The sequence below is a fragment of the Equus quagga genome, unplaced genomic scaffold (genome assembly GCF_021613505.1).
Source record: "Equus quagga isolate Etosha38 unplaced genomic scaffold, UCLA_HA_Equagga_1.0 252_RagTag, whole genome shotgun sequence".
NCBI lineage: Eukaryota > Metazoa > Chordata > Mammalia > Perissodactyla > Equidae > Equus > Equus quagga.
In genome coordinates, this window is record NW_025799860.1 from 827,505 (window position 1) to 899,593 (window position 72,089).

Sequence of the window (72,089 nt, forward strand, 5' to 3'; positions counted from 1 at the left end):
TCTCACTCTGCTCTCACTATCTGGTCTCCTGGGGTGTTAGTTTGATGAGGTCACACCTACAAAAGCTTTCACACCATTTGAGGGCTTCCATCTAGGCTGCAAGGGCCCTAGGGAGCCCTTGGTGATCCCATGAATGAGTGACCCCTCCCCCATTCCTTCTCTCTTTTTTTTTTTTTTTTTTTTTAGGAAGATTAGCCCTGAGCAAACTACTGCCAGTCCTCCTCTTTCTGCTTGAGGAAGCCTGGCCCTGAGCTAATATCCATGCCCATCTTCCTCTACTTTTTTTATATGTGGGATGCCTACCACAGCATGGCGTGCCAACGGTGCCATGTCCGCACCCAGGATCGGAACCGGTGAACCCCAGGCCACTGAGAAGCAGAATGTGCGAACTTAACCACTGTGCCACTGGGCCGGCCCCATGATCACAGTCTTTAGGGAAGAGAGTGAAGTTTTCTCTTACCCCATTCCACGTTGTCTGAGGGGGGCTCCAGCCTCTCTGCACCAGCTCGTGTGGCTGCATGTTTCTCCAACATTTTTTGTGTTGTGTTAGGATGTCCTTTGTTGCAGTATGGATGTCCCTATTCATTGTATCTTGGAGGAGAGAGAATCCTGGACAAGTTCACTCTGCCATGATGCTGACATCCTCTTGAAGCATTTTTAATGGAAATCTTTCTAAAATGTATCCCATCACAGAACTAAGGTCAGTGAAGAAAGCATATTGAACACAACTTAAACTTTTCTAAATGACTTCAGATGACCTAAAATATGTCTCATAGAAAAAAAGTTCCAAAGAATGCTACAGGAACCACGCAGAGAGGATGCTGTAATCAAGTAAGTCTGGGAGAAAAGAACTCACTCAGAGTTAAGCAGATGCCTTTACCACAGGACTGTTTGGAGTTGTTAACACACCAATGAGCAGTGTAGATCCCTAAAGACAAGAACTTCCTAAACCAATAATGTCTGTCAATTCTAAGATGAAGGTTTTTTTCCATTTCCCTGAAATCCAGATGCATTTTACAATAGATCTTATGAAATAGTAACTACAAAACTAAAAGTTTTCTCTGTACAGCCCACCTTTTCATGCCCCAAGTCCAAGTCCATACTAAACAAGCTCAATGGGAACTGAAAGGCCTACTATGTGCCTATTGAGGGCTTACTATGTGCCTGGCATCATGCTCGGTCAAAGTGGCTTCCACTAGACACAAAGGGGCTGATCTCTTCTCCCCACTGCAAGGAATTTGGAGTTTTTTCTGATGTATTTAGTGACAGGCCAGAGTAAGTGTCTAAGCTCCATGCCCTCTTAGTGTGGTGCACCACCACCTGCCTAGGTAATGAGCATCCCCTGTCCCAGAGGCGCCTTGGAGAACAGACACTTTGGCCTTCACTGACTGACAGGCTCATACCGACAACCCATCCACTAGGCTCCAGGCAGCCTCTCAGCTGGGCCCACACAGCTGGTGACTCAATACAGAAGGTTTGCAGTGGTCTTGACTTTTGCCACCTTGTCAACTGTCCCTTTTCCTCCCAGACACCTTTTGTCCTGCTTTACAATTCATTGTTTTTCATCAGCTGCAGGCTGAATCAGATAACCAAATCTCCTAGAAGAGAGTGTAAACTGTGAATCACAAGGTTCTGGGTAAAGGTCTAAGGTCATGATGAGGGTTTTAGACTTGCTTGGGCTTCACAGTGTGGCCAGTGGGAAGAGAACGGCTGGGCTGGTGGAGCAGGGGCCAGGAGAGCCAATCTCACTTTCGGATGGGACCCTAAGGGCGTGTCCACTAGCAGTCACCCAAAGGGATGTCATAATGTTGGTCTTAGTTCACGCAGATGTTCCTCTATGTGGATTTCCTACCCAAGGGCTGGGGCTCAGTGGTAAGACAACAGGGAATTCTTGAAGTCTTTCTAGGAGGAGCAGCAGGCTCCTGAGTGATCAGGACTCAGAGTCTACCCTTGGTTGGAGACCAAGGCGGAGAGTGAGTTGCCTCAGGCTGCCAGTGGAAACAAAGAACTGGACCCTACTGGGTGTCAGGGGCAAAACAAGAGAGACAGCGGCCACATCTTGTGATTTGGGCTAGCTCAGCTGCCACTTAGTGAGAATTACACAAGATTGAGGATCTCTTCCAATAGAAGGTGGCGATCCCAAAGGCCCACCCAGGCCAGGCAAGTCCCCTGGGAACCAGGCAGTGGATCAGATGACAGAAAATGCTGACAGACTGAGGGTAGTTCCCACCACTCACTTCCAGGGAATCCCAATTTGAAATTTTTTTTTTAAAGACTGGCACCTGAGCTAACATCTGTCGCTAATCTTCTTTTTTGTTTGTTTGTTTCTTCTTCTCCCCAAAGCCCCCAAGTACATAGTTGTATATTCTAGTTTTAGGTCCTTCTAGTTCTGCTATGTGGGACGCCTGCCTCAGCATGGCTTGATGAGCGGTGCTAGGTCCACTCCCAGGATCTGAACGGTTGAAACCCTGGGCCACTGAAGCAGAGCATGCAAACTTAACCACTTGGCCACAGGGCTGGCCCTGAATTTTTAAAACACACTCTGCAAGACAAACACAACCCCTCTGGGGGCCAGCACCCCCTGACAGAGGTAGATACCTAAACACTCTGCACCAGGCAGTCTAGGGTGACAAGAGGTCCGACAAGAGGCCTCAGCTGCACAGGAGACAGCCACAGCCCTCATATGAGTCCTCCTTTGCTCACTCCACAGCCTCGGCTCTGGTCCAAATGGCCAGCCTGAGCTGACTTCAGTGATGAGGGACATTCCTTCTTAAAGTTCTTCAGGGACCCGACTTCTCCTTTGCTTGAGGCCTGACCTGGGCCCAAGGACACCGCAGCTATCCACCTAAATAAGGGGGGTGATGACAGATGCACATCCCCCTGGCTTTCCTACCAGTCTCACGTGGTGAGTCAGGAGGCCAACCTGTGACTCTCTGATCTCGCTTGTATTTCTAGTTTCAAGTTTCTTTCAGGGAATCAACTTCCTGAGGGGATACTGGAGTTGAAGTGACAAGAAGGGAGATAAGATGAGATAGACGTTTGATCAAGTCATTTGACTCTCATCCGACTGGCAGCACTCCCTTCAAAGAAACTGTATTAAACTTCTCCCTTTTCTGCCCTTCTTCTTTCATTGAAAGAGACCATGTGGATGTGTGTCTTCATTCACTCCTCTTCTATTTGTGCAGCCAGGCAACCAGAGGTCCCTCTCCAGCATCCTCCACTTGCACTCTACAGAGACCCCGACTTGTGGGCCCTCTCCCCTGATCTTACTTCCTGTACGGCTGTTACACTCCCATCCGCCTCAGGATTAGGAGCCAACTCTTCAGTGAGAACACAGCCAGCCAGTATACAGGCATACTGGGCCAACATTCTTCTATTTAGTTAACAAACAGTTACACTACACTTACCATGTGCCTCAGAAATGATTGATCAAATTGAAATCTTACTGATTTTGTGCGTGTGTATGTGTGTGCGTGTGTGTGTGTGATGAGAAAGAGAGAGAACTCATATGTGGGTGCATCTAACTGTTCCTACATTATTACAAGCAGAACTTATATTGTGCACAGAGCTTCTCATCGGTAAGCAATGGTCAAATGCATCCCCATATCTCTCCTTGGGGTCTTGCCTCTTTAAAGAGAGGTCACTGTGGCTTGAGTAGGGGTTTGCTTAAGGCAGTAGACAGACCACGTGACACCTTGAGGACTCCCTAAGAAGATATGTATTAAAGGTGAATGGTATGCCAAGCAGTATGCTAAGTGTCTTCTCTACATTCTTCACTTAAACCCTGAACAGCCCAGCGATGGAAAGTTTTTTTATTGTACCCATTCTACAGCTGAGGAAACTGAGGCTTAAGGGAATTTAGTGACTTGTCCGATGTCTTATAAACATGGTCTTTCTGACTGCAGACCCCAAATTCTCAACACTTCCCATTAGATGGTGAAGGTGGTAAAGGACAGGGGCTTATGGGAAGTGAGGATAGAGGTGTATTTCCCTAATTGGTAAACACATTAAAAGCAAATATCAAATTGGCCACAATGAAAAAAAATTCTCGACTATTAATGAGAGTTTGGGGAAATAGTTACTCAAATACCTCTTGGGAGAGAGTAAATTGGTACACATTTTCTCGAGTGCAATCCAACTCAAAAGCCCTTAAAAAGTGACTGTGCTTTAATTCTATAATCTCATTTCTAGGCATTTTGCCTAAGAATATAATTGGACAATTATACAGACATATGTGCAAAGCTGTTTATTATAGAAGTTATTACACTAGCAAAAATCTGGGAAAATCAGCCAACAATAGGCAATTGGTTGAACAATGTAAGGCATAACAAAACACTTACACACCCGTGGAAAGCACTGCTGTAAACTGATATACTGATGGGGAACGGCACACATGACTGTTTTTTAGGTTGAAATATGCAGGTTGCAAACCAAAAATAACATATTTTTCCTTGAAAAAAGTCTGGAAAACAACCCACCTAAAATGTTAGCAATTGTTGTTTCTGATGAGTGAGATTTTACATAATATTTTTGCTCTTGATTAGCTGTATTTTTCCCTATAAAATAATAATTGTGCAAGTTTCTAAAAAATAAAATGTATTTTTTAAACAGAGCCCTAGAACACAGAAAGAGGAAGTCACTGGCGTGATCTTGAGGAGTAAGCAGCAGGGCCCATGTCCTGAGTCCTACCAGGAGATCCCACACCCACAGCAGCTAAGTGCCCCCAAGACCAGGCCTGGCTGGGAAGTCAAAATGGATGAGAAAGACAGAAAAAGGACAAATCAACCCAGAAACTATAGAATCCTTGATATTCCACTAACCATGAAACCAAATGTAGCAGAAATCATCTGAGAGGGAGCCTCTTCCCTCCTGCTCCTGTAAATTGATTCCAAAGCACTAACCGCCCCTGCAGCACAGCAGCCTGAGCCTGGGAGGCCCAGCCGACAGGGAAGGGGACCATCGACAATGTGCGGTCTCAAGTCAGAGAACCAGCACCCGCCACGGGCAGACCAGTGGAGGACAGTCTCCCTCCACCAGTCGGCCTGGGTTCTCAGGCGGCTTCGACACCCATGCACTGCCAACAGCCCGACCCCACCCCCTTGGGAGCCCCATGCTCTTGGCGGCAGAGACTGTTCACCACCCGAAACGCTGAGGGGATTAGATTCCAGGAATGCCAAGGTCCCCAGGGGCAGGCAGAGAAAGGGTTCATTTCCTATCTTGCTGGTGGAAATATGAATGATGACAGCCTTTTTGTAAAGGTATCTGGAAACATCTATCAAAATTAACTGTGTACATATCTCTCAGCCTAGCAGTTTTACTCCTGGAATCTATCCCACAGAAATAACGGCACCGATTCAGGAAAATGCCTCTCAGTGGTTTAGGTGCACTGTTTGAAGTATGTACTATAGACATATCCCTAATTTCCAGATGTTGCTGGTTCTAGGATATCTAATAAGATGACAATAAAAAATGACCAACTGTTGGGGAGAGGGGAGTAATTCCAAGGTGGAAGTCAGCAGGGCAGGAGGTGGACCCTTGCAGGAGCACAAGCACCACAGACTGTGGGTTCAACCAGCATGAGCCAATCTCAGTCTAGTGGTAGGAGGGCTGGTGTTTGAAAACTCACCCCAGATTTGTTTTATTCAGGTATGGTAAGACACACAGACACGGAAATGACTGTCATGAAGGACGGAGCTTTAACTCGCATAGTTCCCCAGAAACAGAAGGCACAGCACGCCACGCAGGGCCACATGGGGAAACACCAGAGTCAGCCAGGAGGCAGAGGGAGCAAGGAGAAAATGTGAACAAGAGCCTTTGTCGTGGTTTCTGTGGGAAGGAACTGATGAGGCAGGGTAAACCGGTGAGGTGAGGACTAGCTAGTTTGAGTACTTTGAGCATGCTCTGGGGCATAGGTGTTTCCCTAGTTGTCTGGTACCTGGCCCTAAGTGGTTAGGGCAGGAGGACAGTGCCCAGAGTGGGAGGGGGAGGGGTGTGGGCTCTGGATTGGTGGGTTTGCAGATGAAAGGTGTACTCCCAGGTGGGTTATTTACTGTCTCTAGGAACTGGCTAACCCTAGGAGGGGCAGTCTCCCCCGACCTCCCAGGGTCAGCAAGGTCCCAGATGTCAAATCATCTGAATAAAATGTCATGCTGAACACAGCTGGCCAGGCTCCAGGCATCCAGTGGTCAGATTTCCCAACCTGGGTCCAGAGAACTAGGTGAGCCAACCAATCAGATTGCAGAGAAAGAATCATAGCAAAGTCCCAGTCCTACAGGGACCCACGCTGCCAGAGGAGAGAAAACCAGAAGTGATGGCTGGCTAGCTTCTGAGACAACTTGTGAATGGGGAACTCAGAGCCACACAGAGGAGACTCAGACTGCCTGGGACCTTACCTTCTAGATTTGGGATTATGACCTAATTTCAAGGCTCAACCTGCCAGGCAGAGGCCTAGTGTGGCATGCTGCTATTTCTCTCAGGGATATATTTCTCTCTGGGTAATGTCCTGCAGACAGAAACTGGAGCCTGAGGAGTAACTGAGGCCCCCAGGCGAATAAAGAAGTCAATGAGGATACTCTTTCCTCCCCTTGTGCCAAGAAAAAATTCCAAGGACTTGGGCGGCCTTGGAGCCTCCGAGGTAGGTCAGGAAATGAAGCATGCTCTGAATGGTAAGTCTGACTTCTAACGATGCATGTGCATGTGAGAAAGGAATGGGTCATTGCTTCCACCCAAATGCCACTCACCTGCACTCCCCCCACCCCATCTAGGTGGACTGCACCTTTCTGGTGGGTGGCACCACCTCCCTCACTCCAATTACTTCCTAACAGTGGCAATTCATTTTGCTCTTATTTTAAAAGAGGAAAAGCCAGATTGGATAATATCCACTGTGCTAGTCTGAGAATTTAATAGAGAGGAGGAATTTGTCTTCATTTCAGCCAAAAGCTGTCTCCTACTTAAAAGCACTTGCAAGACTCGCATAGAGCAGATACTGATCTGCCGCTGCTTCATGACTGGCATTTGTGACAGTCGGAAAAGAATGGGAGCAGCCCCTTTGGGCCACCAATATCCTTATTTAGTGGGCACAAATATCCCTTAACTGTGAGGGCTGTGCACTTGCATGCTGTCTCCATCTGTCACCTATCCCAGCTGGCCAAATGGCCTCATTTAGCACAGAGGGTCCCTGGGGACAGTCCCTAGGTACAGTCTGAAGCAGCACCTGGAGCCCTTGGCCATGGGAAATCCCTTGATATCCCTGGGTTTTGCCTGCAAAGGCTGGATGTTCGAAGCTTGGCCTGCTCACCCACTCTCTCCTAAGGAGATGCCTGATAATTCCAGGTGGTCTTTGGCTGTCTGAAGTAATGTGTCTGTGCTGAGACCCTGCTGTTTTCTTGCCCTTTCCTGCCACCTCTCCCTCTAGGACACTCTGCCTGAGGAGCTGTCTTTCTCTATACGTCACTAATCCACACCTTGTGCCCTAAAATGACACAGATATGTAGCCCCTGCCTGTTATTATCAAATGAAATGTGCTGATACCCACGAGCCAGCCCATTTTCTCTCCTCAAATGGGACAATGAGACAGAAAACACAGTCTCTGATGATTAATAGTAATATACCCACCCCAGGAAGCAGCACTCAGCTCTGTGGTCCTTCCCATCCTATTGGACTATTGGCCCTTAGAACTAGCTTTAAAAAGAGTCTCATACTGTGCGTCTCTGAGACTCCAAAGAACATACAAATCCCCTAAGGATCTTGTTAAAAGGCAGATTCTGATGCAGTCGTTCTGGGATGAGGCCCAAAATAGTGTGCATCTAACAAGCTCCCTAGTGATGCTGATGCTGCTGGTCCATAGACCACACTTTGAGTAGCAAGGGCGTAGGGAACATACAGCTCTGAGCATCAAACACACATATATGCATATGGGCTTGCTAAGGCAAGCAGCAGCTTAAAAGGGAGCACTGTCAAAATGATCTGTTTGTCTATTTCTGAATTGGACTGCTTTAAAGATCTCTATGTGGCTTCAAGGTGTTATCATTTTGATAACATTTATAAACACATCTTCTAAAACAATCTTGCACCCATGCCAAAGTCAAAACTCATTTTATAGAGAGAAACAGAAACACCTGAAGGAGGAAGACTTAACTTCGGGCCACTGGGTAAATCCCCGGGGACTCAAGGCCCCAGGTGAAAGCGCTGTCTTATGGATGTGAAAATTGAATCTGAAAGGGATCCAGAAATAAGGGCAGGTAGTGACATCACCAGACAGCTCGGGGAAGCCCACCGTTGGGGCCGACACAGGCCCTGCCTGTGCTGCGTGAGGCTGGCTGCTCTCAACTAATGGCAGAGAGGGCTAATGCTGAGGAAGCCACCTGTATTTCTGCTGACAGCCATTCTAGAGGACATATCTTAATGTTTTACCAAAAAAAATTTTTTTGGAGTTGAGTGGGGTTTTTTTGATTCTCTTCTCTTTTTTCTCCAGTTTTGCCTCAAGAAGAGAAACACTTGAAGCTGATACGTGTTCGCTGTCCTGCAGATTTTGTAGGCTCTAGACATCCTTCTTTTCTTTGTATAGACTAAATATTTGTGTAATATATGATGACATCGCTGGGGAGATTTCAGCGAGGGGTGCGTATCCGTACAGAATGAAGCTGATGGTTTTGTTGTTCCTTTCCAACTATTCAGCAGCTGGGCTCTCCCTTTGCAGAAGCAGCCTCACCTTTAAGCGGTCAGCGGCCTTCCTAAACACCCCTCACGTCACATGTCATCTTCATTCTCCGAGGGCTGCACATCTTGGCCACTCAGAACCACCCTCGAGGTCCCTGAATAGATGGAGAAAACTTAGATGCTAGGGGTGCCGAGATCTCTCCTGAGATTCCTCCTCTCTGACAGGCCCCTGAGCAGTTTGTTGGGTTCCCTATAAGCCAGTTTCTCTCACTCTGGAACTGATTCTAAGCTATCTGGTGCCATCTCCTGGAAAACTCCACACATGGCAAAAAGGAACATTTCCCAGACGAGTCCTAGCAAAGAGGAGAGAATACTTCAAATCACGTGACGGTTGTTTCTGTAGGATCATATTGTCTGCGTTTCTACCTCTAATAACGGGCTTGATGTGCTAGATTTTAATATCCTTGAGCCTGGGCAAGGGCACAAATCTTTTTAAAAGAAACGTGATTTACTTGCAAAAAACTGATTCGTTTTGAGGGATCGTTAATGCCCTTGAAGCGTTTTTGGTGGATGTGAAACAAATGTTGAGGAATTGAACTGGTCCCTTATATTATAGTATTGAAATTAAGGCTACTGAATTTATCAAATTAGGTGCATGCCCTGATTTTATATACCTGTATCTATCAATAAACTGATACTTGGGGGGAAAAAAACCTATTCCTATTGGCGCTGCAAAGGTTAGCAGCATGTTATGAGGTTTGCATGGTGAGGTGGGAAGAATCCAAGATCAGGAGAGAGCTCAGTCTCAGGCCAGCCACCTCTGTGTCCCAGGGCGAGCTGCTCACCTGTTAAAACTTAGTGTCCTCAGCTGTACAAGGGCAACGACCAACGCCTTGGAGGGTCACTACCTGAATTAAATGTGTTAACAAGTGTAGAGTTCCTGGATGGAGCTGGCTCCAAAGATGGGATAAAATTTTATTTATTTGACTCTGTCATTCATGATTTTCTTAAACTTTGTCTAAAATCTGGTTATCATGATGTTTACACCACTTCGAAAATGATTAAGTTTTGTAACTATACATGTGGTTCTATTCCTTTTTTCTGTTCTAAAATTGCGTCTTTACAATATAAGGGACTTTCCCTCCACCCATATTCCAACCCCAGTCTATGATGACAGTAAAGATAGAAAATGACTCAATGGTCTCTAGAATGATCTATTCTGCATTTGTCCAGAGGGTGGGCATTAAAAAGCCCCTCCTGGACATTTTCCATTCTTACATGGCACTCTATGGATGTAAATGTCCTACTGGCCATTTGGAGATCATATGGTTCTAGAAAGAACCTTTGGTGGTCCTGGAGCCATCCAGTCAGATGCTCAGTGAGCTGTCAGTTTATGGGAGCTTGAGCCCTCAGATGAAGTGTGATAAGAATAGAAAGAAGCTAGAGGAATGTAATAGGTGAGAATGTTGGGGAGGTCTATTATAGGGGAGCTGACTCAGCTGCCCTGTCCCTTGCCCATTCTCTTTCACCTGCCAAAAGTACAAATGAGATGGCTGGAGGACAGCAGCCATTTTGTGGCCAAGAGACAAACATGCACTAAGGATGATATAGCCAAAAGATTGTAGAAGCCTGGGTCTCTGATGACATTATGGAGCTGACATTCCAATCCTGGACTGACTATATCCGGATTTCACATTATGTGAGAAAAGCAAAGCCCTTCACTGGAATAAACTACTGTTCTTTGGGTATCTGATATTTGCAGCTGAATGAAAGCCCTAAGTGATATAGGACAGTTATTATTGAATAACCAACTGCCTAGCCAGTCATGGTGGAAGGAAGAATTTTTTCTCATTTTCTTAATCAGTGCTATTGCAGATATTCAGTCAGAGTGGTTGGCACTAAACAGGCACTCCATTTTTGCTGACCAATCCTAAACGCACACAGAGGAATTCATGAGTTGTTTGGCTAACACCTAAAGTTTATTTCCTCATTGCAATTTCAACTTTGCAGTTCCTCAGTTTGAATCTTGACAACTGGGGGAGATAAAATATGTAGAAAGCTTAGCAGAATGCATGGTACAAAGCACTGAATCCTGTGAAGACATTCTGAAAACTGGAGCTCTAACCCAGTCTGTGCAGTAAAGGGACATTGTATAATAGTCCCAATGGAGATGCATTCCTGAAATCCTAACTTATTATATATGACTAAAAATTATGGGTTTACTTGATTCTTTAAACCATAATACAAATAATCAGGAGATTAATAACAATGTTATATATTATAAAATGCATAGTAATAAAAGAAAATGAGATTAAGAAAGTTACGTACTTATCTGACAACTGCACATCCCCAACATGGCAAATGCAGCTGCTTCGGGAGAAAGTGTTGGCTGTTGTTTAGTGATAGATAATTGTGGGGCTCAAGTTAGACTCTGCCAAAGCAGGGTCCCCGGGAAGAGTGTGAAGCTGTCCTTGGTGACTCTACACTCTAACACGTGGTTCTTTTCTCAAGAGTTGAAGAGCTCGGCAGCACATACTTCCAATGAAGGCCAGACTTATCCACAGTGAAGACAAGCTGGAAGGGTGGACACCAGGCTTGTGGGGTCCTCGGAGTGCTGGGGAATCCAAACACAGCTTGCTGGTCAACGCCCCTTCCCTGCCCTTTGACACTGTGTCAGGCACTGCAGTGTTTGAACCTGTCAAACCAGCCAGGTCTGGCCCCAGGTAGTTTTGATCAGGGTCCTTTCCTTTGTTCTTGGAGGTGATTGAAGAGGCCCTCCTATTTCTCCTGGATGAAGAGCTTATAGAATAGGATGCTTCAGAGCTGCGCTGGCAGTTGACATCGCTAGGTCTAGAGAACAACGTTGCCTGTCTTAGGATCCAGGTTGATCCTCCGCTTGCATTTCTTTGAGTCCCTTAAATTACATGTTTTTTTGTCAGTAGTTGTGGATTAAGACGATTTACTTGAATACAAAATAAATGGCAGAAAGAGCGCCTACAGAGGAATTAACAACCCTCTCGTATAATACACTCAGCTCAAGAGAAGGAGGTAGAGGGCTCATCACACAGAGGTTTGCATTACAGAGTGCAGACTCTCATTGCTTGAGAGTGTGCAGAACAGCTTCTGCTCTCCCTGTTCTTGAGTGAAAGTATACAAGAGCACTCAGAACCCCGGGGAGAATATATAATAGTAAACTACAAAGAGTTTTTTATACACATACACATACATACATCATTTTCTTAGGAAAATAAGTTCAGAGACAAAGAACATAATAAATTAGTACAGTGTAGATTCTATTAAATGGAATATGGATGCACTGACTCCAAAAATTTATTCATTCCTCTGTCTTCCTAACAAATAAACACTGCATTCTTTCCTTCAAAAACATTTGTTAAAGTTTCACTTTGTGCCAGGCCCAGTGTTAGAAACTAGAAATAAAAGATGAATAAAACACAAATGGTCCCCTCAGGGGGAGTGGCATAGCATGGTGCTTATGACTCTAGAGCCAGACTGCCTAGTTGTGAATACCAGCTCTGCCATACATGAAATCTGTGGTCACAGGCAATTACGTAAGCCCTTTGTGACTCAGTTTCCTCATCTGCAAAGTGGGCATAATAATAATACCTACTTCACAGTGTTGTTATGAAGATTAAATAAAGAGAGGGACATCATCAACATGGCGAAATAAAAGTTTTCTACTGTCTTCCCCCAAAGAACACTGATTTTGACAATCACCCACAGACACGAAGCCCTTTGTAGAAGCCTGGGATTCCAGCAGAGAAGTTCCAGCACACTGTTGGAGCCAAGGAAAAAAATTCAAGATTGAACACATTAAAGAGCATAAGCGGGACTGTTTCCATTTACCCGTGTCACCCCTCTCCGAAGACAGCACGGCTCAGTGCCAAGAGAGATCTTCTCCGCTTGTGATTCCTCCCATGGGGAAAAATGAGAGCAGCTTCATGGATTGGAAGAATTAACATTGAAAAAATGTGACGCTACCCAAAACCATTTGTAGATTCAATGCAATCTCTATCAAAATTCCAATGACATTTTTTGCAGAAATAGAAATAATTCTAAAATTTGTATGGAACCACAAAAGACTCAAACAGCCAAAGCAATCCTGAGGAAGTAGAACAAAGCTGGAGGCATCACACTTTCTGATTTTAAAGAGTACTATAAAGCTATAGTAATCAAAACAGTATGGTGCTGGCATAAAAATAGATACATAGACTCATGAATGGAACAGAATCAAGAGCCCAGAAGTAAACCCTCACATGTCTAGTCAACTAACGATCGACAGAGGAGCCAGGAATACTCAACGGGGAAAGAATAGTATCTTCAATAAATAGTGTTGGGAAAACTCTATATTAACATGCAAAAGAGTTAAATTGGAACCCTATGTTACACTACTCACAAAAATTTACTCAAAATGAATTGAAGACTTAAACGTCAGATCTGAAACCATAAAACTCCTAGAAGAAAACATAGGAAAACTCCTTGGCACTGGTCTTGGCAATGATTTTTTGGATATGACCTCAAAAGCAAAAGCAACAAAAGAAAAAATAAACAAGTGGGCCTACATCAAATTAAACAGCTTCTGAAAAACAAAGGAAATAATCAATAAAATGAAAAGGCTACCTACAGAATGGAAGAAAATATTTACAAACCATATATCTGATAAAGTGTTAATATCCAAAATATATAGTAAACGCATACAACTCAATAGCAAAAAACCATATAATCCAATTAAAAAATGGGCAAAGGAGCCAAAAGATATTTTTCCAAAGAAGATATACAGGTACATGAAAAGGTGCTTGACACATTAATCATCAGGGAAATACAAATCAAACCCACAATGAGATATTACCTCACACCTATTAGGATGGCTATTCTCAAAAAGACAAGAGAGAACAAGCACTGATGAGAATGTGGGGAAAAGGGGAACCCTTGTGCGCTGTTGGTGGGAATGTAAATATTCCATAGTGAAGCAGCCTCCATGGAAAACAGGATGGAGGTTTCTCAAAAAATTAAAAGTAGAACTACCATATCATCCAGAAATTCCACTTCTGGGTGTGTGTTTGAAGGAATTGAAGTCACTGTTTCAAAGAGATATCCACATCCCCATACTCACTGCAGCATTATTCACAATAGCCAAGACATGAAAACAACTTAAGTGTCTGACAACAGATAAATGGGTAAGGAAGACATGGTATAGATATACAACGGAATAGTATTTAGCCATGAGAAAGAAGGAAACAGTGCTATTTGCAACAACATGGATGGACCTCAAGGGCATTATGATAAGTGAAACAAGTCAGAGAAAGACAAATATTGAATTATCTCGTTTATATGTGGAATCTATAAAATCTGAACTGATAGAGTAGAATGGTGGTTGAGAAGAGCTGGCAGTGGAGGAAATGGGGAGATATTGGTCAAAAGGTATAAACTTCCAGCTAGAAGATGAGTAAGTTCTGAGGATTTAGTGTACAGCTTGGTAACTATAGTTGACAAGACTGTATTATCTACATGAAAGTTTCTAAGAGAGTAAACCTTAAATGTTCTCAGCACACACACAAAAAAGGTAGTTATGTGAGGTAATGGAAGTGCTAACCAACCTTATTATGGCAATCATTTTGCAACATATATGTGTATCAAATTATCACGTTGTACACCTTAAACTTACAGAATGTTATATGTTGATTATATCTCAAAGCTGGAAAGAAAAACAATAACAAGAAACAGAGATTAAATGAGTTAGTATTTGTTAAGCACTCAGAAGAGTTAAGATATATTGTGTCCTTAAATAAGTAAAATAAAGTGGCACATGGTTCAGAGGCAAAAACAGACGTGTAACCAGATAATTCAAGCAATGTGAAAAGTGCCACAATCGAGATGTGTTCTGGAAGCTCAAGGGAAGAGACCAGCACTAATGGGGAGGTCAGGAGAGGCTTCTCAGAGAAGATGAGGAAGACGGTCTTCAAGCTGAATCCACAGGATCAGAAGGAGTCCTCCAGGGAGACAAGGGAGGAAGCAGAGACCCTGGAACATCCAGACATCCAAGTTGCCCCTCTTAGTTTGTGGGAGTCTCCCGCTTCTTCTAGGTCCTCCCAGGTCACGCGGGAAGAGCCAATCCCAAAGCAGGAAGTGTCCCTTGGCTGTGCTGAAAAAGGAGTGCTCAGAAGTTTTGCTTTCAAAACCTCATCCCTGACTCGTCAGTCCTTGGGTAATTGGTCAGCCAGGCTCCTATCCATCATGTTTCATACGTGACCATTGTGATTGAGCCAATTTCATTTCACAGAAATGTGCTCCCGTGGTGAGTCCCTGTGGAGACATCAGAACAGCTGTGTTTTCTCTAAGTCTGGAGTGTCCACGTTGAAGAGAGGATGAGGAGAGCAGCGTCTGGAGTGAGTGGAAGAAAGACATCTCTGGGTGAATTCCAGCCTTCTTTGGCTGTCTCTGAAGAGCTTCGTCCCAAAGAACCCAAGCCCAGCCTGAAAGAGAACCAAGTCCAATTTGTATGAGAGAGTAGGGACCAGAAACCTCCCCTTTCACTCCATCCACTGAGCTGTGTGACTGTGTGAAGAGAATTTTCAGGAGCAAGCAGCAAAAGCAGGATCCCAGTCATGAAATGCAAATCCTGAAGGCTCACAGGTAAGAAGACTCCAGCTTTCTTCCTTTACAGAAGAATTTTCAAAACAAGAACTCTTGTGGGCAACCTCTACTCCATTCCCTACTCTGGGTCTGACCCTTTCACCTACCGTCTTTCCCTTTTGCATCAAGTGGATTCTTCTGTAACAATCCCTACACCAGTTAACTAATATCCCAAAGAGGATATGGGGGCAAGAATGGGTAAGCAAAAAAAAAAAAAAAAAAGCCTGATCATCCTTGCTTGGCTTCATCTCCAAAAGACTAGTTCCCAGTAGTTGACATCTATCAGAAAGAAGTAATACTGGATGAATTACAACGTGTTCACCTGGAATTCGGTAATTATACAGCTACGAGTTGTTACCTGCTGACTGTGCTTAAGGAGCATTTGGCCTCGGGTGTGGCAGATTGGCAGGATTCCCACATACTCACAAGTAGAGGGGTTATTTTATAGCCAACCTTATTCACGGAGCTCCCCAAATACATGTACAGTGTGAACTCAATGACTACAGTGCTAGTACTTTCTGTGTAGCTGTGGGACGTCGACTTTTTGTGTTGTTTAACCGAGCCAAAGAGTCATAGAGAAAGAGACACCTGGAGCTTCTCTTCCCTCTTACCCTCTTCTGGAAGTTGAACAGCCCATGCACAGCTGCTGCCTATTCTGTTCATTAGAATTCATCTCATCAGTACATCTTGCCAACCATAATCCCTAGTCCTGTGATTCTCAAAGTGTGGTCCCCAGATGAGCAACATCAGCATAAGCTGGGTGGAACTTGATAGAAATACAGATTCACTGGCTCCACCCCAGACCTACTGAATTAGAAACTCTCAGGTGGAGCCAGAAATCGGTATTTTAATAAGTTTACCAGGTGATTCTAAGGTGCACGGTCAAGTTTGAGAAGCATTGGTCTAGTCTTTGCTGTAAAGGACCAAACCATACATATGTTAGGCTTTGTTGGGTCATCAATTCCTGTCACAACTATTCAACTCTGCTGTCGTACTGTGAGAACAGCCGTAAACATGATGTAAGATGCATGAGCTTGACTGTGTTTTAATGAAACTTTGTGGAAACAATCAGCAGGTAGATCTGGTCCAGGGGATCAGGTACTTAGGGGGATGAGGCTAGTCCTCTGGCCTCGTCTATCTTGATACACCCCTGAGAGTTTTATATGGTGTATCATCAGCCAGAATTTTTATTTCAGTCATGTCTCTGATCCTGGGTTCTTTTGAAGTCCTTATTGGGTTTTTTAGAAATTATATTTACTCAGGTTAAAAAAGAAAAAGTAAAACTAAACAGAAAAGTACAAAGTAGTGTATCTTTTTCAAAGGCCTTGGAAGTAGGTAATAGCCCCATTTCACCATAAGGAAACTGAAGCACAGACAGCACTCGTTCAGGGCCTGCCATGCTGGGCAGTCGACACTGTGTTCCTTGAGCACAAAAGGCCCCATCTCCAACAGATTAGTGGCTACCAGGGGAAAGGGGGGGTGGGGGGTGGGCACAAAGGGTGAAGTGGTGCACCTACAACATGACTGACAAACAATAATGTACAACTGAAATTTCACAAGGTTGTAAACTATCATAATTTCAATAAAAAATTTTTTTAAAAAGGCCCTATCTCCATAAGACGAAATAGGCACATTGTCTCCCGGAGTTGTGCACCAGTGACCCAGGATGTATAATCCCATTCAACCACACTGCTGATCCCAGTTGAGCCTCCCCTAGAAACCCAATTCCATGATCCCTGAGCGAGATATCTACCCCATGCTACCTCCTCTTATTTGGGGCCACATAAACAAGATACAATAAAAATGGACAAAGTTGTTAATTATCAGCTCACATATTTCTCTAGACTTTATCAACAAATGGTCCTTCCGGAGATCCTATTCTGTTGACAAGCAGCTAGTACTCTTTCCTCACCATGAGTAAAGTAGGAATGTTTTTCAACAGGAGAGGGATAGGTTTGGTGCAACCAGGTTGGCATCTAGGTCTCATCTGAAGAGCCAATATGATTGCACCAAAACCCGGGGAGGGGGCTGGGGGGAAGGCCTCAGGCCAGAAATATACTTACAAAAAAATTAGAAACTGATGTGCCTGGGCTACTCTGCTAAAAGCACCGGTGGAGTGCCGTGTATGACCTACTGAGGATGGGCAAAGTGTGCAAGATTTGTGCTGCTTTTTCGTTGATGTTTGTATTGGAATAAGCTAGGTTATCTCACAACAACAAACAGCCCGCACATTTCAGTGGCTTAATGCAACAAAGAATTCTGGGTGATGCAAACACCTCTTTAAGGCAGCTTTTCTCATGTTGTAGCTCAGGGGTCCAGGTTGTTTTTTAACCTTGCAGCTCTGCCCCTAAAACAAAACCTCCTGCTGGATCACATGCCCTTGAAAAGACAGTACCTCAGCTTTCCACTGCCTCTGCTCACAAGCCACCCAGAACGAAGCACGGGGCCCTGCCCAACTGCAAGGGGGCCTGTCTTCCCTATGCCTGGAAGGGGAGGGGAGCTGGGTGTGATGCCAGAGCTACTGGAACTCATAATGCCTACCCCATTATGTGGGTATCCTCCCAAAGCACCCAAGGGAGGTTAGTTCACACGAAAGCCAGGCACATCTTAGCGGAGGACTGAACAAGGAGCGCTTTCTAATAGCCCTGACCTATCAAGTGTATATAATAAGCACTGTCATTCCCCAACTCCATTAAACACAGATCTGTGATGTCATAGTTCTCACTACAGGCCAATCAGGTTTTACTGTGATTGCCTTTACCTTTTGCAGGACTCAGATCAGCTGATAGAGAGACAGAAAGGGTGTCTGAGAAAGGGCAGACAGTGAACTAACACCCCTGAAAGCAAACACAGAAACAGAAACAAAGACCAGACAGGCAGTGAAGTACCTGCTGTGTCTGTCTTCTTGGCTCTTTCCACTCTCCTTGGCTCTGGGCCTTCACACAGGACACATCTACCCTCTGGAGTCTCTTTATCCCACTTCAATATCTCAGGCTGAAAGATGATATTGGGTAAAACCTGAAAGATAAGGGCCTCAGGACTCCTCTTTCTGAGCTTATCCTCTGCCACCCACCTCTCATCTAGTAAATACCGTTACCTGAGCACCTACTGTGTGCCAGGCATGGTGATAGGAGCTTTACATGTATTATCTTAATACCACAACAGCCCTATGAGGAAAGTCTTATTGTACCCCTTTTGCAGATTCAAAACCTGAGAACGGGGCCAGCCCAGTGGCATAGTGGTTAAGTTCAGTGTGCTCTGCTTCAGAGGCCCAGGTTCAGTTCCCAGGCATGGACCTACATCACTTGTTGGTGGCCATGCTGGGGTGGCATCCCACCCACAAAATAGAGGAAGATTGGCACAGATGTTAGCTCAGGGCAAATCTTCCTCAGCAAAAAAGTAAAAAAGATAAAAATTAAAAGAAAACTGAGAACAAACTAGGTTAAGTAATTCTTATACAAGGTTACACAGTTAATGAATGTCTAAACTAGAACCTGCATCAAGTCTGATGACTCCAAAACCAGACTATGTTACATCTGTTGTGCGATGTTGTCGTCCTAATCATTGCTTTTGTTTTCATTTACCAAACATTCAAAGAGTGCTGACAATGCACCCTGCGCTTTAACAAGGATCAACAACAACGTGGAGCGATATGCCCTCCAGCTGCTCACAGTCTAAATCAATGCCACAAATATGGTGGTAAAAATGTGCACACAATGCTCGGGTATCCCACAGGTGAAAACTGTAATCTACCTGGAGAGGATGGAGATTTCAGAGAGGAGGTAACATTGACCATCTGAGAAGGAAAACTTGACAGCTGTGGGGTGGGGTAAGAGGGAAAATTACCACTAGGTGACCTTTTGTGCCTTTCAAACATCAGGGTCCCAATGGGACAAGACCAGGCAAATAGAGTGGGTGGTTGACAGGTCCCTAGTGGGAGACTTAGATCACAGGTACTCCTGGCTGCCCATGGCCACCACCATACCACGTGACACCACCCTTTGAGCAGCCCTTGGTTTCTGGCCAGTAAGGCCAGATGTTGGGACTTCGGTCAGGATTAACTCTTCTCACAAGTGCCCATAAAGAGGATGTGGCCAAGGCTGCTGAGAAAGGACCAGAACAGGCCCCAGACCTTGGGCCAGGAGACCTTCCAATCTCCCAGGTGAAATTCATCTATAAGAGTTTGGCCCGAAGTAGAGGAAAGCTGGCTCTAGAGACAGAGGAATAACGTAGTGCCATGGTCTCAAGGTCTGGTACCCAGACCAGCAGCAGCAGCAGCACCCTGAAATTTGTTAGGAATACAAATTCTAGGCTCCATCTCAGACCTACTCAATCAGAAACTCTGTGTTGGTTTTTAATCTGTGGAGAGATTCCACTCTAGAAATTCTATTTCTCTCCCCAGAAGACAGTTGGGAACTTGAGGAGCCTACTAGGGTTGGTCATTCAAAACTTGGAGGGCCTATCCTCCTCCCCGACTCCTCCAGGACCAGCCTGGGCCACTTCTTGAGAACCACAAATTCACATTGCCTTCACGGAAGCCATCACATGGTACAGAAGAACTTGCGGGAGAGCTAAAGAAGAACTGTTGGATGTATTGGCATGTGGAGTAACGGCTTATTTATTTTGGGTGGGGCAGGTTGAAGGAGGTGAGTGAGTGCTGGATCTAAAGGAGAGGGAGAGAGAAGGGGTATCCTGGGGCAGAGACTAGAAGACCACTTACGGACGGTGCGACAAGAGCACAACCATGTTCTGCGCATTGTCCTAGATGCCAAGAGGAGAGACAAGAGACAAAAATACAGGAACCCCTCCCCACCCACACACACAAGGGAGCAGTTAGACAACAGAGCACTTCAATTTAGCACACTGTTTATTGAGCATCTACTCTGTGCCAGGCACTATGAAACCAAAGAGACAATATAGAGGAGTGGTAAGAATGCAGCTCCTGCAGCCAAGCTGCCTGGATTTGAATCCCCACTTGGTGCGATACTCAGCCAGTGGTACCTGTATAGTTGTGCCAGATTTTGTACAGATAGCATCTGTTCTGAGCGCTCACAGCCTTGCCTCTGACTGGCCATTGCCTGGATCATCCCAATTGTTATATCTTTTGACTATCACCCATGTTGTCACTTATTCACAGAGAGTACTTAAGTGATTAAGCCTCTCCATGCCTGCATTTGCTTATCTGTAAAATGGGAACAGTAAGAGTACCCATCTCAAGTGTTACAAGGATTAAATGAGTGAACATAAGGACTGTGCTTAGAAAGCGCCTGGTGCCTAATAAGCTCTCCATACATATTATCTATGGTAATTCTTCTCTCTTAAAGAATAAATGGTTCCTGCACAAAGGCCAGCTCCGCAGAGTTGAGATATCCAGGCAGAGTATCCTCAGTTGCTAAAAGCAGAATCTTCCTTCCCAAACTGATTTAATAATTCCAGGGCTCGACATCCACCATCAGCTCAGAGCAATGGGAGGCAGCTGGATGGCTACAGCTAGAGGGGTGGGGACGATGACACCATTGCCCATCTCTAGCCAAAACAGAGCCTTTGCACACATGACATCTTTGCTCTCCTCCAGAACATGCAGATATTCTGGCCCTAGTGCCGGGACAGGCCTCTGGAGCCCAATCAAATGTGGAGAAATATTTAGATCCAATCAAAACCACTTGAGACTGTTGGCTCTTATTTTAGATAAACAGGATAAACAAACTCTGCCCAAATGATGAGTGGTAATAAATACTCTCTCTTCCTGTCTTTTCTGATTGTTCAAAGTCAAATGCTCCAAGTCTACATGTCTCACGGGAAATGTCTGAAGGATCTCTGGAGCGTTTGTTTATTTGGTTAATAACAAAAATCCTTTACATTATACAGACCTTTCACATATGTGTGATGCTCACAATATGGCTGATAGGAAAGGAAGACAGGGGGCCTCAGCTTCATACTGGACGGTTGGGAACTGAGGCCCAGAGAGTGTAGGTGGTTTCTCTTGGGGATCATGGTGGGGAAAAGGGCATAAAACCACCACTGTAGAAATGTACCACCCTTCCTCTCCAGTGACCAATTGGAGCCCTCTTTCAACACACTACTCCCCAAACACTTAGCCACCACAGACTTTCTTGAAGATGCCGTATGCACAGATGCCCACACACACCAACCACAACAACCTTGTGGCTTCAGGCCGGGAGCAGAATGACTCCTCCCAGCAAAGCCTGGAGACCCCCGATCATTCAGCCATCACCACCACCTCCCTTCAGCACAAACCATTGAAAGCTGGTTCCGCGTGTGTTCTTGCACCTTCTGGACACGAAAGACAGAGTTAGGTACTTATCTTCTGGATCTTGAAATAGGTGTTTGGGAATGGGGCAGAATGAGATATTTTTTAAAATATTTAAGAGAGCTACGTACATCTCTGTAAAGAGACAGTCAACTTCATGTACAAACAGGATAATATGCAAGTATTAAAATGAGAAAGAAATTGAGGTGGTGACTTGCAACTTTTCAAGCAGACCTGGACAGGAAGATGTCTCTTGGAACCATGGAGAAAAAAAGCTACACAAAATAGCCTATATCATTCCATAGGTGCAAATGTGCAAATATATTTTGAAGTTCCAAACTACCAAAATAAGCTCCACATCCTTACAAAAATAACTAAATAAATGAAAGAAACCTTCCTTTATATCATGAGAAATCATGAAATCAGCTGAAAGACACTCAAGTACTTTTATCCCATAACACTCATCTAAATTTAGGCCCAATAGGCACTACCACAATTTTGTTAGTTAGACAATAGTTTCATGCATGATGCCTAATATGCATATCTTTATATTTGTGCTTCTCCACTGGAGGTGGGGAGGGAAGGACCCAAACAGTGAGACAGGGTGGGGCCTCTCCATGAGCAGGCTAATCAGGCATCCATTGCAGCACATGACGATGGCATGGGAACAAGAATACGGCCAAGGTCCATGAATTCCTCTATCCAGATAAGTCTAACTCCTTTCTGGTCCTTTGATACTCCTGGAAACCCTAATCCAAGCCCTCCATCATCCCTTCCTCCTGTCCTGACCAGCCTCTAGCCTTTCCCCTTTGGTTCCCTTGAATGGTCCTTGGCCAGATTAATTTTCCTAAACTAGACACGAGCAGACTAGTGGTAGCAGCCAAACCTCTCAACCACAAAGAACCGTCTGCGCAGTCTGGCCCTGCTACCCCTCAGCCACACCAATCATCGCTCCCTAGAAGAATCTGCCGTTGCAACCAGAGCAGCTTTAACGTGACCTCTCTATCCACCTTAATCCACCTGAGAATCCCTTCCCCCATCCTCCTCACCTTTTCCATCTTCTTCAAAATCTAACTCAAATTCCATCACTTCCATAGCGTCTTTCTTGACTCCTCTAGTCTGAAGAAGGTTCTCCTTTCCCACATCCTAACAGCAATAGAATTTGCTGTGGCTCCATTCGCCACCATGGGGAGGAGAAAATGGCGCAAGAGAATACAGCCACTATGCAGAGAGAAACTGAGATAGGCATGTTTTATGGACAAGCATAAAACTCTTTCAATCCTTTCTGAAATTAGGCAAACGGATCAATTTTTATGTAAATCTCCAACCACAATGGCCAAAATAAAAACAGTTTTAATAGAAGACAAAACCAATGTTGGCAAGAGTATTAAACAAATGGAACTCTCGTATACTACTAATAGGAGGTAAATTAGTCAATCTCTTTGAGAAAACAACATAATACTAAAGTTTAGCATATTCTCACTCTATGAGCTAGCAATTCCAACACAAGTGCACATAGGCACCAGGAGAGAGACACTGGAACGTTCATAGCTGCACTGATTGTAATAGCTAAATACTGGAAACAACCCAAATGTTCACCAACTGTAGAAGGAATAAACGTGAATGAATAAATACAACGACTTAAAATACAACAATGCAAATGAGTGAATGAACTTAGCTCATACAACAGCATGGATAAGTCTCACGAAGATAGGTGAATGAAAGAAGCCCATCACAAAGAAATAGGGTAGTGGTTAGAAAAAACACAAAAGGGTTTCTGGGATTCTGGTAATGTTCTGTTAATGGATCTGGAAGCTAGTTACCTGGATGTGTTTATTTTGTGAAAATCAATCCAGGTGTGTACTGCTGATAAGTACAATTTCTCTTATACATGTTATACATCAATTACATTTAAGGCAAGTGAGTGTGTGTGTGAAAGAGAAGGAGACAGAGAGAGAGGGAGAGAGGGAGGGAGGCAGATGCTCCCAACTGGAGAACAGGCAGAGAAGGAAATGGTCCAGAGACCATAAACAATATCTGTAAGCACAGAGGGCTGCCTTCATGGGTGTGCACGTTGTGCAGTCACACAAGGCCCCATACTGATAGGGTCCTGAACTTGGATGAGAGCTCTGCTGTTGCTGTCTTACAATTTTTTAACATTTAAACCAGGAACCTGCACTTTCTTTTTACCCTGAGCCCTGTGCATTACGTAACCAATTCTGTGCACAGGTTTATGGCCAGCTCCCAATATCCAGTAGATTTGAAAGCAGCTCACTGAATTGAATAGATTCAATCTCTGAAACACTTTTGAATGCTTTTTCAAGAAAACCAGAACTGCAGCTACCTTTCTTACCATAAAGTCCCAGAGAAGCCAGTTGACTTAAAGCCCACAGTAGGTCAACAAGGACTGGAGCAGGGGAGAAGTCGGGGGAGCTTCCATTCTCTGTGTCCTGAGTCAGCTCCTGAATGAACCAGGAAGATGCTTCGTTCAGCAGGATGCTAGGGGTGAGTCCTGTTTCCCCACTCCGCTGCTTAGTGCCTGTCTGGCCTCTTCTCCCATCAAAAGGGGCAGATGGATGAATTTGAGAACAACTGGAGGTGCTTGTCTCAGCTCCCTTTCTCTCCTCTAGGAAATGAGCTGCCCTGGGGGAGCAGATGATTTCTGGCACTCCTTGCGGGGGAGGGAGAGTGGTTTACAGCATGTGGAGGGAGAGGGCTGCCTTTTCAAGCACCACCAGCTTTGGGGGAGGGATGAGCGTGCCTAATTCTGGGGGCACTAACACACCTAAAGTCATGCCCTCCATCTTGGTGTCACTGGTAATAAAGGTGACAGTTGGCTTCTGCCTGCCTGTCCTTTGTCTTAGTTCTCAAATCATTCAGAAACTGGGCAGGGAAAGAGTAGCTGACCAGATTTCTGACCTTCTAGAAAATTACCGTGCTTTGCCTTCTCTTTTCAAATGACAGCTGCACTCTTGTGCAAGAGCCACCTACAGAATTCCACGATTACATCCACACGATGAAAACCAGCCTCCAAGCTGGCGTCTGTGTGCTTGGCTTCCAGGCAGGAAACCCAGCTTCTCAGATAAAACAACCTCCTCCTCCCTCCGAACACTAATGAGGTGGCTTCTCCTCCCCTCTGCTCCCTCCCACTGCTGGGTGCCTTTGCAGAGTGGACGCCAGCCTGTCTTCACTGGGCAGCCAGGCCGCCAAGGTTACTGACTCTCCTTCAGTCCTGGAAGTCCAACTAGGTCGGCTTCTCACCCTGAAAATCACTTTCTGCTGAATTAAATCCAATTCCACACCCTGGATTGAACAGCTGATATCACAGCCTGACCATCGCCTCTATTTTCTGCCCAAATTTTGCTCGCAGTTAATCTGCTGAAGGCCCAGGAGATTTTCTCGGGTTAATTCACATGAAAAGAAGAGCTCTCTGATTTTCAACTGAGTATAGATAAAATTCCCAGGGCACATCTCAGTCACACAACTGCTCCTGCTGACTCCAGGCAACCTGTCTGATGGCCGCACTCGATTTCAATTAGCCCCCAGAAAACCTTTTCTTCTCATGTGACGGTAGCAATAATAACTTTTTTTTCTTTATTGCTATCAACCTACAGAGTTTCAAATATGAGCCAGGCATTTGTGTGAGTCGCTCCTCTTTGGAGAACCTGTGCCTCAGTGACTCCCTCTATCCATGGGATCTTTCACCTGAATAGTTTCATATCACCTTGCATTCATTCATTCATTCATTCATTTAGTCAACGACATAGCACTAACTGAACATTCATTTCCCCCACCCTACTTTCCCTCCACAAACTTTTCTTTATGCTCTTCAGTGCTTTGTTCACAGTACCTCTCCCAAAAAGTCTTTCTTGATTAAGTCCATCCTACTTTGATCAGAGCCCTCTGATCTGATTGATTTCTCCTGTGTCTACTCAGTACTAACTGCTTAGGCTGCCTAGTCCTGACTTCCCAATCCTAATCCCCATGGCTCCCTACCCATATCTTGGTTTTTTCCCTTCAGATATTTGTCTTACTTTGCATCTGTTTCTTGGTTTGGTTTTTATTTATTTTTTTTAAGGTATGCTTTTTGGTGAGGAAGATGGGCTCTGAGCTAACATCTGTTGCAAATCTTCCTCTTTTTTTTTTCCCCCCAAAGCCCCTCAGTACATAGTTGTATATTCTAGTTGTAGGTCCTACTGGTTGTGCTATGTGGGACGCCACAGCATGGCTTGATGAGCAGTGCTAGGTCCATGGCCAGGATCCGAACCGGCAAACCCCAGGCCACTGAAGTGAAGTGTGCAAACTTAACCACTACACCACCAGGCCGGCTCCTCCCAACCCATATCTTAAGCTGTAGTCAAATCCAGTGATTTTCAAATGAGGAGGAGGAGTGGCAGTGAATCAGTCTAAAGAGAGGGTCCTGAAAGGTCCTTCACAGTTTATAAAAAGCATATCCAATATTTCACTGTATTTCAAATAGTAAATGTTTGTATTGATTTTTGTAATACAAACTGTATGAAGTATAGCTTGATAAAACCTCCCTGATCTGGAGGAATACAAGGAAACATAATAATTCTCAGTGGGGACCTGTCCCTTTAGGGACTGATCAGATCCTGAGCCAGGGGGCACGGTTTCCCTGTCAGTCTGCCCTAGAAGTACTAGGTTCATTTGTGGCCCCAGGACGAGACTCTTGTTGCATAAGCCTTTGTCCAAACTCTTTTCTCTGCTTGGAATGCCTCTCCTTCCCCTCCCCTCAATGAAATCCCACCTGTTCTCAAGGAGCTATTCCAAATATCACCTCATACTCTAAGATTTTCCTGATTCTACCAGCTGTAAGTAGCCTTTCTTCTTCTGAATGTCCTCTAAGATGCCTCACCTACGGCACTAATTGCACTGTGGCAAATACACATTGTTATCCACCCACCCCGCTGACAGGAAGTTCCCTGAGAGTAGGAACCGTTCACCAGTATGACTTTTACCCTAGAACCCTAAGATACAACAAAGATCATTCTTTCTCTAAACCAAATTAAATTAGTTCTAAGCTCTACCATGTGGCTGGAGAGACATTAAATTTCAGCCTTTGGTGGGTTCCCTCCTCACATCTGCCCTCCCACCACCGCCATGAGACTGGAGAGCAATATTGAGCTCACGTGGGATCAAGCAACAGGAACAGTGGTCTCCTCCTTGGAGTAGGGTGTCGTCAGTTTTGGTGCTCACTGTCCACACCCACATGGCCAAGCTGAAGCAGGTGGCTCTACCCGCTCCTGCCCATCTCAAAGACCAGTCTAAAGTCTGCTCTCAACAAGGCCTTCCCAACCTTTCTATCAGGACACATCCTTGTCTCTACCCCACCTTCTCACCCCCCTTTTGATGTTGACTGCATTCATGCCTCTGGTCCTGTTAGGAAAAATCCTTACCCCTTTCAACCTTGCTTTCTTCACAGGAGAGATTCATGCAAACCTGAGCAGAAATGAAAATTTCCTCAAATGTCCAAATGAAAGCCCTTTAGGGGCCATTCAGGCCGTTCTTTAAATACTATTTTCTACCACTGGAATGTGCATCAACAGGGATTTTAACATGTTTGGTCGAAAATAGAAAATAATTCGATTAATTAATGTGCTGGGCACTCAAGAACGGACATGGTATAATTCTAATTATCATGTGAGAATGACATTGCAGACTAGCCTAGGGGACTGTGAGGAGCCTGGTTCTCAGCACTGATGGTATAGATCATATTTTAGCATTTTAAGTTTAAAGGAGCCTATTCTAGTAGCGTCTAGATCTGCACTTTCCATACAGTAGCTACTAGCTCCCTGTGGCTATTTAAATTTAAATTCAATTAAAAATTAAGTTTCTCAGTCTCACTAGTCACATTTCAAGTGCTCAGTAGCCACATGTGTCTACTGGCTACTGTATTGTATAGTACTATATCACATTTCTATCAATATAGAAAGCTCTGTGACCGCACCACTCTAGATGCCTTGAACACACACCAAGTTGAAAAACCATCTCAGTAAGAGGACTTGCACTTAAATAGGAAATATAGATCAAACAACCACTCTTTTTACTACGTGCCAGATTCTCTCGTACCAGTTTCACACACAGCGCATCATTAAATCTTCACAACTTGGCACACGCGTAGTATATGTGCTGTACGTGGGATACATATGGTATGCGTAGTTTAAAATCCCCCTCATCTTGTTTGCTAGTGCTGCCATTGCAAACTACCACAGACTTGGTGGCTGTATTTGGTAGAAAACAGAACACGAGTCAAATGAGTCAGATGAATGACTCTGCCTACCAACTTCCTTTTCCTTCCTCTTTGCCCTCCCGACCATTTGGGCGTGAATGACTCATGATGGGATGGGTTATAACTCCAAACCCAGAGAGATGGTAGTGTGGGTAATAAATCCTGCCCAGATCCATGCCTGAGAGGGCAGCCTCCCAGGTTGGGAGTGAGCAGCCATCTCACTGAGCAGGGACAACACAGTGCAGCACATGGCTCAGATTGAAATAATTCAGGATGCCAGCATCATCCAGTGGGAGTTTTGCATTGAAATATGCTAATTACCAAACCAGTATGATGGGCAGGGAGTAAAAAGCACCAATTCTCCTCCACAAAAGTAAAAATAACATGCAGCCAGCTTTCTATGAACTATAGAAACTGGAGCAATGAGATCATAGGCAATTGGAATTTACAGATAATTCCAAAGCTTTTCTCTAGCAAGTGACAGCAAGTAAGCTCATTTTCAGAGCCTCCAAGGCCAATTCTAATGTAATAAACAGAGAGAGAAATCATGTGAATGGAATACATACACACACACACACACACACACACACACACACAGAGCTTGACTTGGGAGGAACCAATGGGAACCAGCCCACATATCCATTCAGGCTCGCCATACTCCCACCAAGCCCTTAGACTTCGTGTTCATAAACTCACCGTTCATTCAGGGCCTTTGGGCTTACTGCAAATTAATTAAACTGCCATGCAGCCCATTTGACCATTATCAAGGTTTTAAAATAATTAAGAGTGAAAGCAACTGATTAAAGCCTTTCCAGGCTGCTGTAGCAGTTTATGAATTATATAAGTTCCATATTAATGCGACTCTTCTGTGACTGCAGATGAGCTGGGGGGTATTCATTAAGATGGAATAAAAAGGCAACAGTCACTGTGATATCCTTTTGTTTCATATTCCCTGACAGCTTTCCAGGGCGCTCAATGAGAAGGCATGAAAATAATATACCATATTTCTATAGCATTTTACAAATAGGATAATATTGTTTATCCCATTTGGTCCTCCCACTAATCCTATGAGCTTGGCAAAGCTGGTGTTATTCTCTTTGTTTTACACAAAAAGAAACTAAAGATCAAAGAAGTTAAGTGCCTCACGTGGAGAATAACAGAGGGGATGAAGTCAAATACCAGGCCAGCAGCTCACAATCTGGTGTTCATCAGTCTGCCACGGTGCCTCTCTTTCTTAAGAATCATGCTTCTCCAAAAACAGTCCCTCCATTCTCCCATCGTAAGTGTCTGAAATTTCCAAAGAGAAAGATTCATCACTTTGGCTTAAAGCGAGATCCCATATTAAAATAGACAAGAAGGATTTTCACTGAGAGATGGAAGAATAGAAATATTTTTGCTGTACTCTCTTGCTATAACGCCATTAAAATTACAAAAAGAAACAAGAGATAGAGAAATAACAGCATTTTAAATAAAGGAAACAAGCACAGGCCCAAAGCACACACAATGAAGCACACCTGCCAAATACACAGGCTCTGAGTCTAGACGAGGCAACAAGCGAGGGCCGACTCATCTCCCTCAGACCTCGTGGAAGATGCAGATTTTCCCAGAAGCAAGTGTCACTAAGAAAGAAATATCATCACTCTTTCATAAACCCTTCCAGGGACTTTTTTTTTTTAATGGAGACTGCTTCCTAGCTCATTTTATGAGGCCAGCATAACCTTAGTACTTAGTAAGGGCATTCTAAGAGGAAAATTGCATAGCAAACTTACTCATGAATCCCAAACACAGAGCCAGAATTCAAAAATACTAAACAAAATATTATCAAAGAGAATCCAGCAATATATGAGGGAGATAATACATTGCAAAAAAGTTAAATTATTCCAGAAATGCAAGGGCAGTTTAACTTTGAAAGCTCAAAGTGATTCATTCCATTTACAGAAAAAGAGAGAAAAATTGTGTTTTGTTCAACAGGTACAGAAAAAAGATCGGTAAAATTCACTACTCATTCATAATAAAACCTTAGCAAACTAGGAATAGAAGTGAACTTCTTAGTCTGATAAATGGGATCTACAACAATCCAAAAGCACGTTGTGCTTAACGATGAAAGGCTAGAAGCTTTCTCTCTGAAATTGGGAAGGTAACAAGAATGAAACTTATTAACTCCTATTCAGCATTGTTCTGGAGGTCCTGTCCAGTCTAATAAGGCAAGAAAAAAAAAGCATTAGAAAGAAGGAAAACTGACATTATTTACATAAAATATAATTGTGTGCATCGAAACACAAACTACAGATAAATTATTAGATTAACGGGCTTAGCAATTATGCCAGATAAAAGGACAATATACAACAACAAATTATATTTCTACATGCTAGTAACAAACTAGAAAATAAAAAAAGTTTTAATTTTACTATTTCTAATAACATCAAAAAATTAAATGCCTAGGAAATAAATCCAAAATATGTATTATCTCTACACAGAAAACTCTAAAGCATTATCAAGAGAAAATAAATAGGACTGTGATAAATTGACATATCTACCATGTTCCTGAATTAGAAGTTTTATTATTGTAAATGTGTCAGTTCTCCTCAAACTGATCTGTAGATTCAACACGATCCCAAACAACATCCCAGCAGGATGTGTGTGTGTGTGTGTGTGTGTGTGTGTGTGTAATTTGACAAACTGATCGTAAAATTGATATGGCAGTGTCAAGTACCAAGAATATGCAAGAAAAATTCAAATAAAAACAAAGAGGAGGGGCTGGCCCCGTGGCCAAGTGGTTAAGTTCACGCGCTCTGCTGCAGGCAGCCCAGTGTTTCGTTGGTTCGAATCCTGGGCACGGACATGGCACTGCTCATCAAACCATGCTGAGGCAGCGTCCCACATGCCACAACTAGAAGGACCCCACAACGAAGAATATACAACTATGTACCAGGGGGCTTTGGGGAGAAAAAGGAAAAAATAAAAAAATCTTTAAAAAAAAAAAAACAGGAGAGTGGGCGGAGCAAAATGGTGGGGTGAGCTGACCCGGGATTCTCTCCCCTCCAAAATACAACAAAAGATTGGAAGAACTGAATTTCAGAGAATAAACATAATGCCAGCTCATTAGAGACCTACAATACCAAGAAGGCGGAGATCATAAACCTTGCAGATGGCCTCGGAGGCGCTGGAACGGTAGGAGAGAACATCGCTCCCTCCCCTAGAGTCTGCAATCGCTGCGGGGTGGGTCGGGAAGGAGCGGGGGAGGGGCCGCTCGACCGGGGGATCATCCAGGACTCCTGCCGCTGATTCAGTGGAGACCCGCTGACGGGGGGAAAGCTTCCGTCCGCGGGGACCCTATAAGTCAAGGGCCTTGGGAGACCAGAGAACAGAACTGATCTGAACCCAGACCGGCGCATGTGAGTACCAGCCACTCCCCCCCAGCAAAGCCAGTGGGCGCAGCCATCTTGCCCCGAAGGCGGAGAGCTAACACGCCGCTCTCGACCCCCATCTAGTGGCGACAGGCTGTAACTGCAACTGAATTCTACCACCATGAGAAAAAACCACTCCTCTACCATCCAGCAATTTATAAAAGCCCCAGACCAGAAGGAAAACAATAAAAACACAGAATTAAGTCCTGAGGACTTGGAATTGGGTAAACTAAGTGATAATGAATTCAGAGCAGCTATAATCAAAAAACTCAATGAGGTAGAGAGAAAGATAGAGAAACAAGCTGAGTTCTGGAGTTACTTCACGAAAGAGATTGAAATCATAAAGAAGAATCAAACAGAATTACTTGAGATGAAAAACACAATGGACCAGATAAAACAGAATACGGATTCTTTGAATGCCCATGTGGGACAACCTAGAGGAGCAAATCAGCATAATTGAGGACAGACAGGCTGAATGGTGCCAGAAAGAGGAAGAAAGAGAACTAAGAATTAAAAAAAATCAGGAAAATCTCCAAGAGATAATGGATTCAATGAGGAGTAAGAACATAAGGATCATAGGAATTCCCGAGAATATGGAAAAGGAAAATGGAGCAGAAAGTGTGCTTAACGAAATTATTGAAGAGAACTTCCCAAATCTAGGGATCAACGGAGAAATGTGTGTAGAGGAGGGTTTTAGATCTCCTAGATTTGTCAATGTAAAAAGACCCACCGCAAGGCACATAATAGTAAAGTTGGCACATAGGAATGATAAGGAAAGAATACTCAGGGAAGTAAGAAAAAAAAGAGAATAACCTATAAAGGAACCCCTATCAGACTGTCAGCGGATTTCTCTACAGAAACCCTACAAGCTAGGAGAGAATGGAGTGATATATTCAAAGCTTTAAAGGATAAAAACCTTCAGCCAAGAATACTCTATCCAGCAAGAATTTCCTTCAGATATGAGGGAGAAATTAAATCTTTTCCAGACAAACAAAAGTTAAGGGAATTTGTAACTAAAAGCCCTCCATTACAAGAAATCCTCAAGAAGGCTCTCATACTTGAAAAAAGAAAAAAGGGAGAAAGGGGACACAAGCCACAGACTAGGGAGACCGATGGATAGAACCAGAACAGGATAGCAAATATTCAACTATAGCATTAGGGTAAAAATAAGGAAACTACCAAAACAAGGACGATCTTAGCACTCTAACTACAAATTAATAAGACGAGTTGGAATAAAAAATGAAAATAATTATTTAGGAGGGGAAGAGCAAAGGGTCTAAATCAGTATTGGTCGAGTAAGTAAGAGACCACCAGAGAATAGACTATATTATACACGAGATTCTAAATACAAACTTCAAGGTAGACACTAAAATAAAGTACAGAACAGAGTCACAAATCATAGATAAGGAAAAATCTAAGAAACCCAGCATAAGAAATTGCAGTATTAAATGGGTAGTCTAAAGCACACAGGAAAAGAAACACAGGAAAACAAGATAATGAGTGACAGATTGACAGCATTAAGTCCACATGCATCAATAATCACTCTCAATGTGAACGGATTGAACTCTCCAATAAAAAGACACAGAGTGGCAAAATGGATTAAAGAACAAGATCCAACAATTTGTTGCCTCCAGGAAACACACCTCAGCCCCAAGGACAAACACAGACTCAGGGTGAAGGGGTGGAGGACAATACTTCAAGCAAATAGCAAGGAAAAAAAGGCAGGTGTTGCAATTCTCATATCAGACCAAGTGGATTTCAAAATAAGACAGGTAAAGAGAGACACAGAGGGACAATATATAATGATCAAAGGGACACTTCATCAAGAAGAAATAACGCTTATAAATATCTATGCACCCAACACAGGAGCACCAAGATTCATAAAGCAACTATTAACAGACCTAAAGGAAGATGTTAAAAACAACACAATAATAGTAGGGGACCTCAACACCCCACTCACATCAATGGACAGATCATCCAGACAGAAAATCAACAAGGAAATAGTGGAGCTGAATGAAAAACTAAAACAATTGGACTTAATAGACATATATAGATCACTCTACCCAGAAGGAGCTGAATACACATTCTTCTCAAGTGCACATGGAACATTCTCTAGGATAGACCATATGTTGGGAAACAAGGCAAGCCTCTACAAAGTTAAAAAAATTGAAATAATAACAAGCATCTTCTCAGATCATAGTGCTATAAGGCTAGAAATTAATTACAAGAAAAAAGCTGAGAAAGGCACAAAGATGTGGAGACTAAACAACACACTACTGAACAAGCAATGGATCATTGAAGAAATTAAAGAAGAAATAAAAAAATACCTGGAAACAAATGAAAATGATAGCATACCATACCAACTCATATGGGATACAGCAAAAGCTGTATTAAGAGGAAAATTCATCGCAATACAGGCACATCTTAACAAACAAGAAAAATCCCAAATAAGCAACCTTAAAGCACACCTAACTGAACTAGAGTAAAAAGAACAAATGAAGCCCAAAGTCAGCAGAAGGAGAGAAATAATAAAAATCAGAGCAGAAATAAATACCATTGAAACGAAAAAGGCAGTAGAAAGGATCAATGAGACAAAGAGCTGGTTTTTTGAGAAGATCAATAAAATCGACAAACCACTAGCCAGACTTACAAAGAAAAAACGGGAGAAAGGTCAAATAAACAAAATCAGAAATGAGCGAGGAGAAATAACAACAGACTCTGCAGAAATACAACAGATTATAAGAGAATACTACAAAAAGCTATATGCCAACAGAATGGATAACCTAGAGGAAATGGATAAATTCCTGGACTCCTACAATCTCCCAAAGCTCACTCATGAAGAGGCAGACAATTTGAACAGACCAATCACAAGGAAAGAGATTGAAACAGCAATCAAAAACATCCCAAAGAATAAAACCCCAGGACCAGATGGCTTTCCTGGGGAATTCTACCAAACTTTCAGAGAGGATTTAATACCTATCCTTTTCAAGCTATTCCAAAAAATTAGGGAAGATGGAACACTTCCTAACACATTCTATGAGGCCAACATCACGCTGATACCAAAACCTGACAAGGACACCACGAAAAAAGAGAACTACAGGCCAATATCACTGATGAACATAGATGCAAAAATTCTAAACAAAATTTTGGCAACCAGAATTCAGCAATTCATCAAAAGAATCATACATCAGGATCAGGTGGGATTCATACCAGGGACACAGGGATGGTTCAACATCCGCAAATCAATCAACGTGATACACCACATCAACAAACTGAGGAATAAAAACCACATGATCATCTCAATAGATGCAGAGAAGGCATTTGACAAGATCCAACAGCCATTTATGATAAAAACTCTGAACAAAATGGGCATAGAAGGAAACTACCTCAACATAATAAAGGCCATATACGACAAACCCATAGCCAACATCATACTCAATGGGCAAAAACTGAACCCCATCCCCCTGAAAACAGGAACGTGACAAGGATGCCCTCTATCACCACTCTTATTTAACATAGTACTGGAGGTCCTGGCCAGAGCAATCAGGCAAGAAAAAGGAATAAAAGGAATCCAAATAGGGAGGGAAGAAGTGAAACTCTCGCTGTTTGCAGACGACATGATCTTATATACAGAAAACCCCAAAGAATCCATTGGAAAACTGTTAGAAGTAATCAACAACTACAGCAAAGTTGCAGGGTATAAAATCAATTTGCATAAATCAGTAGCATTTCTATACTCCAGTAATGAACCAACAGAAAAAGAACTCAAGAATACAATACCATTCACAATCGCAACAAAAAGTATAAAATACCTTGGGGTAAATTTAACTAAGGAAGTGAAGGACCTATATAATGAAAATTACAAGGCCTTTCTGAGAGAATTGGATGACGACATAAGGAGATGGAAAGACATTCCACGTACATGGATTGGAAGAATAAACATAGTTAAAATGTCCATTCCACCTAAAGCAATCTACAGATTCAACGCCATCCCAATCAGAATCCCAATGACATTCTTTACAGAATTAGAACAAAGAATCCTAAAATTCATATGGGGCAACAAAAGACCTCGAATTGCTAAAGCAATCCTGAGAAAAAAGAACAAAACGGGAGGCATCACAATCCCTGACTTCAAAACATACTACAAAGCTACAGTAATCAAAACAGCATGGTACTGGTACAAAAACAGGTGCACAGATCAATGGAACAGAATTGAAAGCCCAGAAATAAAACCACACATCTATGGACAGCTTATCTTTGACAAAGGAGCTGAGGGCATACAATGGATAAAAGAAAGTCTTTTCAACAAATGGTGCTGGGAAAACTGGAAAGCCACATGTAAAAGAATGAAAATTGACCATTCTTTTTCACCATTCACCAAAATAAACTCAAAATGGATCAAAGACCTAAAGGTGAGACCTGAAACCATAAGGCTTCTGGAAGAAAACATAGGCAGTACACTCTTTGACATCAGTATTAAAAGGATCTTTTCGGACACCGTGCCTTCTCAGAGAAGGGAAACAATAGAAAGAATAAACAAATGGGACTTCATCAGATTAAAGAGCTTCTTCAAGGCAAATGAAAACAGGATTGAAACAAAAAAACAACCCACCAACTGGGAAAAAAATATTTGCAAGTCATATATCTGACAAAGGCTTAATATCCTTAATATATAAAGAACTCTCGCAACTCAATCACAAAACATCAAACAACCCAATCAAAAAATGGGCTGGAGACATGAACAGACATTTCTCCAAAGAAGATATACTGATGGCCAATAGGCACATGAAAAGATGCTCAACATCGCTGATCATCAGGGAAATGCAAATCAAAACTACACTAAGATATCACCTTACACCCGTTAGAATGACAAAAATATCTAAAACTAATAGCAACAAATGTTGGAGAGGTTGCGGAGAAAAAGGAACCCTCATACACTGCTGGTGGGAATGCAAACTGGTGCAGCCACTATGGAAAACAGTATGGAGATTCCTCAAAAAACTAAAAATAGAACTACCATACGATCCAGCCATCCCACTACTGGGTATTTATCCAAAGAGCCTGAAGTCAGCAATCCCAAAAGTCCTGTGCACCCCAATGTTCATTGCAGCACTGTTTACAATAGCCAAGACGTGGAAGCAACCTAAGTGCCCATCAACAGACGAATGGATAAAGAAGATGTGGTACATATATACAGTGGAATACTACTCAGCTGCAAAACAGAACAAAATCATTCCATTTGCAATAACATGGATGGACCTTGAGAGAATTATGTTAAGTGAAATAAGCCAGCAAGAGAAAGATAACCTGTGTATGACTCCACTCATATGAGGAATTTAAAACTATGGACCAAGAACAGTTTAGTGGCTACCAGGGGAAAGGTGGGGTGGGGGGTGGGCACAAAGGGTGAAGTGGTGCACCTACAACATGACTGACAAACATTAATGTACAATTGAAATTTCACAAGATTGTAACCTATCAATAACTCAATAAAAATAAATAAATAAAAAACAAAGAGGAAATATTTGCTCTAAAAGATGTCAGGACTTATAATAAAGCTATAGTAATTAGATCAATGTGATATTGGTGAAAAAAACACAAATAGGTCAATGGAATTAAAGAGAAAGCCCAGAAAGAGACCTACGCAATGTGGAAACTTGATTTATGACAAGTGTGGCACTAACAGCAGTGAAGAAAAGACATTCTTGTCATTAGGTATTGCTGGTCAATTAGATATCCAAATATAAAGAAACGAAACCCAGTTCCTACCTCATACCATGCAAGATCATTCCTGATAAACTGTATATCTGAATGTGAAATGTAAATCTTCTAAAAGATAATAAATAGTAGAATATTTTTATGACCTTGGAGTAGGGAAAGATTTCTTAAAAAGACAGAAAATCTACTAACCATAAAGGACAAGGTGATAAATTAGACTAAATTCAAAATAGTTATTTATCAAAAGACTCCATTACGAGTGTGAAAAGATAGGCCACAAAATGGAAGATTTTTACAATATATGCAACTAAAAGAGACACACATCCAGACTATATAAAGAACTTCTACCAATGAATAAGAAAAAGACAGACAACCCAACATAGAAATAGGCAAGATATTTGAATGGGCACTTCACAAAAATGAATATCCAAATGGCCAATAAACATATGAATATGTGACCATTTGTATATTTTCTTTGGTATACAAAAAGATATTCAACTTCACTAATCATCAAGGAGACACAAACAAAAACCTCAATGAGATATCGCTTCACACCTGTTAGGATGCTCATTATATATACATATATATAATTTATTATATTTATATTTATTATATTTATTTATATTTATATTTATTTTATTTATTTATATTTATTATATTTATATAATAAATTATATGTAATTATATAATTTTTATATGTATAAAAGATAAGTTAAAATGTATTGATGAGAATGTAAAGAAATTGCAAACGCTGTATACTGTTGGTGCAAATGTAAAATGGTGTAGCTACTATGGAAAACTATGGAAGTTCCTCAAAAAATTAACAGTAGAACCACTATATGATCCAGCAATTCCACTTTTGTGTACTTATCCAAAAAATTAAAATCAGGATCTCAAAGAGATACGTACACTCCCATGTTCATTGTAACATTATTCACAAAAGCCAAGATGTGGAAACAACCTAAATGTCTACTGGCAGATGAGCGGATAAAGAACATATGGCATATAACTTCCAATACAGTATTCAGTCTTTAAAAAGAAGAAATCCTACAGTACGTGACAACATGAATAAACCTTGAGGACATCATGCTAAGTGAAATAAGCCAGTCACAGAAAGACAAATGATTCCATTTCTAGATCTAAAATAGTCAAACTTGTGGACGCTGAGAGTAGAATAGTGGTTGCCAGGGTCTCGGAGGAGGCGGGAAGTGGGGAATTGCTGTTCAATGAGAATAAAGTTTCAGTTATGCCAAATGAATAAGTCCTAGAGATCTTCTACACAACACTGTGCCTATAGTTAAGACTACTGTAATGTACGTTTTAAAAATTAAGAAGGTAGAGCTCATGTGAAATGAGATTCTTATTCTTACCACAATTTAAAAAAAAGAAAATGTACCCAGACACATTAAAGGAAATGCATATTAAAACTACAGTAAGATACCACTGTATAACCTTTAACACAGCTAAAATTAAGTGTAGACAAGAATGTAAAGTTAAAACAAAATTTAAAAATAAAAAGGAAATGCATGCCTGCATGCACCAAAGGTTATGTGCAGGAGAGTTCACACATCGTTATTATTCATAAGAGCCCCCAAACTGGGGACAAGCCAAATGTTCAGCAACAGCAGAAAACCTTTTAAAAGTTTGTTGTGGTGTATGTATACGATGAATTCAATACAGAAAAAACATGCTAAACTGTAGTTGCATGCAGCAACGTGGACGAATCTCACAATGTTGTGCAAAATAAGTCAGCAAGGAAAGAATACATAATGTTTGACTCCATTTATAAAAGCGCAAAACTGGGTAAAACTAATCTATAGTGTTAGAAATCAGAATAATTAGAGTTAGGGAGAATAGAGGGACTATTGAATGAGCACAAAGGGTGCTTTTAGGATCTGGAAATATTCCTTCTCTTGACCTGGTTAATTGTTAAATAGGTAGGCTCACTTTGTATACTTAGGGTTAGTATAGTTTTCTGAGTGTATTATACTTCAATTTAAAGAGACACATTTCACTACCACAAAAGTAGCAGCCAGTGATAATGACATTAAAGACAGTGATCCTTCCATTAAACACCTAGGGTCAAAGACAGTCATAGCACAGGTCAAGAACATCTCTATTTACAGAGTTCCATTCTTTGGAAGGGCTAGGAAAGGGGAATCTGAAGGAGAAACTCTGCCAATAATCTACTCCTATTCTTTCTTTTTTTAATATAAATTCTTTATTAAGATGTAATAGAAACACCCACAGAATTCACTTTTAAAGTATACAATTCAGTGTTTTTTTATATATTCATAAAATTGTTCAACTATCACCACTATCTAATTCCAGAACATTTTCATCACCCCAAAAAGAAAGCCTATGCCCATTGTCAGTCACACTCTACTGTCCCCAACCCCTAGACCTTGGCAATGACTAATCTAGCCTTCATCTCCATAGATATGCCTATTCTGGACATCTCATATAAATAGATTCCTACATTATGTGGCCTTTTGTGACTGGCTTCTTTCTCTTAGTATACTGTTTTCAAGGTTCATCCAAGTTGTAGCATGGATCAGTACTTGATACCTTTTATGGCTGAATAATATGCCATCATATGCATATATTACATTTTTTTGATCTATTCACTAGTTGACAGACATCTGAGTGGTTTCCACTTTTTGGCTTTTATGTATAATGCTGCCATGAACATTCACGTGGAGTTTTTATGTGGATATATGTTTTCAGTTCTTTGGGGTATATACTTAGGAGTGGAATTACTAGGTCATATGACAACTCAACGTTTAACACTTTGAGAAACTGTCAAACCGCTTTTCAAAGAGGCTGCACTATTTTACATTCTCTCCAGCGCTGTATAAGGGTTGCGATTTTTCCACATCCTTGCCAGTATGTGTTATTTTCTGTCTTTTTTATTCTGGCCGTCCTCATATGGTATCTTATTGTAGTTTTATTTGTATTTCCCTAATGGCTAATGATGTCCAACATCTTTTCATGTGTTTATTGGATATTTGTATATCTTCTTTGGAGAAATGTCTATTCAAGTCCTTTGCCCATTTTTTAATTATTGTCATTTTATTGTTGAATTGTAAGAGTTCTTTATGTATTCTGGATATAAGTCCATTGTCAGATGTGTGGTTTGCAAGTATCTTCTCCCATGGCCTTCAATGTACAATTTTTACATTTCTTTTGTGAAATTTATTCCTAAGGATTTTATTCTTTGTCATGCTATAGTAAATGGAATAGTTTTCTTAATTTAATTTTGGGATTGTTTATTGCCAGTGTATAGCATTACAGTTGACTTTGGATATTGATCATATATCCTGCAACCTTGCTGAACTCATTTATTAGCTCTTAATTTTTTTGGTGTGAATTCTTTAAGATTTCACATAAAAAAAATCACGTCATCTGCAAATAGAGATTTTTTTTTTCCTTTCCAATCCAGATGCCTTGTATTTCGTTTTCTTGCCTAATTGCCCTGGTTAGAACCTTCAGTACAATGTTGAATACAATGTTGAATAGAAGTGGTGGGCATAGACATCCTTGTCTTGTTCTTGATCTCAGGGGAATGATTTCGGTTCTTAAACATTAAGTATGATGTTGGCTGTAGATTTTTCCTAGATGCCCTTTTTCAAACTAAGGAAGTTTCCGTCAATTCCTACTTTGTTGAGTATTTTTAGCTTAAAGGAGTGTTGTATTTTGCCAAATGCTTTTTCTTCATCTATTGATGATCATGTAGTTTTTCTCCTTTATTCTATTAATATTTTATTATGTTAATTAATATATGTTTCAAACAAACCTTGCATTCCTAGGAAAAAAATCTCAGTTGGTCATGGTGTATAATTGTTTTTATATTACTGGATTGGTTTACTAGTATTTTGTAGAGGCTTTTTATTCCATATTGATAAGGGATATTAATCCACAGTTTTCTTTTCTTATGTTGTCTTCATCTTGTTTTAGAATGAGTTGGGAAGTATCTGTTCCTCTTCTATTTTTTGGAGAATCTTGTGAAAAATTGGTGTTAATTCTCCTTTAAATATTTGGTAGAATTCACCGTTGAAGCCATCTTGTCCTGGACTTTTCTTTTTGGGAATCTTTTTGATAACTAATTCAATCTCATTATATGTTATAAGTCTATTCAGTTCTATTTCTTTTTGAGTCCATTTTGGTAGTTTTTTTCTTTCTAGGAATTTGTCTATTTCATCATAGTTTTGCAATTTCTAGGCATGCAATTGCTCGTGCTTTAAAATCCTTTTTACTTCTGTAAGGTCAGTAGTGAAATTCTCTCTTTCATTCCTGACTTTATTAATTTGAGTCTTCTCTCTCATTTTTTTTTTCCTTCAACTGTCTAGCTAAAGATTTGTCAATTTTATTGATCTTTTCAAAGAACCACTGGAGTAAACAAGATGGAAGATTGATTTACTCACATTGCAAGAATTCCCAACGTAGAGAGGCTCCGGGTAGGTAAATTCACCAGCTATGATGTCATGGAGGACCCAGGTCACGTCCATGTGTCTGCCCTGTGATATCCATGTGACACTGTCCAGTAGAAAAAGACTAAAAAACAAAATACTTTTCAAAAGACTCTCCTGCAGACCCTCCCCCACATTTCATTGCCAGAATTGAGTCACGTGCTCACCTTTAGTCTTTAACAAGGTGAATGGAACGATCGTGATGGGCATAAATTAATTAGGATGCATAGAAGAGGGTGAGATCTGGACAAAATTATAACAAGGAAGAAGGGACTCGGTATACACTGCCTGAAGTTGAAGCCAGTAGTTAAACAAAGGTACTGACTCCAATTCCTGACAGTTTTTCATAATTTTCTTCACAAATTTTATAATTGTTTTTAAGAAACTGATATCTCCTATGCTGGAAGAAACATTCAGGTAAGATTCAGCAATTGTTTGAGATTCTTTTCCTTTATTCATATCGATAACAACACTTTTTCTTTTAGTAATATGCATACTATAATTCCAAGTTTCTAAAGACAAATCTGTTTTTACTAAGACATAAATAACCCAAGAAGCAGTTATACTATGTAAATGTAAACTGCCTATAGTTATTATTTATGTCATTATCAGCCACAGATACCTTGGTCAAAATTAGCCCAGATTAGTTTATCTGTCATATTGGAGAGCAGACAGAATATGGTTTGGAGAGAAAGAAGAGCTCAGAAAGTTGATGGACCTGAAAGGGATGTTGGCAGAGAGTGGGGGGTCGGGGAGAGGCATGGGGGATCCCGAGCAGCTCTCAGATAGCAAGGCCGTGCTCAGAGCTGTGCGGGAGGGGCACATGAGGGCTGGAAAGATTATTTTCCTGTATCCCTCGCTATGAAATGCACAGAAAGCCTCCTGTGAAACACCCGGGGCCTGAACCACAGTATCTATTTAATATTGACAATACAGCCTTGGGCCAGAAGTTGATGCTACAAAGATGAATACGACTCAGTTCCTGCCTTCAAGCACTCACATTCTAATAGGAAAGATGAACTCATAAAAAGCAATTTCGAATGCAACAATAGAGGTGCAATGGTATGAGCTACAGCAATTGCCCCGGAGGGAATGATTAATTCAGTTTGGAAAGTCAGAGACAACTCTATAGAGAAAAAATAAAAATCAAAGGATGCATTTGAGTTCACCAAGTGTACAGCAGAAGAAAAGATTTTCCAGAAACTGAAAACAGGTTTGAAGCAGTGTGGTCTGCTTGGGGAATCACGAGACAGCTGACACTGATGCATTGTGGCAGTGGAGGAAAATAAATCCAGAGTCAGGAGACAGGGACTAGACCTCAGAGCGCCTTTCCTGCCTTACTGGGAGAGTGAAGCTTATCCTGGGGGTCATGGGAGCCACTGAAAGTTCTTAAGTAAAGAAATGTCCCAATTTGCATTTTTAGACAAGAGACCCTTGGTAGTTCTCCAGAGAACGTATTGGAGCAGGTCAAGATGGGAGGCGAAAGACCCATTAGGAAGAGGATACAGGTAATAGCTGTCAGATCCTGAACTGGGGAAGTGACAAGAAGAACAGACAGAAGTATGAAAGCAGTTACTGATGGCTGATGGAGAGAAAGCAGTAAAATATGACACGCAGGTCTCTGGCATGAGCAAGTAGGTAGGTGCATACAGGAAGCGATTCAGTCCAAGGCATGTAGAACTCGAGATGTCAGTGGGACAACACACAGAGGATGCACTTTGGCATCTGGATGTAGGTCTCTTCCAAAAATATGGATTTGGAGGCCTGAAGTGGCATCTCCTGAAGCTACAGAAGAAGGTCGTATTGCCTGGGGAGAGAAGAGAAAGTGTGAAGGGAAAATGGAGGGGCCTCCACAATCCAGGAACGGGTGGGTCAGTCCCCAAAGGAGTCTGAGCAGGAACAATCACAGAGGTCGGGGAGAGACCGGAAAAACCAGTGCATCTGAATCCAAAGGATGAAAAAATTCTTAGAAGGGAATAATGATCTTTGTTAAAAAAAAAATTAAAGAAGAGGAAGAAGAGAAGAGAAGGAGGAGGGGGAGGGAACACGTTCACGCATCATTGGCAGAGAATGATCTTCTAGAGTCCCAGAACTCTGCTGCTGGTTTCCCTGTCTTTCTTCCAGGAAAGGATGGGATGTGGTCAGATGAGGGCCATGTACCCAGGGTCCTGGAGGAGGGAGCAACATAAGCCTATGTGACTTCTAGTGACCTTCCTCCCCCACCCACATGTCCTACAGCAGAGGAGCTTGTTCAGCTTGATGGAGAAAGTCCAATCTCAAGTGGAAGTTTCTGGCAAATAAATATTAGGGACTTTTCAACCTACTAATGTGCATGCCTCATAAATAGTCCTTTTTCTCCATCTGGCAGCATGAGAATGACAAACCTGGGACCCTCCAGTGGCAACTTAAAGAGAAGCCCCATTGCTTTCACTTTGATTGCTCTCAGCCTTGGGCTGTGAACTAGAGATGGAGGATTCCTGAAGGCTGAAACCCAGCCTCTTACCCCGTTCCCTCCACAGTCTTAAGCTGGGCAAGTCTGGTTAGATACGCACACAGCCTATAAACATAATGAGGATACCACTCAATCAACTCCTTGGGGAATAGAGAAAAAGTGGACTTTTACCAAGAGCCAACTCAGTGCCTGCTGCCAGGTTAGAGCTACGTGCCTGTGAGCTCATTATGTGGCCCCTGAGGGATGTGGTTTCATGTCCACTGAAGAAACTCAGATGTGCATCCTCCCTGAGACCCCCTGACTATAGTAAACGACTGAGACGAGATTTGCTATTACGTCTGCAGGATCCAAAGTCCAGGATTTTTCTGTATTTGAAGTGTAATTTTTTTTTTATTTTGATGGTTCCTTATTCCTCAGATCCAATATGCAGATAAGCCTTCAGTGAGAAAGACTTGTGTCCCTGTAATGTTGTATACAAGCTGAATTTTGTAGCTCAGATCCTATTTCAAGTATCTTAAATTTCATGACAAATCCTTTTTCTACATCAAAGAACCCTTTCAAAGACAAAGAGCCACTCCTTAAGTTATCTCGAGTTTCGTGTGTCACATTTCCTTAAAGTAGAGCTCATTTCTGCCACAAGAGAAACTGTACACCCTGCCCCGAATCCAAAGTCACACTTTGTTGTCACTGAGAAGGAGGAGGCAGGGCTGGGGAGCCATCGGCACAGCCCCCTGTGTTCCTGTTTTGTGTCTGCGGGCAGCTTCTCCTGACTGAGCAGCTGGGGAGACCCCAAGGCCCTCCTCCTGAGCCCGCTCTGTCGGGCCATAACAGACTTCTGTTCCTACACACTCTTGGAACTTCTGGGGGAGGAGTACAGAGCCTGAGTCAGCACAAAGTTGCCCTTCTCCTTGGTCCCCTGAACTCCTCCAGCAGACACAGGCTCGGGGGAAACTGAGGCACATCTCTTCAATGTGTCTATGAAACTCCGACTCCTCTGCCCATTCTTAGCTTCTTAAGTCTGTAGGCAATTTCTCTTTCCCTTACCCCACCCCACAGCCCAGGAACTCAAGAGGTGAATTTGAGGGCAAGCATGGACAGCTCCTTCCATGCCCTCCCTCTTTCTGCAACTGTCCTGAATTTATGAAGTTTGTACAAATCCCTGTACACCCGATGGGCTGAGCCCAGGGTTACCTGGACAGAGATGCTGTCCTCTTAGCTCAGACTTAACCTCTACAGCAGGCTCATCTTTTGTGCTGGTCATCTGTGTCCAGGTCCACCAGAGGTTTCCAGGTCCAGATGTTCCCTCTCCTGGGCACAGGTATGTATGCACTGCCCGCCTATTTAGAGTTAGGCACAGCCATATGACTTGCTTTGGTCAATAAAATGTGAGCAGAAGTGATGTGGGTCATTTCTAGGTGGAAGCACCAGGAGGCAGTGTGATGCGGGAGGCAAGCATTGAGATAAAGCTGCCGTCAGCCTGGGTCCCTAAGAGACGATATTGAACAGGGCCGCCTGCAAACCTCAGCAGACACGAAGCAAACAAAGCCCAGGCTGCTGTGGGATTCCTTAGGAAAACTCCTCAGGGAGGACCTCCTAGAAGAGGTCATGCTGGTACTGGGTAGGAGTGGAGGATGAGCAGGTGATAATAAAGCAAAGGGCTGGTGGCATGGAGTGGGGGAGGAGGCATTGCGGGAAGAGGAAACAGCATGTGTGCGAAAGTCTGGAGGAGCAACAGCCAGAGAGTGAGGAAGAACGGAGGGAAGGAGGGAGGGAGGGATGGGAGTGGAATCATAGTAGGGGCCACAGATCATCAAAGGCCTGGCGTACCTAAGAATTCCTTCTTTCCTAACAAACTTTGGTACCACCCCAACACAGGCCAGAGAAAAGGAAAAGAGAGAGAAAGTATAGCAGAGGAGAATGAGAAAAACAGAAAAGAGAATTTAAGGAAAAGAGGACCAGAAAAGAACAGGAAGCCCAGAAAATTCAGAATAAAGGAGAATATTTTTAAAAAGATGCAGTGGGTGACATAATGGCCCTGAAGATATCTAGCCCTGATCCTTGGAACTTATAAATGTGACCTCATTTGGAGAAAAGGTCTTTGCAGATGTGCTTAACTTAGAGATTTTGAGATGAGAAGATGGCCCTGAATTATCCAATGGATTCTAAATGCCGTCACAAGTGTCCTTATAAGAGAGGCAGGAAGAGGACAGAGCCATGGAGCCACAGAGGCGGAGAGGCAGAATAATGCGGCCACGACACAAGGAACACTCGGTGTCACCAGAAGCTGGAGGAGGCACGGAGTGGATTCTCCCCTGGAGACTCCGGAGAGCACACAGCTCTGTGGACTCCTTGATTTCAGACTTCTTCTCCGGAACTGTGAGAGAACACGTTTCTGTTCTAAGCCAACAGGTTGTAGTCATCTGTTCCCGCAGTCCCGGGGAACTAGTACATAAGATGGCACAGAACGACTCCTCATTCTGTTTGATAGTCACTCTCCTACTTCTCTTACATAGACTCCTGACCTTGCCTCCCAGCCTCCTGCGTCGCAGCCATCAAGCACTTCTTACACTTTCCTACCTTAGGTCTTCTCTAATACCACCCACCTTTTTGCTTTCCTTCCATCCAGCAGGCACCACCCAGTGCTCACTTTTCCTTCCCCAGCCACCCCTCCATCTCCTGCACTCATCCTCCTCCCCATCCTCCTCCCCCTACCCCACTGCCACACAGAACTACCCTGTCGTTGGCTGTGTTTCTCCATTCAGGCAGATTCTAAGCTCTTAAGAGGCAAAGAACCCATAGCCATCCCCAAGTATTTTGTTCAGTGCCAGACTCAACACACAGATTTGAATGCACAAAAGGCTAACTGATAAATATCTGTGAGTGGACTGATAATTTGAACTTGGCTAGTATTACTAACAACCGTTTAGGAAGCACCTGCTCTGTTAAGGCACTAAAGAATAGTAGTAATGGCCATTTTAACTAATGAGCTGTTATCATGTGCTAGCTACTGTGACACACACTAAAAGTATATCCTTTTATTTAATCCCCACCACCATATTATTACTTTCTCCTTTTTATAGATAAGTAAGCCAGGCCAAGAGAGGCTAAATAATTTGCTCAACGTCACGCAGTTTCCAAGCCTCAGAGCCAGAGTTCAAGTCCAAACCTGACAGGCTCTCAAAACTATGCTCTAAGTAAGGTCTTTTGTGAAAAAAAATCCAAGTGTTCTAGATGGCCATTTCCTTGGCCATTGGTCTTGTCTGAAGGTGCCTCCGTTTCCCAAACATTTGGGGTGTTCCTTAAACAGTGTGAGTCCAGGTTTACCAGCTAGACATCTGAGTCTCAATTCGAGGAGCTGCAATCAACCTACCTGGCCACTAGGTGGCACCAGTAAAGTGTGTCTGAGACAAAAAAGCCACCCAACTGGGGCGGCTTCCCACTCTGCGCCGTTGGTCCTAGAGATGAGCTGTGGAAATAGGGAGGCAGAACTGCCCAGAAGGAAATAAGCCAACGGTCAAAGAAACAGATTGGAAAACGTTTCCTCATTCCTAATGAAATGGTGATTTAAAAAAAGCAAATCCACACACTTGTATTTCAGTGAAAAATCATAATCCTGAGAATGCAGACTATTTAAATACATCTGTTTACCAGGAGCACACAGAAATCCCCGTGGGTGCTCCAAGAAAAGAAAAATTATAGGCACAATCACCGACAGTGAGGATGTCCAAACACTTTAACAAGTCCTTGTTGAAACGGCAGCTCTTAAATGATTCAACTGCCTCTTAGCCAAAACGCATAGCAACAGCCATAAATACACTATAATTAACATCACTTGCAGAGCAAAGAAAACTTTGAAAATATTTCATTTAGCATCTCAAAGGAGTCCTAGATATTCCTCCCCGTGAATGAGGACATTGTCAAATTATTTATTGAGAGCCAGCTGTGCATTCTCTGAGTTGTAAAATACCTAGAGATTGCTACCCTTCGGTGGAGGAAGGATGGTTCACTGAGCAGCGCCACATCCCTAGTCTCAGAGCCCTGCTGGAGATGGGGCTCGCGTGCAAGCACCATGTCCTGCACCCCTGCTACTCCCAGGATGGTCTGCAGAGCGCTGCCCCTCTGTGGACTGTTTGCTGCTAATCCGTGAGGAGATAAGTATAAAAACGAGAGTGAGCATTAGAAATTTGTAGAGCAATTTGACGTTGCCATGACATCCGAGGCTGTGATCAGTTCAACGGCATTGGACAGGCGGGATGTTGCAAACTTGCTGGTGAGTCATGGTGGCAAGAGATGTGAACTAGTCCTCACTGTAAATCCGTGTATCAATCTGGCACAGATTGGGAAGGGACTGGCCCCCATCACAGGTAGTTTGAGAAGCACAGTCCTTGGGCAGGTTTCTCCATCCCCGTCCACCCAGTGCCCGTGCCAGGACAGGGAGAGAGCCTGGTGACTCCAGGTGCAGGCTTGGGAGCCAGGAAGAACCAGATCCAATGGCTTCTATTAGTTACCAGCTGTGTGGCATTAGGCCCATTCCCTAACCTTTTGTCTCTTTTGTTTCCTTCATACTAAAATGGGGCTAATAATACCTACTTTACAGAGCGGTTGTGAGAATGATATGAACCGAGATCGATGAAGTGAGACTGTGAACATCAGATGGTTTTCTACCTCTTTCTCAGTCTCTCTCTCCCTTCTCTCTGTCCCTGTTTCTCTCTGTCCCTGTTTCTCTTTCTCTGCAAATAATACCCCTAACCTGTGGGAGAGTGTTTGAAAACGAAGCCCTCTGGCCCCTAAGCAAACGATGTAATCAACACCGTCTTGGGGATTCCTAAGGACCAGGGCTCTGGAGTTAACCAGCCGTCAAGTTTTCTTGTGGAGGGAGGAGAGAATTATAGATTGATGGACAGAAGAGAGAAAAGGGAAGGCCTGGGGGTGAGGAGGGAGTGAAAAGGGAAGGAAGGATTCTCTTGGACCAGAAGACACAAGGAAGTCTTAAGACCTCACACAGAGGAAGGGAAGGACAAGGAGGGCTGGGGGACAAGAGCTACGTGCTGATTCTGGAAGAAGGTTCTAGAAGTGAGGGCCCACTCTCCCAGAAGAGCAGAAAGAGTGCCTCGGGCCTAGAGCTCCTGGGACTGCCTGGTAGAGTGCCCAGAACCCGAGGTGAGCCCACCACCCCTCGCTTGCCTGGGGCTGTACCAATAGCCTGCCTCTGTTCCTGGGAAGGCCTTGACTTTGTCACTGTTCCCTGCCTCATCCAGTGACCACCTGCGCAGGTGAGGCCTACTCAGGACACATCATTTTGCTGTCTCCATCTTATCCTGTAAATAATTATCCAATAAATATCTAAACACCTACTAAGTGCCAGGCACTGTTCACAACACAGTCCTGGAGCTTGTCTTCCAGACATGGTGGGAAGAAGACTAAGGAAATGTCGACTAAATGACAGTTCTCCCTTCACAGAGCAGTGGCTTATTATAATTTGCTCCAGCGTGGACAGAGTGTTCTATGAGTACTTAACTTTACACTTCAGACAGGGCTTCTCATGCCGACGCCCGCAGATCGAATCCGGGGATTTCATGAACTTGGATGAGGGGAAAAATTACATCTTTATTTTCACTAACCTCTAACCAAATTTAGCATTTCCTTTAAATATGAATGCAGATAACCACAGAAGTTCCTCTGACTTTGTAACTAACAGAACTTACAGATATTTGCATTGCTCCTTCCAACTGTTGCAGATTTTGAAATATCATTTATGCTCGTCGCTTCTCCAAAATTATGGTAGTTCTGAGACCTGCCACCAACCTTCCTATTTAACACATTAATAAAGAAGCACGTATATTGTTGCATCACATATATTTGGTTTTCACAGTTTTGATAACTGTTTCAATATAATTGGCTTCCTCCACGTATAAACATTCTTTGTAAACATTACTCTGGGAGGGCATCCCTGGGTTTTACTAGCCTGTGCAAAGCACAGAAAAGATTAAGACCCTCTGCGTTAGGGCCTGCTGCTCCTCAGCTTTTGAAGGGCCCTCATCCTGAATCCACTCTCCAGGCTCTGTTAGCACATGAAAAACCCCAGACAGGCAAGCACATCCCAGAGCTCTATGGCAGCTCTCGCAACCTGGCTATTTTGATCAGTGCTAGAGGGCTTATAAATTAGCCTCAGGAATGTTAAAAGCAATTGCTCATTGGTGAAATAAGTGGTGTTCCATATATGTGGAAAGGATGTACATATTGCATAGGCACACGTGCTCTTGTATGAACAAGAATGTCAGATTTTAGTGAGCCCAGCTGCCTAATCCCTCTGGAGTGGGACACAAGGCCCAGGACTCTCATTTGATCCTGTGCACTTAGAAGGGGATGCCAAGAGGATAGTTAAGCTATCTTGCCTCTCTTGTCTAGAATACTCTCTCATCTACCTCCAGTTGAAGCATCATGCAAGGCATTGTGGAGGTGCCTGGGGAGCTGAGGGCTGGGGCTTCCACAAGCATACAGAACAAGTGTGTGCGACTGTTCTCATGCTTGCTTGCTACTCAATACTCAGATGTGTGGCAGGATGGCTCCTGAGACCTGCTCCCCTGGCAGCATACTACCTGGTAGCAAGGTGATGGGAAGGAGACCGTGGAAATAAATGGAGACCACCCAAATGAGAACACACAGAGGCAAATGATTCAGAGCTTGCTCTAGTAAGGGAGTCAGCCGCCATCACTTGCTTCAGGCACAGGAGTGGGAAAGCTTTATGGTGAAAAAAGGAAGGCTTCAGGTATACCCTGATAGCAGGTTGTTGGCATGAGGAAGCTGTAGGCAGGCTAACTAGAAGCTGGGGATCTCACGTGATTAGTTTGAGAAGCATATTTGCCTTTCTCTGGTTGGTCCTCAGTTGGAAGTGGAGGAAACAGAAATAGGGAAATTGGTAATTGTTGACCAAGTCCTGACTATTCTGGACTGGTTGCTGCAGAGGTTGTGTGTCAAAGTTGTATTGTCACATATGGCCTGGCCATTGTGTGTTGTTTATTCCATCTATCAGGGCCTCTAGAGCTCATCCACCTCTAGCAGTGAGATGTGAGGGATGTCTGCCAAAAACAGCCTCACAACTGTGAGAGGCCTGGTCAGCTTAGGTCTATTCACCACAGGCACACATGCACCTGGGTATCTCCAGCCCCGTAAAGGTCTTGGTTACCTTGTTGGGTAATGTTGAGCCAACTCCTCATACTTTAACTTGGAACACCTGTAGTAAACACATCTTATCCCCCTGAGCTGATGTTGTAGTTAATGACACCAAATCCACAGGTGAAGATCTAGCCAGTGCCTGACACACAGTAAGCACTCAGTAAAACATAGCTATTTTTTTTTAAGAAGTAGCGTTTTGCCAAAGAGGTAAGATCTATGCCAGTGCTTCTTAGCCAGGAGCGATTTTGCTTCCCAGGGAACACTTGGCAATGATTGGAGACATTTTTGATTGTCACAAAGCAGGTAGGGAACGCTACCGGCATCTAGTGTGTAGAGGCCAAGGTCGCTGCCAAACATCCTACAGTGCGCAGGACAGCCCCCAACAAAGAATTATCCAGCCCAAATGTCAATCATGCCAAGGTTGCCTATCCACGCAGAGAAACGGAGGATGTGCGGGTAACAGAGGGCTATTCTGGTGGCACAACAGCATGGTGATCAAGAGAGGGGACTCTGCATGAAGCGCATGGCTTGGACGCTGCTTCTGTCACTTCCTGGTGACCATGGACAAGTTGCCTGACTCCTCACAGTGGTACCTCCCTCATAGGATTTATTGTGAACTGACCTATGCCAATTTTGTCTCGCACGTTTCTTAGGTTCCTTTAGGTAAATATGGGTAACCTAAACAGGTTGAGATGGGGGAGAGTTGGCCAACTTTTCCTCTGTAAGCTTGCCACCAGGCTAAAAAGGAAGGAAACTCCAAAATCCTGCCACACACACACATTTATTAGCAAGTAAAAGCAAGAGCACCCACAGTGCCTGTCTGTAAGCTCCGTGAACTCCTAGTTCTCGGGCCTTCAATGCTCCAACCTCAATTTTGCATGGAAGATTCCCTCCAGGCAGACACAAGGTGGCTGCTGAGGCAGGGTTCTGTTAATGTTATCACTGGCTTCAGGCACCAGAATCCTCCTCCTTGCTTGTGGCTGGACACCACACAGGTTAGGGATTTAACCCTCCTGAGTTATTTCTAAGGATTCAGGCCATAGGTCTCCCTGGATCTTTATACCCAACTCATGCAAGGGGAGAGAGCATTTCTAAAATATTTTATCCAGCCCAAATACCTTGAAGATCTTCATTTCCCCATTGAAACCCACTTCTAGCAGTTACCATGCTATTTAACAAGCCACTAATCTCACCAGTAAGGAAACATTTCTGACATTCTCTAAGCTAATAAGCAAAGCATCTGATATGGATGGAGATGCAGAGAGCAGAAGCCTGAGTCAGCCCTCCAAGAGGCTCCCTTGATTGCAGAGTTAGCTGAGCGCTCCTGCGTCCAGCCCACACTACAGTGCCAGCTGCACCTGGGTGATTACTTAACCACAATCACACACACACACACACACACACACACACACACACACAAGAATACAGCATCTGGTGCAAAGGTTTAAAGTAAACCACAGGCAACATAAAAGAGCTCAGAGATCTCACATGTGCAAAGTGTTTAGCTCTGTTCCTGGAATATTAGTAAATATGCAGTGTATGTTTGCTATTATTGTAATTATTTTTAAAAGCCTTCCTCCAGCTCCTTGAAGAAAGGGAGGAGAGTGTCAGTATCTAAAAGTAGTATGGGAAAGGAAGGTTATGCATTATTGAGCAGCTGCAGGGTGCCAGGCATTTCCTGTGCTTTGTGGCATTTAACCAGCACAGCCACCTGGCCAGGTAACTCGACTGTCACCGACTCCCATGTGAGGAAGCTGAAGCTCACATGGCATCTTGCCCAAGGCCACCCAGCCGGGAAGGGCCAGAGCCAAGACTGAAACTCTCCTGGATGGGAAAGTCTGCTGCAGCCCCAGCTACCTCCTCAGAATGGCACTTTGAACTCCCTGTGATAGGGAGATACTAAAACTCAGAAGTGTCAGGAAGATAAAGCCATAGGTGTAGGAGGCAAGAGGGAATTACACAGAAACACTGCTAGAGGCTGCCAGCCAGCTCCCCTCAGGGACGAGGGGATATGGCCTGACAGAGGGCTAACTGGGTATTAGCCACCAGGGGTTGTCATGGGGTGAGTTCTCCCGGAAGCAGAACTTGAACCAAAGATTTGGTCCAAGTGACAAAAGTCCAGTGAGAGAGTGGGAGCAGACACCAGGACAGGGACGGGAAGAAGGCAGACTTACAAACAAGCCAGTCAGCACTGGCTTGGCGCCACGGCTCCCACGCAGCCTTACGCTCTTCAGGCTATTCTGGCTCTTCCAGATCCCTCTGTGGTGATGGCTCCGCTGCACTTGGGCAGCCTCTGAAGGCACACAGAAGCTGAGGGACCGAAACACAGAGCAAATAAAAGGAGTCCCAGGGGCTCCAGGCAGAGCACCAGCAGCGTGCACGGTGTTGGTCATCGCCAGCATCCAAAGGGATTCATCCTTCGAAATCTAGCAACACTGAAATGCTTCCCCTGGATTTAGCCTCCTGACTGACCCCACCTAGCCATGGAACTCCCACTCTTGCCTCCCCCGTTCTGCTCCAGCCACAGCAGCCTCCCCGCTGTCCTTCAGAGACACCAAGCACACCCCAGCCTCCGGCCTGTGCGATAGCTACTCTCACTGCTCGGGGCCCTCTTCCCTGGAGAACAGCCTTGCTTCCTCCAACGCTGGCCCGAGATGACGCCTTCTCCAGGAGACCCAATCACCTTTTTAAAGTAGCACCCCAACCTTTTTCCCTTTACCTGCATCCCTTTCCCATCACCACCTGACACTACATCATGCACATTTCTTTGTTAACTTGTTTCCTGTCTTCCTAACGATGGACAGATGTAAGGGCCATGAGGGCAGGAACGTCTGCCTCTTTTGATCACTGCTCTTTCTTCAGTGTCTAGGATAGTGCCTGATGCAGAGTTGAAATCAATAAATGCTTGCTGAATGAGTGAGTAAAGGAATGAATGCATGCATGAATCCAGGATGTATTCCCCAAGGCAGCATTACTGGAAGTTGCTCCAAGGACCACCTAGGTCAGAATTCCTTCTGGGAGCTTATTAGAAATGCAGATTCCTGAATGGTTCCCTGAGTGGGAAGGAGAGGAATTCTGAGGGTTCCCTGAGGAGTTTTCACCCCAATGCTGCTCTGTGGATCCTCTAGAAGAAGGTGCCAAGTGGATTGGAGGGAATAAATGCTTGGCCACCCAGAGAGGCTGGACACTTGGCACCAGGGTTCCCAGCCCTCCCCTCCTACTTTCCCAGAGACTAGACCCCAAGCCCAGCCAGGAAGCAGCTGAGCTCTCAGATTCAAAGGATACCTTGAATTTAGAAAATAAAGCCGTCAGGGGCACCCCGGGCAGACAGGATATTAGAGGCCCTCACCTCTTTCCAGACACTGTCTAGACCTTGATCCTGTGGGAAAGAAGGTGTCCCCAACGCTGCCTGAGACAGAGGCAGATTATTTTTTAATAAATAAATGAGAAACAGCAATTTGATGTTTTAGTTGTTTTCACAACTTACCATCAAGTGGGTAAATTAATTATATCTACATCATTTTAACCTTTTTGCAATAAGCATCCTTTATCTCTCAGCATCTTTAGTAATATGTAATATTTTCTCAATATTAAATTTGAATTATGTTCAAGAAATATTAAATAATACAATGATGCATCACAACAATGGGATATGTTCTGAGAAATGCACCATTAGGCAATTTCATCATTGTGCAAACATCATAGAGCATAGTTACACAAACCTAGATGGTATAGCCTACTACACACCTAAGCCGTATGGTACTAATCTTATGTGACCACAGTTGTATATAGGGTTCATCATTGACCAAAATGTCATTATGCAGCCCATGACTGTACTTCTGAAACTTGTATTAACACATGCATTTGAATTAAAAGATGAAGTCAGACTATTTCTGTCACCAGGATCAGATTGAATTTGATTTAGAGAAAACAAATTTATGGAGATGTCTTTTAAAATGTATATTCCTGGGTCCCATCCGAGGTCCTCTGAATCAGTCTCTGATTGTAGGGCCCTCGAATTACATTTTTACCAGGCTCCACACAGAATTATGGTACCTTCTATGAAATTTGAGAATCCCTGCAATGCCTGCCCTCAAGTGAATGGTAACGTTAGAATCAGCAGAGGGAAGGGTAAGAGCTAGACCCCTGCCACCCCCATGCTCCAGGGCACTTGCTAAGGGACAGTGAGATTAAAAGCTTCCCTCCCTTTCTCTTAGACATGGAAATGGCTGTGTTCCCTTCCAGCGAGGAAGACCCTGTCTCTAGAGGCCTGCTGAGGTGGGTCAGCAGCTAAATAAACCACATGGAGGCAGGGAGGCTTGACTTCATAAGGGAAGAAAGATAGAAAGGAAAACCATAGGATTTAATATTAACCAAGAATGATGTCACTCAAGATCTCTTTAAGACATCGTGCAAAGAGTGAAGAAAAGAGAGAAAGTTTTTTGAAAGCAGGCAGCCCAGGAGCTGGATCCTGAGAACATCTCGGTGGCTCATGGGAAAGAGTACATGGCTATGATGGCGATGTCTTGGGTTTGAGCCCTGGCTCAGCCACTCATTTGCTGTGTTTCTCCATGAGGATCATCTCACTACTCTGTGCCTAGGGTTCCTTATCTATAAAGGGTGCGTTATTATCTCTCCCCTTCCCCTTGACCTCTGAAAAGGTGCGCTGGTGGAGTCCACTATCTGAGAAAAAATCCTCACACTGGACAATCATGCCTATACTTACGCTCCAAAGGATGGAGCAGGAACAGCTCTGCCCCAGGTTCCAGCCCCATGGTCTTCTTCCCATTGCTTGACCACAGTAGGTGCATGACCAGCTAGCCTTTGAACTTTCTCTTCTTTCTACCTGGACCAGTCTTTCTCTGCAACTCCATGTTGACTCATAATTTTTTTGCCTGGAACGTTCTTTCTTTTCATCTCCACATGTTGCCTTCTCATCATTCAACTCTCAGCTTAACTACCACCTCTTCAGAGAGACCTTCCCAGGCCTCCTTCCCCAATATTACTCCCCCGACTCTCATCCTCAGGCGCTCTCCAGTATATCATCCTCTCTTATCTTCGTCTTAGGACTTATCGCTTTCTGAAATCAGATAGTTTATCCATTTGTTCACTAGTTTATTGTCCACATTTCACTGCCATGTGAGTTCCTTGAGGGCAGAAGCCTCCTTTTCCCATGAGCACATTCCCTGAAATATAGTAGATGCCTGTAGATATCCAGAGAATGAATGAAGGAACTGACTTGTCCCTCTCTTGTTGGCTCAGTCCATCACCCCTCTGTTCTACTCTCAGTTCTCCCCTTTGTCTCTTTTGTCTTTTTATCTCTGCCCTCCCATCAGCCCACACCTCTTCCTCTAGACACCTGACTCTGTGAATTTCCCCTAGACGGCACTGGAGAGGAAGCTTTTAGGCCCTTCCATTCCTATTGGAAGATAACTTGGTTGAAAGTAATCCAGCCTCAACAGGACTCACTGAAGACAATCAAGCTTTCTCTAGCTAATGTTGCTAAAAATATGGCTCTGATGCATTATTATACCCACACTTTCTCCTTCTCATCAAAGATGGTCTTCTGGCCACCCAGATGGGGAAGGAAGGGAATGGGGGGTGGGAGAAAACTTCATCCTACCACATTATCCAGTAGACATCGGTGGTGATACGTGGGAGCCCAAAATGAAAAGCCCTCCAAGGAACTGAAAAAGGAGGAAAAATGATTGTTTTCAGACAGGCAAATGGGAAACCAACCAACCGTGGATCAAGGCTGCAAGCTGGGGCAAATCTCAGGTGGAGGCGCTGCCATTTCTAAAGGAAGACTCTCTCCCTCAACAGAGGGCTTGATCAGTCCTGGGATTAGAGTAAATGTTTATTTAGCCTCGTTACTTGCCGAACACCTTGCTGAGAGATTTCCTTACTTTATCTCCTGTAATCCCCCCAACAGCCCTTTGTTTTGCTACCATTGGTCTTATCATCAAAAGTAGGTTACTGAGACCCATAGGAACAGGAACCATGTCTTCTGTTTCTCACAATTCTTTTGCTTAATATTTTGTCCAAACAGCACAGCACAGAACACAATACTGGGAGGAACAACCAACATTGGTTGATTAATTAATTCCTCTAGCCAGGGGTTTTCCACCTTTCTGAAAATCGTCCTCTCCCTTCGCTTCTATGTATACAACAGCTACACAGCCTCTTCCTCGCTCTTAACCTTAGGTTCTGTTCCCTCTGTAAGGAATGCCTCTTTCTTCTTTCTTTGACAGACATTGCTTATTTTAAAGCAATATAGCCTGGTGGATGGGTGAAACTTTCCGTTATAAAATAAATAAGTCCTGGGAATGTAATGTACAGCATAGTGACTATAGTTAATAACGCTGTCATATATTTGAAAGTTGCTAAGAGTGTAGATCTTAAAAGTTCCAATAATAAGAAAAAAATTGTAACTATGCAACATGATGGATGTTAACTAGACTTACTGTGATCATTTCGCAGTATATATAAATATTGAATCATTATATTGTACACGTGAAACAAATATAATGTTATATGTCACTTCTGTCTCTCTGTCTCCCTCTCTCTCTGTTTCTGTCTCTCTCTGGGCGAATGGAAGTTAGAAAATAACAGACCCATGTTTGAATTCAGGTGCTGCCATGAAATAGCTATTGGGCAAGTTAACCTTGAGTGTCTTTTTCACTTCAGTGAGATGGGTCTAAGAATAGCTAATCCTAGAATTATCGTAAGAGTTATTGTAAAGAGTTGAATTGTAAAGAGTTAATAATTGCAAAGAATTAAAATGTAATTAAAGACAAAACACAATCCCTGGAAGGGGAAGTCAAGCCGGAGAGAATATTTCGCAGAGAAGATAGCACATGCTGATCAAATGATAGCTGGTAGGATTTTTTTGGTTGCAAGCAAAAGAGATTGCATTTGGCTAATTTAAGCAAAAAAAAACTCTGAATGTGTAAAGATCCTGGGGCTCTAACGGGCTCAAAGGGTAATCCGAATGATCAGTCTTGGGAAGGTTGGCCCTGCAGGGATCTCAGCTGTTGAAATTCATTTAAGAGCCTTATTCTGGGCTTTGCACCCAGATGATTTAGCTCCAACTGCCTTCCATTCTGATCCTAGTCTCAGTTCACCTAAAATTTAAATTCCAGGATAGAAAATCTGGGTCATGTCGTGTCTTCTCTTTGGGGAAGAAGGAGGGTAAGCACGGTGATTGATGGTCACCAAGATCACGCAGAATGGGCCTGGGGTTGAAATCTGTATCAGTTTCCTGTTGCCACTGTAACAAATTACCAATACTTAGTGTCTTAAAATAACACAAATTTACTGTTTTACAGTTCTGGAGATCAGAAGTCCAAAACCCATCTCAGTGGGCTAAAGTCAAGATACCAGCAGTGCTGTGTCCCTGCCATCTGCTATGACAGTCTAAATAACATAAGGTATTCACGGAGTGACTGTTCCGGCACTTTTGCCCTATAAATGTTTGTATGCCTTATAAAGGCCATGTAAGCTGACTAAGGGAGTGACATCCCATCATATTTACAGGTCCTGCCCACCATCAAGGGGAGGGGATTATACATACCATCTGTGTCTGAAGTGTACCTTTTAGTAATAAGGTGAGGATAGGCAGGTAAAGAGATTGTAGTGCAGCACAGGAGGTGTTGGCACAAAGATGCATATGAGACCTTATGGGCAATTACGAGTAAAAGTGCCTGAGAAGGAGGGGAGGGAGTGGGGTTCAGAAAGGAGGTGGATTCTGAGCTGAGTTTGTTTTGATTTGTTTTCCTTCGTCTTCTCCCCAAAGCCCCCTAGTATGTAGTTGTATATTCTAGGTGTGAGTGCCTCTGGTTGTGCTATGTAGGACACCGCCTCAGCGTAGCCTGATGAGCGGTGCCATGTCCGCGCCCAGCATCCAAACCAGCGAAACCCTGCACCGTTGAAGCAGAGCGCACGAACTTAACCACTCGGCCACGGGGCCGGCCCCTGAGCTGAGTTTTGATGGATGAAAATTGGTCCCTAACAGCAACTGCACATGCAAGCCAAGGAGAAGCCAAATTCATGTTTCTGAGTAAAAGACTAATGCTTTAATCTAGACCATGGCTGAATTCCAAAAAAGCCAGAAATTAAATCCAGGCAGGATTAATCACTTAATCAGCCAGTCAGGCCACCTTGATTTGCTTTGGTGACTTAAGGGGGCTTAGACAATGCATCTGGAACCCATTTCTAAAGCTTGCTGCATCTTGAAATTCTTCTTATCTTCAGATTACTAGTGAATTTTCAGACTCTTTTTGCTAAAAAATGCCATAAAGGAGTGGGCATATGTGGAGTTGCTGGGAGGAAAAGTAGTCATAATATCGTCTAGATAGTACAGTAGTTGAATTCCCCAATCAGCCAGTTGCCCTGGGCTTATTAGTTTCTTTTTAATCTTACACTGCAATATAGAACTGCAGGATGGCGTGAAATGTGAAAAAGCAAAGGAGGAAGGGAGGATTATTAAAGCAAGCACAAAATTGAAAGGGAGCAAGGAGAAAGCAGTGCATGAAGTTCCAGCCAGCTAGCTGTGATGGATCATAGCTCCATTTGCTGTTAGAGTTGGGGAGCTGGTTGGGGGGGTAGGAGGGTCTTTGTTCCCTAGACATTCCTTTCTCATCAGCTCTAGGATTGGCCCAGCCTAGAGTTACCCAAGCCTGAAAACTTAGAGAATCTAGAGATTTTGTTTCTTATTTGTAAATTTTTGTTCAAGTGATACAAGCACAATTTTTTTAAGAAAAATAATCAGGTTTTACAGACGGATTTGTAATGAAAGACAGCAATCTCTGTCTCCTGCTCCCGCCACTCCTGTTTTCACTTGTTGGGTAGTTTCTGGTCTATCTACAAATAATGCATTTCTGTCACTCTTGCTGTGTGTCCCAATTTGAGAGAAAAATCTCCCACCTCTGTTTAGTAGATGAAGATTTCACTCTTCTATTACATCATACCGAGCCCTAACTTCAATAAAGTTTTATCACTCTCTGGACTTCCTCTATTGATTATTTTTATCACTTTAAATGATATTCTACAACCTTTATTTCTTGTTCCATTGTCTGTAAATGACAGTACCTCTTGACTTTCTCCCTTGTATTGAAGGGATTTTTTTAACAGGGATGTTGACAGGTGAAAATAGTTATAAAGGATGCTAATAGATGGGCCACAAAAGGGGTGTTTCATGTACAAATAAGTTTCAGAAATCCTGGGGAAATAAACAGAACAAGTTTCTCTGTAATGTATCATCTCAGAAGCTTTGATGTGCAAATGTGTGCTGTGAAGCTTCAAAAGGACATGTAACGCATAGCGTTTCCCAAACTTTTGATGTAGAAACAATTTTTTTTTCTTTTCGACAAACATCCATTAATGTCTTAGGGAAATGCTTATAAAAACGTAAAGGAGGCAAATCTCCTGTTTGATGCGATGGAAGGAGCGCCAAAGTCTCCTTTTAGCCAAATAGGAGGGATCTGCTCACACGTTGAGCACACGTTGTGACCCGCCAATGCTGCCTAAATATAGCACGCAGCACTCCGTGACATTGGGCTAATGGTGTCTCCATTTTACAGAGAGGGAGACTGAGGCAGAGAAATGGCAAATAGTTGTCCAATGCCCCACAGCTAGTTAAATGGTAGAGTCAGGATTCAAACTGAGTCTTCAGGTTTATAATTCCCAACTACACTCTACAATCTCCCCAGGGGACTGCCACATGGCCTGAAATGAGAGCAGTGAAAAAGGACTTTCTAAAGTCCTTTCAAGTTAGGCATTTTAACTAGATTCAGTCACTTTTGTAATCCTTATGCTGTCTCTTACCTCTGTAGAGCAATTTATAACATACCAACAGCATTTCCATTCATGATCTCATTTAAGTCTTGCCCAACCCTGTCAGATGGTAGAACTGACAAGGAAACAGAAGTTGCATGCTGGTCACCTCAACCTAGCTAATCAAGGACTAAAATTATCAGCAGTCTGCCTTATTCCTGCCTATATCCAAATGAGGAGGGTTTCTAGATTTAGCAAATAAAAATATAGGACTCTAGTTAAACCAGAAGTTCAGATAAAGAAGGAATGATGTTTTTAGTATACATGTGTCGCATACAATATTTGAGACATACTTATACTAAAACATTATCCATTATCTGAAATTTTTCTCTGAATTTTATCTGGCAACTTTACAAGTGAGAACAGAGCTCAGAAGACAGGATTATGTGAGAGAAGAGCAGGTGAGGCTGAAAGCCCAGGAAGCAGTGTGAGAGTATACTCTGTCTCTGAGCTTCCAGACTAGTGCGTGCCAGTGGTTTAAGGTATATGGTGAGACATTGATTCTCTCAGCCCTCTGTGCAGCCAGGAAAGCCTGGAGTGGCAGAAACACAAGACCAGGCACCTCTGGCCACAGCAGTCTCTCCCAGGGCTCTTTGAAGGGTGGCCCAAGTGTGGTGAGATCTAACTGTGGGCCCATAGTTCTCTCAGGTGGCATCCAGGATAGTCCCATCTGGACGTCTGCATCAGCAGCCAGCAGCAGAGCCCTCAGCTGCCCATCATGGACAAGGGATCCATGGGCCCACTAGAGTTCATATTCCAAATGCCACGGAGCAAGGATCACACAGCCCAAGGTGCAACTCGTTTGGGTAAAGATGGTCAGCGACCCCTGGTGGGCACAGCTCCAGGCAATGGAGCCCCAAATCTCTCTTTCATGTATATCAGATAAGTGTTGCGTTGTGGCTGATGTATTTCTACTAGCAACCCAGCTAGCTTCCCTGTGACGGCTTTGCCTTGCGTGTTCTGTAAAGCGGAGCTTCATTGTCATTTTCAGATATTTGATATGCAAAAGATAGTTTGCATTTGAACTGTTTGCATTATTACAAAATAAAATTTAACCTACCATGGTCAATAAAAGAAAAGGAAGCGCCATTACAGTCTTTAAATATGACTTTAACTCTTGCAAGTGTTTGAATGGTCGCCAAAAAAATGATTTCAGGTTTTTTTTCACCTTTGTGTGAAACTCTTTTTTCAATGGTGATGCTGAGAATTTGAAGAAAACACATTAAAAAGCCAATTAAGATTTGCTTGTAACCATTTCAACATAAAACTTGATAGAAAAAGCTATGTTGACTTCCACTTCCACTTGGGATGTAGAAAGTCACAAGAGAAAAATGCTCCCACCCTAACAAGAGCAAGACAGGCAACCTACAAAATTATAATTTTTTAAAAGCCTGTAAGAGAGTTCAGGTTGTAAAGAAACCTAATGACCAAAATCCAAGAAGTGACAATGACCTCCTAGGAGAGCTGCTTTTCTCCTAGGAAGCACAATGAATGGACGAGGAGGCTGATAAGAAAAATCAGCTGAACATTTAGCGCAATTTTAAAGGGACTTAGAATCGCTAGGAGCTCAGACTCAGGGGGGTCTGCACCTACCCACTGACTCTTTTCCGTGGGCCTTCACTCAGTGCTCACAGGACAGACTGGGGGTAGGGCAAGAGAGCGGGGAGACCTCCGAGCACAGGTGTGCGGAGCCTGCTGAAGTCTGAGCGGGAGAACTGAGGGAAATCACCCAGCACTCAGATCCTGGTGCTGATTATGAGGCAGCAACTGTGTACCCCTAGGGGAGGAGCTGGAAAGCTGAGGACAACATGCCCTCTCTCCCCAGGCGCAAGAGGGCAGGGCCTGCTGGAGTCTAAGGAGAACTGAGAGGAACTCCACAGACACTGATGGGCCTGACCTTACCAGGTGAAGTCCTCCTCCCCACTGGGGGAAGGGCTGGAGAGCTGAGGAAGACGTCTCACTCCAAACACAGGTGCATAGGGCCTGCCTGCTGAAGTCCAAGGGCAAAGCAAGGACCTTGAGAGAATCTCCAGGCCTTGCACTGAGTACAAGACGGAAGCCATGGGCAGTCAGTTGAGAGAGGGCAGGAGAGCTGAGATGGGCATGAGGCAGAGACAACAAGGCCTGCTAAGACCGAGGTCGGGAAAAAAGAACTGAGAAATCCCTGCAGGCCCTCACATTCCAAGTCCTGCGAAAGGTTCTGATCCTTCCACCAAATACTGTGAAGCCTGTGGGGAACCAGATCTGACTGAAGCAGCAAAATGTTCAGACCTAGACCAGCTACAGACCAGAGTGTCTGAAACCTCCTCACTGTTAGTTGCCAGACAAAAAAGGTCCACCCTTTTCTAGATGTGATTATTATCTTTTTCAGACTCTGCTATTCGTTTATAATTCATGATGTCGGAATTCAGCCAAAATCAAATTACAAGACTCATGAAGGCCGGCCCCATGGCCAGATGGCTAAGTTCGTGCGCTCCGCTGTGGCGGCCCAGGGTTTCTCTGGTTCGGATCCTGGGCGCAGACATGGCACGGCTGGTCAGGCCATGTTGAGGCAGCGTCCCACATACCACGACTAGAAGGACCCACAACTAAAATATACAACTATGTGCTGTGGGGATTGGAGGAGAAAAAGCAAAAAAGAAAAAGACACATGAAAAAGTGACACTTCCTTAAAGAGCAAACAGTAACTAGAACCAGACCTATGAAATAGAACTGTTGGAACCATCAGACAGGCATTTTGAAATGACAACAATAAATATACAAAATGATAGAGTGGAAAGTGAACAACATGTTTGAACAGATGGACAATTTCAGAGCCAAATGGAAATGCTAGAAATGAAAACTATCTCAGAGATAAAGAATTTTTTCAATGAGTTTATTAGCAGACTGGACACAGCAGAGAAAGGAACCAGTGAAATTAAAGACAATCAGCCAATTTGTATTTAAAGTCTATTTGCACTCAAGATATCTGAGAGAGAGATATATATAAAGTAAATTATATGTATGTGTACATATTATATATATATATAATGTTCAAATAAATAAACACATAATTTGAATCCCAGGAGAAATATTTGAATGTCCTAGAATTTTCTAGAATATGTGGAAGACATCAACCCAAGATTCAAAAAACTCAGCAAACTCAAAGAAGGATAAATTCAAAGATATACCAATAAAAGCACTCTTAGATACATCATAATCAAACTGCTGAAAATCAAACATAAAAAGAAAATCTTAAAAGTTGCCAGAGAAAATGACACATTACATAAAGGGGAAGAACAATGGAAATGACAGCTTCTCACTGGAAACAATGAAGACCAGAAGACAGTGGAATGACATCTTTAAAATGTTGAAAGGAGAAAAATATCCACCTCGAATTCTAGGTCTAGTGGAATTATTTTCCAAAAATAAAGGCAGGCAAAATAAAGTATTTTCAAAAAGGCAAAAGTGAAGGACATTGTCTCACACGGACCTCTACTATAAGGAATGCAAAAATTAATTATTTAAGGTGAAAGGAAACAAAACCAGACAGAGACCCAGTTCTTCAGGAAGGAGTGAAAAACACCAGAAAGAGAAAACAAGTCAGGAAATATAAAGGACATTAAAACACACACAAATATATACATTTTAAAAACTATTGACCTTTTAAAGTAAAAATAATAACAATATAATGTGAGATTCTGGCATACTTAGGGGTAAAATATATGACAAGAGCACAAAGGGTGATAGAGTGGTAATTAAAAGATATTGTTGTGAGATTCTTACATTGTTGGTGAGGTAGTTGAGTAATTTTTATTGTAGATGTGACAAGTTAGAGAAGCATATTGTAATCTCTAGGGCAATCGCTAAAAAAATAACATAAAGAGACAAAACTAATGATAATAACTAACACAAAAAATAAAAATGAATACCTAAAAATACATAATTCACACACAAAAAAGAGGCAGAAAAGCAGGAACAAAGAAACAAAGAGCCGATGGAACAATATAAATTGAATATCACTACGGTAGATTAAAACCCACATATACCCATAATGACATGGATGAAAGAGCCAAGTTAACAAGCAGAGATTGTCAGACTGGCCTAGGAAAAACAAGACCAAAGTCTGTGTTGTTGACAAGAAGCACACAGACATAAAAACACAGACAATTTGAAAGTAAAAGAAGGGAACATGGAAAAAGATATACCGTGTAATTATTAATCATTAAAAATCTACCATTGGGGCCGGCCTCGTGGCTCAGCGGTTGAGTTCACACATGCCACTTCAGCAGCCCAGGGTTTGCTGGTTCGGATCCCGGGTGTGGACATGGCACCGCTTGGCACGCCATGCTGTGGTAGACTTCCCACATATAAAGTAGAGGAAGATGGGCACGGATGTTAGCTGAGGGCCAGTCTTCCTCAGTAAAAAGAGGAGGATTGGCAGTGGATGTTAGCTCAGGGCTAATCTTCCTCAAAAAAAAAAAAAACTACCATTACTGAATTGTATAACAAAATTAGACTTCAAGACAGAGTATTACCAGAATATATTACCAGGACAGGATAGGGGGCATTTCATACTGATAAAAGGGTTAGGTGATCAAGAAAATAGAACAATTTTAAATGTGGCAGAACTAAAGAAAAGTACAGATAGATCCCCAATTGTTGAAGAATTTAGCACCTGTCTCTCAGCAGTTGATAACAACTAACCAAAAAAATAATAAAGACATGGAAGATACAACTCATCTTAATTGACAGTTATAGAAGACACACCCAACCGCAGAAAAGGATTGTGTCATCTCAAGTGCCTATGAAAACTTCACCAAGATAGTTTTCCGGGCCGTAAAACAAATCTCAATAGATTTCAAAAGTCAAAATCATACAGAGTATATTCTCTGGCTGCAAAAGTATTAAATTAGAAATCCATAACAATAAAATATTCCAATAGGATTTCCTTCAATGATGGAAATATTCTGTATCTGTACTCCCCAAAATGATAGTCACTATATGACTATTGAGCGCTTGAAATCTGGCTAAAGTGACTTAGCAACTCAATTTTTAATTTTAACTCATTTTAATTAATTCAAATTTAAATATCCACATATGGCCAGTGGCTACTGTACTGGATAGTACAAATCTAGAAAATCTCCAAATATACATGACACACACAAAAAGATTTCAAGTGAATTATAGATCCAAACTTAGAAGCTAAAACTATAACACTTCTAGAATAAAACATAATCGAATATTTTCATTATCTTGGTATAAGTAAAAATTTCATAGAGAAAATAGAGGAAGCAGTAACCATAAAATAAAATATTGATAAATTGGACTTCACTAAAGCTAAAAACTTCTGCATGTAAAAAAAAAAAAACCATTAAGAAAATAAACACATAAATCCCAGACTGGGAGAAAATATTTTAAAAACAACATCTGACAAAAAAATTGTATCCCGAATATATTAAGAACTCTTACAACTCAAAATGAAAAGACAACCCAAATAAAGACAGAGTAAAGGAAAGAACAAACACTTCACAAAAGAATATTTATAAAAGACCAATAAGCACATGAAAAAAGTGCTCAGCATAATTATTTATCAAGGAAATGCAAATTAAAACAACAACTAGATATTACTACAAACCAACCAGAGTGGCTGAAATTGGAAACATTAACACCGCCAGCGTTGGCCTAGATGTGTAAGCAGCTGAAACTTTCCTACATTGCTAGTAGGAATGTAAAATGATACCATTACCTTGGAAAACTGGGAGTTTTATAAAAAGCTAAACACATCTACCATATTACCCAGCCACTTCACTCTAGGTATTTATCCATGGAAAATGAAAATATATGCCCACAAAAAGCCTTGTGCAAGAATGTTCATAGTAGCTTTATTCATAGTAGCCAAAAATGAGAAAGAACCCATCAACAGGAGACTGGATAACAAACTATATGACATTCATGCAATGAACTATTATTGCTCAGCAGTTAAAAGCAACAAATTACCAATACATGCACCGAACCGAATGAATCTTGAAAATGTTACACTTAATAAAAGGAGCCAGGGGGCCGGCCCAGTGGGCAGCGGTTGAGTGCACATGTTCTGCTTCGGCGGCCAGGGGTTCGCTGGTTCAGATCCTGGGTGCACACATGGCACCGCTTGGCACGCCATGCTGTGGCAGGCATTCCACATATAAAGTAGAGGAAGATGGGCATGGATGTTAGCTTGGGACCAGTCTTCCTCAGCAAAAAGAGGAGGATTGGCAGCAGATGTTAGCTCAGAGCTAATCTTCCTCAAAAAAAAAAAAAATGAGCCAGACACAAAAGAATATATACTATATTATTCCATTTATATAAAGACCTACAGTAATAGATCCAGATCAAGCAGCTGCTTCTAGAGACCAGACATTGAGTGAGAGCAGACACAAAGGAACTTTTTAGGGAGATAAAAATGTTCTGTATCTTGCTTGGGGGTGGGGGGTATGTGTTCACTTGTCAAAAATGATCAAAGTGTACACTTATAATCTGTGTATTTCACTGGATGTAAATTAAGACTCAAGAAACATTTCTAATAAATAATGAGACTATGTTCATGAAAGCAGGCTTAAGTTTCTCATTAAAAAATTCAAAATGCTTTTCTTTGTAAGGTTACTACAAATTCGGTATTTAATATCTTTTACAATATATGTATTTTATTTCTCTTCTAATATTATATATGTGAATTTTTTCACCAAGCCTTATCTAAATGTTCCGGAATATTCTGCTGTTGGTTTCTGCCTTGCAAATGTTACGCTTCTCCATGTGTGCCACAGTATGAAAATGCTGGGGAGCACCACTCTACCTGGAGTAGAAGCAGGGAGGAGGGATGGGCGAGAGATTCATGCTTGGGAAGCAGTATGCACAAAACTGTGAAGGGATGTCTATGTTATAGGATGTTGTAGAGATTAAAATAAAATGGAGTCTGTGAGAGTAAAATGAGATTCCTGGTTCCATAGCAGGTGCTGAATAAATAGTATTTCCTCACCCCTCTTGGGTGCTGTTTTTTGGCAGGGGGTGGAGTAGATTTTGTCTCTCTATGTGGAAACCTTCAGCTTATATTTGGAGAAATGTTTTTTTCATACCTTTATTTCCCATAAAAGAAGGTTGGAATAGTCAAGGGATTACAGTTTTGGCTGCTCTTCCGAAATAAGCTAATTTATGAAAAAGAATGTTCTGAGTCTTCATAGTTATGGCCTTAAACTGTACGCAAACAAGAAATTCAGAATTCATTAATTAATCTTTGTGCAATCTTATGAGTTGTGAAAAGAACAATATTCATACAAAACTAAATACTTTGTCACAATTAAGATGACAGTAGGGAGCTTTTCAGAAATATAAAAAGGCTTTTTTCTAGACAATAGCCAAATACTTAATTTAAAATACCAAAGATAGAAATTCATTTATTTGTTGATACCAAGTGTTCAAGAAGATTTAAAAAAACAGTTTCTTCCAACAGTCCTCATGACTTAATCTCTCAAATTAATTTAGGAAGAGTGCGTCACTGTTTGACGAAAATGTCTTTCAAGGCAATTTTAAGCCAATAAAATCGAAATGAAGTGTTATTTTTTAAAACAGTGCTACTATTTTAGATTTAGGGTAATCATCAAAGCAATTCCCTCGGTGTTATTTCATGCTTTGAACAAGGGCCTGGAAAGCTAGCTTTCTTTTTGTCTGTGACGTGTTCTATATTTCTCCAACATTTAACTTTTAAATTATGTTTTAGTTTTTGAAGACATTTATGAACCATCACAATACGTCACGTCAAACACATTTCTGCACTTAATTTTCACAGCCCACCTTCTCCCATTTTACAGATGGAAGAGTCAGGGGACAACATGGGGTGGTTGCTTCATTTACTTAGGATCCACACCTGACACAATACTGAGCTGGAATTTAAGTCTCGTGCTGTCTCTATTTCCCAGCGGCTTCTAACATCCCACCCAACCCCTGTATACCCCATACTCCATGAATGACACTGAAGAAGAGAGGCCCCCATGATGTCAGGAGCCCTCAGCCTCCAACAGGAGCCAGTGCCAGGCAGGGAGACCTCAGAGCAATGTGGCCAAGGGCAAAGACACCCAGATGACACATGCTCCCATCAGGGTTCTCCTGGGTGGTCTCTAGGCCCACCCCTCACCCTCCCACCACCTCCACCCCCACACAACAGGGTTTTGGCGATGTTTGGTTTTTCCTACCCGCACTTAAGAGAATTTCTGGACTAAGATCCCCGGTCCCCACTGGCCCCCACCCCATGCCACTCACAGCAGCACCAACTCCCCAAGCAGACACTAGCTTCAGACAACCACATGTTTCTCTGTGAGGAGTATGAGGAGGAGGAGTGGCTAACTGGATGTGAGCATAAGCAGTACCTACCCACCCTAGCATGATTCAAATGGCACATAAGTGATGCTTGAGCAAAGACATCACACTCAACAGCCTGTTGCAAAGCCATGAAACCCCCACCATTTTATTCCCTCCTCAAGGGCCTTCTGGAATGATTTCCACATTAACTAGTTTAAATCATTTTTCTTATAAGCTAAGTCTAATGTTCAGCTAAGGAATCAGTGAAGTTAGTTAACATGACTCCTAAGGAAAGGAAGAGACCAACGCATTTTGCTTTTTAACCTTGACGCTGAGGACATCTTGGCCATCCATCCATTTAGTTCCAGGCAAAGCTCAAGTCTTTCCTAAACCATAGCTTTTCATTTACCCCTGATCCTGGTTTTACAAAATGGAAAATGGAGCTGTGGAAGCAACTTCCCACACAGAGCAAGATTATCCGCATCGAGACTACTTATCTATACTTTTCCAAAAGCTTAATATTTATCTGCAATTATCTGAGACTTAGTGACAAAAGCCTCCAGGACACATTTGACTTTTGAGTAACATTTGTTGAGCGTCAGGCACTTTCCATATACAGACGGTCCCTGACTTATAATGATTTGACTTAACGACTTTTTGACTCTAAGATGGTGCAAAAGCAATACACATTCAGTAGAAACCGTACTGTGAATTTTGATCTTTTCCCAGGCTAGCAGCAGATATGCTCTTGTGATCCCGGGCAGTGGCAGCAAGCCGCAACTCCCAGTCAGCCATGTGTTGACAAAAATCTCTGGAATTTTATCAGAGGAAAGCTTTATTGCATTTGCATGCACAGTTTGCAAACTAGGGAGACGCAGCATTGGAGGCAAACCGAAAAAATGCTCCAGAGAGGGGAAAGGCGCGAGAAGGGTTTTAAAGGCTAAAACCACAGAAGCCACAGGAACATTTCAGCAATTCCTCTGCCAGCTCATCCTCACATAGAAACCATCATCTTGTGCTGATGGGTTGCTGAATTAAGGTGAGGTTGTATTGGGCTGAGCAACCTGGATACAGAAGGAAACATTGGGTTACAAGTACATCTTCAGGTTTTTCTGAAAACAGAATATGTGACTGCACCTCGGTCCTGCCATGGCGGCTTGACTCTGTTTTGTTTTTAGGCCCCAGTTAGCCACACAGAGTCCATTTGTTTCTCTGAATTATTCCATCTTGGAGGGTTTCTGATTTTATCTCATTTCGCACATACAGTCGTGAGGGTAAACAACCAATACACTTACAACCATTCTGTCCCCATATAACCATTCTGTTTTTCACTTTTAGAACAGTATTCAATAAATTACATGAGACATTCAACACTTTATTATAAAATAGGCTTGTGTTAGATGATTTTGCCCAACTGTAGGCTAAGGTAAGTGTTCTGAGTATTTTAAGGTAGGCTAAGCTAAGTTATGACGTTCAGTAGGTTAGGTGTATTAAATGGATTCTTGACTTACAATGTTTTCAACTTACGATGGATTTATGAGGACGTAACCCCATTGTAAGTTGAGGAAGATCTGTATTTCTCTAATGATTACACAATAATATAGAAATCATTTTACCATCAGGAAACCAGGACTCTGAGAGATTCAATAATAATGAAAACACAAAATAATCAGGAGAGTTAATGTTCAGTAAGCACCCACAAGGTAACAAGTACTGTGCAAAATACAGTGTATATACTTCATAAAGAGTATTGCTCTCATTTCCTCTTCACAACAACCCAACAAGATTGATACTATTATTATCCCCTTTTTGCAGATGGAAACAGAGGTTGGAGAGGACAAGCAACTTGCCCAAGGTCACGTAATTGGTGAGTGGCAAAGCTGGGACTTGAATACAGATCAGGGTGACACCAAAGTCCACACTCAACCACTCCACTCAATAGGCCTCCTTCTCTGGGGTTTGGATTCCAACTCAAGTCTGTCTAACTCCTAAGCAGATACACTTTCCACTGCCATGTGGAAAGAATTTGCTATTTCTCCCAAAAAGCACTGATGATGTCATTTAAGAAAAAAATTTTAGTTTTAATTTACAATTTAGTACTTTTAAATTATATATGAAGGATACCATAATTTTTTAAGTTTATAATTTAAATAACATATGGAGATGGGGTGCCATAAACTTTTTTTAAATAGATTTTGTTAAGCAGTTCTAGGCTCACAGCAAAACTGAGCAGAAGGTACAGAGTTCCTATGCACCCCCTCCCCCACACATGCACAGCCTTCCCCCTTATCAACATCCACATCTGAATGGTACATTTATTACAATCGATGACACATCCTTATCAACCAAAGTACATAGTTTACATTAGGGTTCACTCTTGGTGTTCTAAATTTTGTGGGTTTGCACAAACGCATAACATGTATCTACCATTATAATATCATACCGAGCAGTTTCACTGGCCTAAAAATTCTCTCTGCCCTGCCTGTTCCTCCCTCCCTCTCCCCTAACCCCTGGCAACCACTGATCTTTTTACTGTCTCCATAACATATAGTATGTAGCCTTTACCGATTGGCTTCTTTCACTTAGTAATATACACTGAAGATTCTTTTGTGTCTTTTCATGGCTTGATAGCTCATTTCTTTGTAACACTGAGTAATATTCTATTGTATGGGTGTACCACATTTTATCCATTCCCTACTGAAGGACATCTTGGCTGCTTCCAAGTTTTAGCAATTATCAAAAAAGCTGCTATAAACCTCTGTGTGCAGGTTTCGGCATGCCCATAAGCTTTCAACTCATTTAGGTAAACACCAAGTAGCACAATTGCTGGACTATGTGGTAAGAGTATGTTTAGTTTTGTAAGAAACCACCAAGCTGTCTCCCAAAGTGT